At 35.6% G+C, this 72,089-nt stretch overlaps 3 protein-coding genes and 2 pseudogenes across 4 annotated transcripts; 4 read left to right on the top strand and 1 right to left on the bottom strand.

Annotated features, from left to right (window-relative positions):
• Positions 1-15,337: 15,337 nt before the first annotated feature.
• On the top strand, positions 15,338-19,075 carry LOC118037231 (large ribosomal subunit protein uL3y-like; annotated as a pseudogene).
• A 582-nt stretch (positions 19,076-19,657) lies between these two features.
• On the bottom strand, positions 19,658-29,173 carry LOC118037228 (cytochrome P450 81Q32-like; annotated as a pseudogene).
• Positions 29,174-50,797: 21,624 nt separating this feature from the next.
• LOC140954856 (LEAF RUST 10 DISEASE-RESISTANCE LOCUS RECEPTOR-LIKE PROTEIN KINASE-like 1.2) lies at positions 50,798-56,309 on the top strand. 2 transcript variants are annotated; one of them, XM_073405756.1, is made up of 8 exons: positions 50,798-51,621; positions 51,806-51,844; positions 52,372-52,404; positions 52,902-52,937; positions 53,103-53,132; positions 53,347-53,382; positions 54,081-54,179; positions 55,652-56,309. In XM_073405756.1, exons 1-8 carry the CDS (start codon positions 50,850-50,852, stop codon positions 55,717-55,719), a joined length of 1,113 nt encoding a protein of 370 aa, XP_073261857.1. In that variant the 5' UTR covers positions 50,798-50,849; the 3' UTR covers positions 55,720-56,309. The 2 variants fall into 2 exon arrangements, with proteins under 2 accessions (XP_073261857.1, XP_073261858.1); XM_073405757.1 differs by lacking the exon at positions 52,372-52,404.
• Positions 55,786-56,759, top strand: LOC118037219 (rust resistance kinase Lr10-like). Its single transcript, XM_073405578.1, has 2 exons — positions 55,786-56,329; positions 56,416-56,759. Exons 1-2 carry the CDS (start codon positions 55,786-55,788, stop codon positions 56,757-56,759), a joined length of 888 nt encoding a protein of 295 aa, XP_073261679.1.
• A 6,403-nt stretch (positions 56,760-63,162) lies between these two features.
• On the top strand, positions 63,163-65,757 carry LOC140954805 (uncharacterized). The gene is made up of 3 exons (XM_073405577.1): positions 63,163-64,172; positions 64,264-64,492; positions 65,728-65,757. The coding sequence occupies exons 1-3, from the start codon at positions 63,163-63,165 to the stop codon at positions 65,755-65,757; spliced, it is 1,269 nt and encodes a 422-aa protein (XP_073261678.1).
• Positions 65,758-72,089: the final 6,332 nt, after the last annotated feature.

The raw sequence follows: 72,089 nt of genomic DNA, 5'->3' as shown, positions 1-72,089 counted from the left end.
ATTAAAACACCAAATAATTGCACTATTCTTCGGTAAATGATTAACTTATTCAATAAAACGGGAGAATAAGTTGAATATTTTTAATTATCAATGATTTGAGATTATTTCCTTTATATCACACCAGTTGTTTAATCAACAAAATCCCATTTAGATCTTCACTATCAACATGGATTGCATTACATAATGGGTTACGATAAAAAAAAAATACCTACATTACAAGAAAGCATTTTAGTGGCAAATGGGTTAATCTTGAAACCTCCCAATTGGTTTGCTTAGGTAGCCCATGTTTCAAATCAAATAGTTTTAGAGTTGTCTAGATATGATGTTGTCGACTCAACTAGTTTAAAAGCAAGTTAGATGAGTGGTATAAATATAGTTTGATTTTTAATATAAATCCTGAGGTGACATAATTTTTTTAAAAACTATTTAAAACTATTGAGATTATTATAGAATGTATAGCATGTATATCTCTTAATAGAAAATTAATATAGGATTGTTCTAATGTTGTAATTCCTACGGTTACTGACATGTTATGCCCCACATATATAAATAGGAAAGGTTGGCTAAGGCCAACCTAAGTCATTTTATTATTCTCAACTTGGTATCAGAGCTCTAAATAAACTAAAACACATCTTCTCCTCTCTGCAATGGATTCCTCCCAGCCGACAGCCATCTCTCCCTTTATAGCAGCGCTAGTAGTGCCATCCTCCTCTCCTGCCGCAGCACCACCTTCTTCTTCAGCTTCGGTTCTGTAGTGGCCACTACCTACAAATGTTGGCCATGCTCTTTTTAACCCCAATAATGCTCCTATATTGCCGTCCTTTTCTACAGAAGCCATTGTCACTTCTGCTGTGGAAATTGTGTCCCTTTCCCACACTCATTAGGTCATCTCTTTAAAACTGACAAACACCAATTATCTGTATTGGCAAATACAGATGAAATAATATCTTCAAGGCCAAGGAGTTTTCAGCTTTGTTGATGGTTCAAACTCCTGCCCCTCTCCACATATTCTTACTGTCGATGGTGTCTCTCTTCAGGTATCTCAACACTTTCTTCGTTGGAAACAACAAGACCAACTCATTCTAAGTGCCATGCTCTCTTCGTTATCCATGGAAGTTCTTCATCTTGTTGTTGATTTTCCAACCTCATGCTCTGTCTGGCACACACTTGAGCAAGCTCTAGCTTCCACATCCAATTCTCGTATTATACAACTTCACGGCTCTCTTCAAGACCTTTAACAAGGTGATGAATCGGTAACTCAATTTCCACAAAAGGCTAAGGCTTTATTTGATGAGCTAGTAGCTGTCGGCAGGTCTATTTCGCTAGCACATTTCAACTTATATGTGTTTTGTGGCCTTCACGGAGAATTTAAGGACTTAGTGACAAGTCTTGTTATAAGGGCAGATCCTCTTCCATATGCAGATTTTCTTAGTAATTTGCTAACACATGAATTTATTCATAAATCCTCCCATTTGTCCATGGGGTCTACTGCAATTCATGCACCCTTGTTGCCCACGCCGAACATCCCTCCTTCAGCACTTATCTCTCACTGTCAGCCTGCTGCTTAGTTTGGTTGAAATAAGGGTCGTTTTAATGGCAGCTAGCATCCTTAACAGTTCAATCACAAGGGGCTTCACAATTCTTGTTCCAGGCCTGAATTTCGCAGCTTCCACAACACTCCCAACAACGACAACAGACAAAGAAACTGACAGGGAAATTGGCAATGCAGTAGGGGATCCAAATCCCGCTACCATTGATGTCAAGCTTTCGAACATACTGCTCCTCAGTGCTCCCAACTTCAGCAACACGGTTATGGTTAGTAGTGTAGTGCCAATCTAGCCCTACACAATCATGTAAGTACTGTTGAATGGTTTTCGGACACCGGTGCAAATCAACACGTCACACTTGACCTTGCAACCTTGACTGCTTCAGAACCATACAATGGTAATGATAATTTGCATGTTGGTGATGGTAAAGGGCATCCCAAATCTCATATCAGTCATACCAAACTATATACCCCACATCGTTCATTCACTTTATCTAATGTCCTGCATGTTCCTACAATCATGAAACCTCTGCTTTCTGTTTAGAAATTTTGTCTCGATAATAATGTTTATTTTGAATTTCATTCTTTTCTGTTTTATGTCAAGGATCTCAACACCATTGAAGTACCCCTCTCAAGACAGGGTAAAGATGGTCTCTATACTTTGTCCAGGTTAAGGTCTTTTGTCCCATCAATTCCTCAAGCCTATTGGTCTCCCTACATTTCTGCTTCTACTGATTTGTGGCGCGTGGAAAAGACGCGTCGCCATTGTTTCCATGACCAGAAGCCTTCCATCACTGCTCCTGTGGCTGCACTTTTCCTGATTCTGTTTTAGAGGTTGTTTTTTGTAACTTTTTAAATTGTTTATTGTAATTTTTGTTTAGTTTTTGAATATTTTATAATTTGTAGTGTGGATGTAAAAAAAAGAAGAAAAGAAAAACGTAGTGAAAGTGAATGTGTTGTTTGTATTTTTTTTATGAATGTTTTTTTATGATAAAATCGTAAAGAATAAAGAAGAATTTAATATTTTGATTTGTTTACGATTAAGAATTATGAACTTACACATAAGTTGTATTTCTAATATCCGATGAAAAGACAAAAATTTAAACTTCTTTAACACATCAAAGCCACGAAACAACTTACCTCAGGTAGGGTGCATTAGGGTTGCTAATATCTTCCCTAACCACAACCAGTCCCTTACCCGTGAATCTTTGACAAGGTTAGTACATGCGAGTTTCCTAGTAGCCCTCAATTAAATACTAGGTGGCGACTCCAACAAACTGGAACCACATTGAGGACAGTGTCTCATTTTGGTTAGGGGGAAAGGGTAGTTATTGATATATATATATATATATATATATAAAAAACTGTGTTTTCTATTTCATAAACCATTTGCAAAACTGTTGTTACTAGGATGACAGAGTAAAAGGGATTCTTTTGTTAAAGTGACTCTTGAGATGCATCTTAGTAAACATTCTTAACAAGGTCTATCAGAATACTTCTTGAAATATTCAGGTTTACAAACTCTCATTTTGTTATCACTTGATTCTGCTCATATGCTCATCTAACAAGTATTCTTAAATCTTCATTTTCACACACACACTTTAACATATGATTGTGGGTTGCACATTGGATTATTACATTATTTATGTTTTTTTGTTAAAGGTAACAACTAAGGGAAAGTGATAGTATATAATTTGCAAAAAAAAAAATGATGATAATATTGATGATAATAAAAAGGTAGATAAGTTTGGTTTTGTAGCCTCCCTAACCTAAGCAATTAAGCCCGAATGGGTGTTTTAACACCTAATACCCTAAAGTCAACTGACTTGGGAGCTATTGGCTCAAAGCTTGTTACATGGGTTATGGAGAAAAGCTTAAGCAAATCAAACATTGCACTATCTACATATCAGTATCTGCAGCTCGAGTTACTAAGCTTGTAAGGGTGTCTCAACACCTAATACCCTAAGACCAACTGGTCTGGGAGTCATTAGCCAAAAACTCGTTACATGGGTTAAAGATGCATTGTGTTGTATGTGTATATAAATAAATAAATAAATAAAAAATAATAATCTCAACCCAAGAAAGTTAACCTTAACATTAGAACATAATATTGTTTTCTTCCAACAAAAACCCCATCATCTATGTTTTCATACATTGAGCACATAGATTAATGGAAGGTTTATTAATATCTTGTTTAAGATATATGAAACAGAAATATAAATTTAATGAGAGTTTGTTTATCTAGATAGATTAATGGAAGTTGAATGATGAATGCCTTGCTTTGTGGAACTTGCAAATTGTTTTTCTATTTTAACGCTTTGATTACTAGGGACTAGTAATAAGCTAGTTTGGGGGTGTGATTAGTACTTAAAAGTGCATTTTTATCAAGGTTTTATATCATCATTTTGCACTTGAAGTATCAATAACTTCTTAATTAAATCATGTTTTGTAATAACATACCTAATAATATAAGATACGTTTAATTTATGGTAAATGTTCATCTTAAATGCAGGCCAATCACATAAATGAAAGGATTGATTGATGAGTTCAAGTATTGAAATTGAAAGGACAACGAGAGGGTCAAATTTAGAAAAGAGATGTTGGTGCAGTCCAAACTAGAACATTGTTCAGCAATTGGGTCATATCTCGAGTTCTAGATGTCCAAATGATCTCAAATTTTTACACAGATTCAGTAAGACATAGGCCTACAACTTTGATGTGGAGGCCAAGATCTAAGAAAGCCGTTTTCAAGTCCAAATTATAGCAACAATGGAGAAGTATGAATTTGTCCTGCAACCCAGACATTGTTCAGTGTTCAACCCATATCTCGAGTTCTAGAAGTTCAAATGACCTCAATTTTTTTTCTATAAAGCTAAGACAATTTCCTACAACCTTTATGAATATAGGTGGATCCAGTTCTGATGCTAGCAATGACGTTTTATTCAGACAAGAAGATAAGGATTTTCACCAAGTCAATAGTTTGTCACCCACTCAACAATTAGTCATCAAATCAATAGTTCCAAATTTTGGCATATAAAAAGAGGTATTTGCCATGCATTTAGGGGCTTGGTTGTTCAGATCAAGAACTTGTTCTTGCTCTCTCTCTTTATGTTTTTTTTTTGTAATTCTTAAGTTTTGCTATCATTAATATCTTGTTTATGCTTTTCATTTCCTTTCCTTTACTTAGTTAACTTGTATCTTATTTATGTTCTTGTTTTGTTTTTTTTATGTTTCTCTTCTTCATTATGTTTAGCTAAGTTTATTATGTCAAGGTGAAAAGGTTACACTAATAGTGTAAGAATAAGTATAGTGTAAACTCAACATAAACTTTAATGTTTAATATTAACATGTCTTATCTTTTTATCTTACTAATTCTTAATAAGTAAATTAAACATGCTCCAAGAGGGTATATACCTTGGTCATGGGTCTGACAAGTTGAGTGTACATAGGCTTGGAATTTTGGCTGTCAATGTTGCCATTAGATTTTGTAGAGTTGAAGCCATTTGACTGGGCAAACGCAGTGGAACCTGAGCCACCTTTTCCGTTTTCAAAAACAGCATTTCCATTCGAGACATCACCGACATATGCTGAATCCCATGAATAACAAGGCATGGCTTCTAACCCGTAGGACACAGGATGCTGTAGATATCCCGAGGAAGAAAAATATGGCTGTTGAGCAACACTTTGCCCATCAACACCAACTACCGTTCCTGAAGCATATGGATAGCTAGGCCAATAATAAACCGTTGAACCATTATCCGATTGCATACCCTAAAGAGGCAACCAGAGTATAAGAAGGAATACTTCATCACAAGGTAATAACAGTGAAGAAATTTGTGGTAAAATATATGTAGCAGCAGCAGCAGAAATGGATATTGAAGAACAGCGGAAAACGCTCAAAGTTCTTACAAACATATTTAAAATTTCAAAATGAATGGATGCAAAACCATTACAAGGCAAGTCCCTTTGTGCTTCCATGTAAAAGTTCCAAGGAACTTACTGTTTGGGAACCATCTGCTTGGTAATAAACTTGATCATCCAATTGCGTGGAGGACCCACTGTAGCCTGCAAAATAGAGTTATCCTTCTGAAATTAAGTATGCTGATAACATATTAATGCTCAATTATGAATTCAAATTGGAAATCACACTGCAAGGTGGGTAAACTAAATGAAATTTTACTAGACAGCTTCATTGTTAACAAAGAAACTAAATGATTATAAGAATTTTCCATAGTACTATTTTCAGGCAATGCACCAGCATGGGGATGCTTCCATGATGTTTATCACACAAGGCAAAAGAAGCCTGGAGCTATCTCAGTTTCTTGCCCAGCTATATTACCCTGGCCACAGCAGTGATCTTGTTGAGTGTACTTTTTGACATTAAATCCGCATAGACCAGGTATCAATCAGGTGACCCAGTAGCTACCTGATACCACCTTAACAATAGAATCTCATCGACCACTAATGTGATCTGGCCACTAAGACTTTTGATTAAGCAAAAGTAGCTTGTTCACCGACACTAGATGCTCAAAAATCCTCACCTGTTCATACTCATTGAGCACACCTGATCCCATTAAATTAGTACTTTATAAGTACTACTACACTAAATCATAGTCTAAGCTAGGCAAAAATCTGTTGCTGTCCCAGCTACCCAACCCAGAAAGGAAATCGAGGACTGATCAGGCGACTGAGTTGCTACCTCCTACCACTCTAACAATAGAATCTCATCCACCACTAAATGTGATCTGGCCACTAAAACTTTTGATTAAGCAAAAGTAGCATGTTCACCGTCACCTCCTGACCTGTTCATACTCAGTGACCAAACCTAGGCTCAAAAATCCAGAAATGTTCATACTCATTGACCAAACCTATGCTCAAAAATCCTGAAATGTTCATACTCATTGACCAAACCTAAGTCGGATGTTTGTTGGGGCTAGCGGCTGCTGAAGGTATGATTGTTTTTGCGGCGTGTCCATTAATTTTTAAATTTTTTATATTGTTTTTACTTTTTAAGTCATATTTAAAATTTTAAAAATTAATATTATTTTAATATATATATATATAAACAAAAAATAATTTGAAAAACAACTACTATTACAATGTCAAATACTATCTATCTAACAAGACTTCCTCTTTTTTAAACCATAATGATTGGCTTGACAGTTGACTTGAAGCTTGAACAATTCCAATAAAAAAAATATAAGTAAAAATCATGGTAACTTGGTTATAAATTCGAGTTGACATTATAATCTAATCAAACAATACCTAACTCGATCAAAACTTGACCTACCTTTGACTTTTTTGAGTTAAGACAATAAAAAGATTGGGCATACATTGAATAATGTTTTACTAGGCTTGGTGTTCGTGTTTCGTTGCAAGGTAAAACTATTTTTTATATAAAAAAAATAATGTTTAGGAGAAAGTAAGCATATTTTTTAAAACAGAAAATTTTATGGTTCAAGTTATAAATCTAACTGTGTAGAATAAGTCAGCTTTATTTTAATTTGATAAAAAATTAAGAAATGACAGTAGGTGAATCAAATTTTAAAAAATAATCAGAATAACCTAGTGAAAAAAAATATTTTTTTAAAAAGACAACAAATGATGCATCTCAATTCATAACCCATTAAATACGAAAGAACAAAATGGGATAAAAAAGACATAAAAAACCTAGCATGATAAACCTGTAATTCTAGTAATCAAGGTCGACCAACTTATGATATTCCGCCAAACTTGGACCCTCGATCATGAGATTAGAATAATCCAATAGAAAAAATAAAAAGAATTATAAAGCATATTTAAAAAAAAAAAAAACATTAACTTGTGTTAACTTTTCAAACTCGTGATCTAGGTCATTAGACTTAAAGTAACTTATTTTGACAACCATGAAGCCCAATTTCTAAAAAACTAATTTTAATTATATAAAAAAATTAATAAAAATAGCAATTAAAAGAATGATGATCAAAATTAAAATACAAAATAAATTTTATATTGGATTGAATGGTGAAATTGAAAAAAAAAAAATCATTTTAGTAAAAGGACCAAAAAATTAAAAGAATGATGATCAAAATCAACAAAAAAAGTTAAAATATTTTTTTATTGAAGGGTAAAATTCAAAGAAAAAATCACTTTAACAAAAAATAAAAAAGAGTGAGGACCAAATTGATAAAAACAAATATATCATAAATTTAGATTGAATGATGAAATTAAAAATAAATTGTTATTTTTTACAAAAGAGTCGAGAAAAAAATTAGAAATCAAAACAACATCGACCAAATTGAAAAATATAATACCATAAAATTAGATTGAAGGAAAAGATTGAAAACCAATAAAACTTTTACAAAAGAGCTCAGGAAAAAAAATAAAATCAAAAGAATAAGGATCAACTTGAAAAAAACTATATATCTCAAATTGGAGTTGATGAAAAAAATTGAAAACAAATAAATTTTTTATAAAAGGGTCAAGAATAAGAATTAAAAATTAAAAGTGTTGTAACCCATTTTTGGTTCCCTGCACAAAAAATAAGAGAAATACAAAATAAAAATAAAAATCAATCAATAAAAAAATATAGCAGGAAAAGAGGATGTTAGAGCGCCCAGAAAATAACAAAAAAAAAAATTAGAAGAGGATGTCAAAGCGCCTAGAAAATGGCAAAATAATTAGTTGAGAAGGTTAAAAAAATAAAAAGATTGAAATTTAACAGTATATCATTGACCGATGAGAGCTTTGTTGATAAAAATAATTTGATTTGAGGAAGAAAAGTACAAAATTAGATGTTTATGGACTTAATTAAATTTTATTGAATGTTTGATTGAATTTATGGAGGGTTGATTGCAAGAACAATTAATTTTTAAATCAATTTAGACTTTAATTGGAAGAAATTAAAGTTCTAGGGTCAAAGTAGAATTTTTGAGAGTTGATTTGGTCAAATTTGGGGCTTAATTGCATAGATATTGATGTTTGATGGCCAATCAGGGACTTGATTGAAGAAATCCAAAACCAATGACCGAATTGGAAAAGATGCATAAATAAAGGGATTGAAATTGATTAAATTATGGGTCAAATTGAAGAAATTAAAAGTTTATTGATCAATTAAAGGTCAAATTGCATAAATCCGAAAATAAGGACCATAGGGAAAAATGCGTCGAAATCTGAGGTTTAAATTGAAGTTCTTCATAGGTAAAATTGAACAAAATTAAAAGTTTGAAGTCAATCATGGGTGTAGATAGGAATAAATCACAAATTGAAGGACTAAATCGTAAGATATTATTCATTTTCTTCTCCGGTGAGGCTGATTGAGTGGCCACCTTCCCAAGGCATTTGACGCCTCATTTCTTCACAAAATTAGATGAAACATGCACGCAAACGATCATGTGATACTTGATTACACGCTAGTGTAAGCCGTTCGGGCTGATCGAGGCTGTAGAGGAGGTGACATCGCTCTAAAGTGGCCAACCCGACCAGCCATTTTCCTGCACAAAACTAACAGTTCATCATTCCTACTTTGAGCCGATGGTTGGGATGCTTTCGGGTCAAATCAAGGGCTGAGATTTTGCACCAGAAGAGACAAAATGTCCCTCTTCCACCGCCTATAAATATATTTTATCTTCATGTTCCAAGGAGGGAGGATCGGGGGTCCAAAGTTAAGAAAAAAAATCATCTTTTTTCTGGGTTCCTAGCAGCTGCTCCTTTCTCTATTTCTCTCTCCACCTTGGCCTCCTGCCACAACCACCAGAGCCACCATCCTCCCAGTCGTCGATAACAGCACCTACAACGTGAGAAATGGAAGAAGAAGCAAAAATAGAGACAGACAGAGGGATGAGATCAACAAAAGAAGAAGAAGAAGAAGAAACCGAAAGAGAGAGACACGGGAGTGAAAAAGCAGAAAGGAGGAGAAAGACAAAAAGAAAGGAAGAGGAAGGAGAAGAGCCATCGTTGTTCCGCTACCACCATAAAATAAATGACGAAGAATAGGATAAACACAGGAGAGGGGTAAAGGCAGCAGGAAGAAGAAGAAGCGACCCCTTGCAGCAGCCATCATCTAGCACTGTAGCAACACCACTGAGTTCCTAGCCACTGCCACCCTAGTTACAAGCTGCCACTAGCCCAACTCTTAGAGCACCTCCACTCCAGGTAACTTTCCCCCTCCCCTACCAGTTTATTTGTTCACCTTCATTTGCATGCAGAAAATGAGTAATTCACGTTCTGCAGCAAATGAAGTTTAATTAGGAAATTACTGTGTTGTGCACAGTAACTAGCTAATTATATTTAGTTGGTTACTGTGTATAACACAGTAACCAACCCTTTTTCTCTATCAGGCTGGAACATTAGCCTAGCCCACGTGGCTGGGGTGAGTCCAACACTGTAGCTGATAGGTGATTAGTACTTAAAAGTGCATTTTTATCAAGGTTTTATATCATCATTTTGCACTTGAAGTATCAATAACTTCTTAATTAAATCATGTTTTGTAATAACATACCTAATAATATAAGATACGTTTAATTTATGATAAATGTTCATCTTAAATGCAGGCCAATCACATAAATAAAAGGATTGATTGATGAGTTCAAGTATTGAAATTGAAAGGACAACGAGAGGGTCAAATTTAGAAAAGAGATGTTGGTGCAGTCCAAACTAGAACATTGTTCAACAATTGGGTCATATCTCGAGTTCTAGATGTCCAAATGATCTCAAATTTTTACACAGATTCAGTAAGACATAGGCCTACAACTTTGATGTGGAGGCCAAGATCTAAGAAAGCCGTTTTCAAGTCCAAATTATAGCAACAATGGAGAAGTATGAATTTGTAATAATATATGTAATAATATAAGATACCTTTCATTTATGGTAAATTTTTATCTTAAATGCAAGCCTATCACATAAATCAAGGGATTGATTGATCAGTTTAACTACTGGAATTGAGAAGACAAAAAAAGGGCTAAAATTAGAAAAGAGATGTTGGTTCAGTCTAAATCGGAACACCATTCGGTTATTGGATCATAACTGGAGCTACAGAACTTGAATTTATGTATACTCTATATGGATGGAAAGCTAAGACATATGCCTAAAACTTTCTTAGGAGTACAAGATTTAAAAAGGTCGTTTTCAAGTTCAAATTATAGCAACAACGAAGAAGTCTAAATTTATCCTGCAGCTTAGATATTGTTCAGTGTTCAGCCTATATCTCGAGTTCTAGAAGTCTAAATGCACCGATTTTTTTTTTGTTGGAAAGCTGAGACAATTTCCTAGAACTTTCATGACAAAAATCTGTTCAAATTCTGATGTTAACAATGATGTTTTATTCAGACAAGAAGATAAGGATTGTTACGAAGTCAAAATGTGGCCACCCACTAAACTATTAGTTATCAAATCAATAGTTTCAAATTTTGGCCTATAAAAGGAGGCATTTGCCATGCATTTAGGTATCTTGTTTGTTCAGATCAAGATCTTTCTCTTGCTCACTTTATTTGTATTTTGTAATGTTCAAGTTTTATTTCATGTTATATTTTCTTTAATCTCTTGTTTATGCTTTTCATTTCCTTTACTATACTTATATAATTATGATCTTATCTTGTTTATATATGTTTCTCTTCTTCATTATGTTTAGCTAAGTTCATTATGTCAAGGTGAAAAGGTTTCACTAATGGAGTTAGGATAAGTATAATATAAACTCAATATGGACTTCAATGTTTATATCTTAAACAACTTGCTATTAACATGTCTTATCATTTTTATCTTATTAATTCTTAATACCTTACTTGTTAAATGGTTAATCTAGATTTGTGTTGTATAACACTTCGTACAACAAATGCTTGGCGCTTTTATAGCCCACCATATGGTATAACTTACACCTGTGCTATGAAATGAACTTGATTTGTTGTTAACATAAGTTAGCATCATGAATTCCTAACAATATTTAAAAGTTTGTTGTTACTTAAATAAGATAATTAATATGATTATGTTAATGATTTGTAATGAGTTGTTAATGACAAATCATCTGATTGGAACCTCCTCTATGTGTGGTTTCTAGTTGAGTAATAAAAAGAGTTTATACTATACTTGTTTGAAATACCATTAGTGGATCCTCTAACCTTGACATTTGTTTTTATCATTGTTTAATCCTCACATTAATCTTACATCTCAAAGTCCTCTTATTATTATTATTATTATTAATATTATTATTATTATTATCATCATCATCATCATTGTTGTTGTTATAGTTAGCCTCCTTGTGGTTCAACCTCGGTCTTGCCGGATTATTTATTTCTTCGACATTTTTACACTTGGGAAAAGACATCAATCTTTGGGTCGTGTCACCTATCACAACTGTCATTAGCCAAAGCTAATCTTGTAATTTATCTCCCAGCAATCCTATCATGGATGCCATTAGCCAAAGTTAATCTTGTAAATACGCTAGACTTTATTTACACTGAACATGACATTTGTTGTAATTGCATTTACTAGAATAATTTTAAATTGTATAAGTGCAAATAGGAGAAAGATCACACACCTGTTTCATCTGTCTCACAACCTCCCCTAATAGAAGATCTAATCCTAGTTGCTCCTCCTGAATCACAAGGAAGTTTTTGGTTATGATTCCTTCAAGCCAATATTATAGAGAATTCATATTCATCCATTACTCATATGTTGCTTTCTATGCATGTTCATTTCCTCATAATAACATACATACATATATCATGTATATTTTTAGAGTTAGCATCTTAATGTGCAAGTGTTCATATGACTCAATTTTTTTAAAATTTTTATATATAGTATTCACGTGAAAATCTACTGTTACTGTCTAATTTTGAACTATTATTGTCTAGACATTGAACCGTTACTGCCTAACCATTACTATTTAGATATTAAACTGTTATTGTCCAACCGTTACTGTTTAGATATTAAATTGTTACTGTCTAGATATTAAACTGTTACTGTCCAATAGAATCAATCACGACTTAGTCTCAGTTGGTAACCTATAACTGGAGTTCTACATCTCCAAATTATGCAAGATCAATTTTCTTGGTTAGCTAACATCCATATCTATAATTTTTATGAGGAACCCAATCCTAATTCCCTTATCCTCCTACTTAAAATCTCACTGAAAGTCAGGAGACGAATCTATCCTGATTCATCACCCCTTTTCCTTCACATAATACTTTCATAAATTATATACCACACATGAATTAACTTAATTTTAACAACAAATATTTTTTTCCCAATTCATGTCTAAAAACCCTAACCTATAATTCAATATAAAGGCATCGATTCATTATCGAATTTGAAATGAATTTTTAAGATCATGTTTAGAACACCTTACTCGGTATGAATTGAGATTTTGATCTTCAACAAGTTAGATTTTCAACCTCCTCTTTTCTTTTTTCCTTGTTCAATTTTCTTGTTAATCTCTTACACACAAGTGTTTATCTTATCTATAAACCCTTAATCTTGGATGGGTTCTTGAAATTTTAGTGTTTCTCTCTTGATTTTGCAAGAATGGATGCAAAAATCCCTATTTTCTTTTCTTATGGTTCCCGCATATTTTTTTGGTGAGGAGTGGGTATTTATACTCTATAATTTCCTTTATTTGCATTTAGGCCCTCATTTTCCTTTAAGTGTATTATTCTCTTCAATTACATCCAACCCTTAACAGTACCTGGTTTATTAATGTCTCGAATTATTTCGTCTGAAAATTTATATTAAAAAATTTCTAAATTCCTGTTTTTATTTAACCATATGCATGAATTTCTTCACTTTTATTTATTTATTTATTTTATCTTGGGGTTTACAATAACATTTTTAGTAGTTTTAGTAGAAGAGTTAGGAAACTTATTATTAAAAGTATGTTGCAAGGTTGAACTCAAAGATGGTTCTTATGTAGGTATAGTTGATTCATTGACATCTTTCATTTTTTTTTTAATTGCGAATATAAACCTCTAAACCTTCTCCTTCTATCCTTTTTGGTTTCCCCAATATCTTCTTGAACCATTTCTTTCTTTTATTATGCTTTCTCATCACTCACTAGATTTTCATCTCCTTCCTCTCTCTCACCCTTGTTTCCTCCCTCCAATTATGGTTAAGGATTAAACCAAGATTAAACATAATAAAGGATACCAAGAATATATCCTCATTTTCATTAACCTGGTCTTGAGATGTGAGTTGACAAAAATATGACTTATTTTCACGAAACATTACATCCATGCTAACAAACAATTTCTTACTTAGAGGATGATAACATTTATACTAGCGATGATCATTTTCGGTTTGATTCGACTTTTATAAAAAAGTAACCAAATTGGTTTTTTAATAAAAAATTGAAACCAAACTCAATTCAAACCGACTGGTTTTGGTTCGGTTATTTTATATTAAAAACCAAAAACTATATTGTTTTTTTGGGTTATTTTTGTAATTTCTAATAGGTTTGGTTTCGGTTTGGTTTAGTTTTTTTTTCTTTTCAATTTGACTCGGTTTGATTTTTTTAGTTTCAGGCTTATAAAATCACACTTCAATTGTTCTTTGTCTAATAAACTAAATTCACCAACTAATCTTGATTCACCAAGATAGACATGTAAGTCCCCGTTTATGAGTTTATCTAAATGGAGTAACATATCATAGGCCTCTTATGAGTAACAAAATAATGAAACATTATATTTCTCGTGCTTTTCTTTTGTCAAACATGAGAATATATTTGCCTCAAGGAAGGGAAATTTTATCTTCACATAACCCAAACTCTAAGACGATCATATTCAATGTTTAACCTAGTTAGGAAATCATAAACACAATACTTGTCAATAAGTTTTTGAAACTTTACTACATCACCTATATAATTGGTCTAGAAATCTTGGTTGAATTCTAGCTCTTGCCACAAACTACTTAGTTAGTAAAGTATTGGGCAACAAATATACCATAATGCTTGGTTTCATGAACCTTTTAGATAAATTAAGAAAATAAAATAAGTTCAAAAGGGATATAAGAAAACTCTAAATCATGTTTGTGTGTGAAAAAATTTCAATTTTCTAAAACACAAATAGGAAATAAAAAACTAAAATAAACATATTCTCTAATTAGAAAAAAAAAACTTACATATAACTATCATTATTTGAAAAATAAAAACTAAATAAAAACAAAAATAAAATGGAAAAATAAAACAAGTCCAAATGATCACCAAAAAACCAAAAACCTCTAGCCAGGGAAAAAACACTAAGGTGATATTTGGATGTTGAAAATTTTTAGTTTTTTAGCAAAAAAAATTAAGGAAATAGAAAACTGAAGAAAACATATTTACTGATTAAAAATATTTTTTTAACAAAACAGATAATTTTTTTTTTCATTTTAAAAAAAATTAAAAAGTACAAAAAAGGTATTTTTTTTAAAAATTCATTGATCAGCCTCATTTTAATTTTTTCATTCGTTTAGATGCGTTTCTAAAAAAAAATTCTTGTTTTATTTAATTTTTTTAGGATTCAGTAATGTCGCATATTGTTTTTTAATCGTTGTTATTTCTTTTAAAAATATATAATATTTTTTATCAGCTACCTGTTAAGCCCGTGATCCATCATGAACCGAGCTCGGATAATCTAATAGATCTAGGCCCACGAGATCGGATCCAGCCTAGGATGAGCATTTGGTGGCCACAATAAACTTTTGAAAAGCAGAAAACCCTAACACTAGGAGCAACCATCCATCTAACGGACAATATCAACCCCAAAGCACTAATCCAACCGTTAAATCTTAATAAAAAAACACTATAAAAACCTAGGCAAACACTTCAGATTTTTGTCCATCGCCTCGCAGCTAGCCACTGCCTCTCTCAAAACTTCTCTGCTCCTCTCTTATCATTTTGCCGAGGTAGTATCGTTCTATTTCTTTCTCGTTTATCCGAAAACTTTCATTTTTGTCTTTTTAGCCTTGTGTTGCCGATCTAGTAGGCTTTTTTGATCTTTTTTTCTGATTGTTTTTGCTGTAAAACTGAAGAACTAGTTTTGTCAAGCTATATGTTATTTGCTATACGTTTATTTGATTGGTTCGTGACTGTGATTGTGTACATGCGATGGTATTTACTACTTTACATGGTGATGATTTGAAAAGAATTTTTCCCTTTATGAAAAGTGGTGATTAATCAGGGCTGGAGTCTCAGAAATGGCTCTTTTTTTGCCGAAACCCTAGATGGGTTTTTGGAAAGAAATACCGATGAGCTTGAGAATTGGCATGATAATATGTCTGCCATAGGCCTTCGGTTTTTTCGGGGAAAAATCTTTTCTTTTCATTTGCTGGTGTTTTGTGGTTAATACCCTTGTAAGTTTACAATTCAAAGGGTTGTTTTATGGAACCAATAGTGGTCCTTTCTTTTTCTTTATTTCAAATTAGTTTATCTTAATTGTAAAAAAAAAGTTTGAAATCATTTTTATTCAGTTTAAGCTTATTTCTGATTAGTATTTTAGTTGTTATTATAATGATTTCAACTAGATCTATTTAATGATATTAACAGCGATTTAATTTTTTCGGGGTCTTTGAAATACTAGATAAAATTATTATATTTTGATTGTTATGGTCCTTATTGGTTGGATTTTATATTTAAACATTTATTGAAGGAGAATCTGATTTAGTACTATTGATGTTTTCTTTGGATATATTATTTTTTGTTGATATTTTAGTTCTTGAGGTAAAACAATATTGAAGCTCACGAGTCTTGCAGAGGTTATATCAAAGGTTGAAGCATGTCTCACCGCAAATTTGAACACCCTAGACATGGCTCTTTGGGATTTCTCCCAAGAAAAAGAGCCTCCCGCCATCAAGGAAAAGGTTTCTTATGCTCTTTAACCTGAAGTTATAAACATTACAGTTAAAGATAACACATTGGAAGCATTCTATTTCTACATGATTAATGTGTACCTTCAGGCTATGATTTAATTTTTAGATGGGTTTTGTGAGAAGGTTGTCTTTTCTCCAATATGTACCTTCAAGTATTATTGCTTTATTGCCTATTGTGCAGTCCCATGTTTGGTTTTTGCAACAAAGAACAACTCTGGTAAAGGATTTATATCGGTCATTTTAATATAGAACGATATAGAATGGGTCAAGTGAGACAACAATGATTGGTCATCTGGACTTCCTACTATCATCTCCTTAATAACCATTAAATTTTATTGTCCTGTCTTGTAAATCGGGAGTTAGATGAACTGCCTTGCAGTATTATATTGTCATAATCCCTGACACAGATAAGCTTGATATGATTTCTAATTTATTTTTGTTAGACATAGTGGTATTTGCATTTATCAAGGTTGGCTTCATATAACTTATTTGTATCAACTTGCATTCTCTGTGTATTGAATTTTGTTCTCTTTGATGATGTTACATCAAAGGCCTTTCCCAAGGATGATCCAAAAAAACCTTGCAGATTGACTGCGTTCCTAGGTTACAAAGCTGGGATGACTCATATTGTCCGAGAAGTTGAAAAGCCAGGCTCAAGTGAGTTTCTTTACTTTTTCTCGATTATCCTTCTGGATGATAGCTCTTTTTTATCTCTAGCTTTGGTGAAGGAACTTGTTTGATACGCTGTTGCCTATAAATTTATCAAGATCATCATGTTTGATTGGGTTAGAATATAGGGATGTGTTGTCCTTGTAGCATGTGTTTTGGACCAAACACTATAATATTAACAATGAGAGGCCAAAACTTTTAGCCTTGTTGTTGCCAGGGCCACCCCAGACCACTTGGAATTGTCTCTGATAGCATGTTTATATTGAATTTGATGATTTTACACCTCTTTTGCCAATAAAACATGTCTGGGTTGCTTGGAATTGGGGATTGATTGGGAGTATTTATTTGAAAGTGTGCACAATTGTAATTTGCAGCCCTGCATTGCTGCCTTCTGTTGTGCAATTTGTTGTTTGTATGTCCTTTTTGTGTACCCCTTTTTGATGTTCTGTTTCTGCACATTTTTAAAGCAGCCGGAAGGAAGATTAAAATATTCATTGTAACACTATGATTCACTTCTAGCTTATGTGCTCATTAATTCGTTTTTCATTTGTCTTCCAGAGCTCCACAAGAAAGAAACATGTGAAGCTGTTACAATCATAGAAACACCACAAATGGTTGTTGTTGGGGTTGTTGGCTATATCAGTACTCCTGGTGGTCTCCGGTCTCTGAGCACCGTATGGGCCCAGCATTTGAGTGAGGAGGTTAGAAGGAGATTCTACAAAAACTGGTGCAAGTCAAAGAAGAAGGCTTTCACAAAGTACTGTAAGAAGTACGAGTCTGAGGATGGGAAAAAGGACATTGAGGCTCAATTGGAGAAACTGAAAAAATATTGCACTGTGATTCGTGTGTTGGCGCATACTCAGGTATTCTACACTTGCATCCTTATTTAATGAGTGTTTGATTAATAGTAATCTTACTCTGAAATTACTGAGCTATAATATCTGGAATCCAAATACCAGACATCAATAGCAAACTTTTAATTGCTGACGGCTTAATTTTTGTGTCCATGCTCTTGAATATTTTTGTTTATCTAGGCAGTTTCTTGATGTTCAGATTCCCCCTTGTTTGTTATTACTGTGGTACGGTTTAGACTCTAGATGAATGTGATTTCAAGGATATCTAAAGGTGGTGTTGTTGGCATGGTTTATGTAGATTCGGAAAATGAAGGGACTGAAACAGAAGAAGGCCCATTTGATGGAGATCCAGGTCAACAGCTGGGATGTTGCCAAGAAGGTTGACTTTGCTTACAGTTTCTTTGAGAAGCATATTCCTGTTGATGCTATTTTCCAGAAAGATGAAATGATTGACATTATTGGTGTAACCAAGAAGAAGGTGTGGTCACTCGTTGGGGTGTGGCTCGACTCCCTCGCAAGACTCATCGTGGTCTTCGCAAGGTAGCTTGTATTGGTGCATGGCATCCAGCTAGGGTCTCATTTACTGTTGCAAGGGCTGGGCAGAATGGTTACCATCACCGCACAGAGCTAAACAAGAAAATTTACAAGCTTGGGAAGTTTGGTCAAGAGTCATTCTGCAGTTACTGAATATGACAGGTAAATGTATATTTTTTGTAGTTTGTCCCTACTGTGATTTTAGTCCCTTAGCATTCACCAAGATTGATTGATGTTGAGCATCTGCCTCTTACAATATTATGATATTTGGTCATGAACAACAGGACTGAAAAGGGCATTACACCAATTGGAGGATTCCCCCATTATGGTGTTGTGAAGGAGGATTATTTGTTGATAAAAGGATGCTGCGTGGGCCCCAAGAAACGCGTGGTAACACTGAGGCAGTCTCTGTTGAAGCAGACATCTAGAGTTGCTATGGAGGAAATTAAACTCAAGTTCGTTGATACATCCTCCAAATTTGGCCACGGACGATTCCAGACCACTGAGGAAAAGGCCAAGTTTTACGGGCGGCTCAAGACTTGATTTGCAATGGAGAGAATCAGCTTAGCTAGATTTCTATTACTGTTCAATAGTCTTCAACTGTTGGTTTGATTCTGGATTCACTTGTCATCCTTGTCTTATTCAATTTGGAAATTCTTATAATATATTTGCTCTAATATATCTTAAACCTTCCTTTTTACACCTTGAGCCAAAAAAGACCTTTGTTGGAGGTTATTGTTGAATACAATTATAACGTTTGGTATCGTAATTTCACAAAATAATAAGAAAATCAAACCCGAAGGGGTAATTTATTATTATTATATTTTTGAAAATAAACACATACATATAATAGTGGCATAAAGAGGTATTTTAGCGAGAGTTATAAGAAAATTACCCAGGCTGTTGATATTTTACCGAGAATTACAAAAAAATTACCACCCATGCCACAATCACTAACAGATTTATTCCATAAAAAATAAATATTAATTATCTACTTATACTTTGTCATGGACATAAAAAATAAAATATACAGATTTTTTAAACATATTTTTTACATTAAAAAAATTATAATAGTAGATAAAAAAGCTGATATATATATATATATATATATATATATTTGATAATCCACGTTTATTATCATTAACCTTCATTTTTACCCCTTCTTGAGGGGAAAAAAAAAACTTTTGCTGCAGTTTATAGTTTAGTATCATTTTAACAATTGGTATCATCATGTCCAAAAATAATAAGAAAATCAAAGCCTAAGGGGTAATTTATTATTATTATATTTTGAAAATAAACACATACATATAATAGTGGCAATCAAATAAACTCTTGACAATTTTATATTTTTTGATCACTTAAGAGAGAAGCATGTCTAGAATCGGGGGAGCTCTACACATGAGCTCTAAGGGCTCAACTTTTGACATAGTTATTGCTGTCTTCTCTGCCATGTCAATCTTGTTTTCACCAACCCTTTCCCACTCAAAACACTGTATCAACGATCCCAAAGTTAAGATCATTGCTCTTTTTGCAAGGCCATCTCCAGGACAAGCTCTCCTTCCCATCCCGAAGGGGATGAAGTTGCATGCATCAACTCTGCCTGCAGATTCAAATCTCTCAGGCTTGAAACTTGTGGGCTCATCCCACAGTGTAGGGTCTCTATGGAGAGACCATGCGTTTACAAATAATATGGTCCCAGCTGGGACATGGTATCCTCCAATGGTACAGTCGGAGGATGGCATGTGCGGTGGTATAAGCGGTGTCACCGGACATAAACGCAGATTCTCGGAGATGATGCTCTGAAGGTAATGTAGTTTTGCAAAATCTGACTCTTCTATCAAGCGGTCTCCAACTTGAGCGTCCAGTTCTGCTTTAGCTTTCCTTAGCACGTCTGGATGGTTGAGTAGATTGGCTAATGCCCATTCCATAGATGTAGCAACAGTCTCTGCTCCCCCAAGGAACAACACCTGCACAAAATATATAGTGAATTAACTCAAGCCAGCTCCGACCTGAAAGCTAAGATGAGAATGTTGTGGTAAACTCAATCAACTACTTGTAGCCATTAATTACCACCTGCAGTCACCAACTATCAACCACCCAATCACCCCTTCAAATTTGCTTTCACAGGAGTGTGTATTAAAGAGTGTTTTGCTTGTATTTTATAAGCTTGTTGTTTTTGAAATAAAACATCCCCTCTAAAGTGTTCCAAAGCCACCACCAATGGTTTCTCCCACAATAATTAGTATCAAGCCCCGTTCGTCAGAAAACATAAGAGTTTTGGGATATTACCCGAATCAAAAACACATTTGATCACTCCATAGTGTAGAGTTCATCCATACAAAATCACTGCAAAACATCTTCATCGGAGCCTATCCAACACGCGTCGCCTGAAACTCAGGTACAATAGCCCACGCGCCTAGAGGAAGAAGACGACTGAGCCACACGCGTGCCATATTTAAGCTGCGCCGAGTCTCCAACCGAGCCAACCTCCAGCCGCCAGCCGAGCTGAAGAATATTCCTTAGAATATTCCCGGTTCAACCCCAACGAACTGCCCGACGTCCAGAATCGGTTTTCTGACCGGGTCAGCCCATTTCTACCCCATTTTCAACCAAGTATGACTAGTTCCCAACTGTTTTGAGCATTCCGGATCGATTTACAGTGTCCATTTTGCCAAATTCAACTCCCAGAAGGTGATATAGTCATTCAAAGAGCAAAATGACTATAGAAAAGGCACAAACACTCACCCCAAAGCTAACCAAAGACAACTATGATAATTGGTGTATCAGATTGAAGGAATTTCTTGGTTCACAAGAGTGTATAGAGATTGTGGAATATGGTTATGATGAACCAGAGTCCAAAGAAGCAGAAAATTCATTACAAGAGGCACAAAAACAAGTCCTGAGAGCCAATAGAAAGAAAGACAAAAGAAATATGGGAGGCTCTCCAATAAAATCATAAAGGTGCTGATAGAATCAAGAAGATTCGTCTTCAATCTTTGCGAGGTGAATTTGAATTAGTGCAAATGAAGTCATCAAAATTCATTTCTGATTATCACACAAGAATTATAGTGATAGTCAATCAGATGAGAAGAAATGGAGAAATCCTCTCAGATGCTTGAATTACTGAGAAAATTTTGAGATCCCTAGATCCAAAATTTGATTTTGTTATTGTTGCTATTGAAGAATCCAAAAAAGTGGACAAGTTGACAGTGGATGAGCTTATGAGTTCTTTGCAAGCTTACGAGCAAAAGATTGTGAAAAGAAATGGAGATAAGGCAATTGAGCATGCCTTACAATCAAAGTTGTCTCTCAAGGAGGGCAGGGAGACTTCAACAAGTGGATATACCACTCAAGGAAGGAGTCAACAAAGATGAGGAGGATTTCAACAATTTCAAGGAAGAGGGTCTTGGAATAAGGGATTCAGAGGAAGAGGAGGTAAAAACACTACCAGAGAAGGCCGGGGACAACCTGCATTTACTCCTAGAGGAAGAGAAGGCGGTTACAATAACCGTGATAAGAGAAATATCTAGTGTTATAGTTGCAATCAATTTAGGCACTATAGCACTGAATGTAGAAGGAAAGCTCCATCAGAGGTACATGAACAAGCCAACTATACAGAGGAGGATGTCATCATCAGAGGACCAATTGCATTATTAGTCCAACAAGGACTAGGTGAGAATCATGAGAATATTTGGTATCTAGATTCTGGAGCCAGCAATCACATGTGTGGCCAACGGGATCTATTTGGTGATCTAGATGAGACCATACAAGGTCTAGTCACATTTGGAGATACCTCAAAAGTTCCAGTAAAAGGTAAAGGCAACATCCCAATCAAGTTGAAGAATGGCGATCATAGCGACATCGTAAATGTTTACTATGTTCCAGCCATAAAGCACAACATGCTGAATATAGGTCAACTTATGGAGAAAGGATATACTCTTTACACGAAGAATTGTCATCTAATAGTCAAAGATTACAATGGGAGATTAATTACCTATGTGAAGATGTCTAAGAATAGGATGTTTCCTTTAAACATTCAATATAATGCTGCAAAGTGTTTGAGTGTCATCACCAACAATGAAGAGTGGCTCTAGCACCTAAGGCTTGGACATATGAATTTCACAAGTCTGAAGATGCTAGCAAGAAAGAAGATGGTCAAAGGTATGCCCCACATTGATCATCCAGATGAAGTCTGTGAGAGTTGTGTCCTCAACAAACATCACAGATTCAGTTTTGCCAAAGAAGTCAACTGGAAAGCAAATAAGCCACTGGAGTTAGTGCACACAGATGTGTGTGGTCCCATAAAGCCTATGTCAACTGGACAAAATAGGTACTTCCTTACTTTCATTGATGATTTTAGCAGAAAAACATGGGTATACTTTCTGAAAAGGAAGTCAGAAGTATTCAATTGTTTTAAAGATTTTAAAGTAATTGTTGAGAAGCAAAGTGGCTATAAGATCAGAACTGTAAGATCTAATCAAGGTGGAGAATATACAACAAATGAGTTTGAAGCCTTTTGTACACAACAAGACATCAGACATCAGACAACATCGGCTTATACACCACAACTGAATGGTGTAGCTAAGAGAAAGAATCGAACGATTCTTGATATGGCAAAAAGTCTACTTAAAGCAAAAAAGCTGCCCAAACAATACTTGGTTGAAGATGTATCATGTGCAGTGTATCTACTGAATCGCTGCCCAACCAGAAGTTCGCAAGTTGTCACTCCAGAAGAAAAATGAAGTGGTCACAAACCAAGTGTTACTCTTCTTCGAGTCTTTGGTTATGTGATAACATCTCTAGATGCAAAGAAAGGACCAAACTCATGATAAATCATCTTTGTGATATGGTGATAGAAGGATGGGATAAAGCTATATAATCCTTCTATCACCAAAGAATATCCGATAATGAGTAGAGCATTTATCTTTTTTAAATCTTTGGCAGTGGAATGGTGATTAAGAAGAAGCAATGCATCAGTATTGATTTGATCCTTGAAGATAAAGTGGAAGTACCAACAGTACTTGTAGAAGGTTCGATGTTACCAGTAGATGAGCCACAAAGTCCGGCACACAGATTCCCTGTATTCAACATGAGAAACACACCAGAATCATCATCAACACCACCATCAACATCCTCATCAGAAGGACCAATAAGGATGAGAAATCTAGAAGAGTTGTACGATGCTACTCAAGTAATGGAAGATACAACTCTATTTTGTTTCTTTGCAAAAAGTGACCCACTTAGCTTTAATGAAGCTATCACATAAGAGAAATAGATAAAAACAATGGATGAAGAAATACATGCCATTGAGAAGAATGATACCTGAAAGCTGACTAATCTACCAGAAAATAAGAAGGCAATAGGTGTCAAATGAGTCTATAAGACGAAGAAGAATGCAAAAGGAGAAGTAAAAAGATACAAAGCAAGATTAGTGGCAAAAGGCTACAAACAGAGAGAAGGCATTGACATGGAGAAGTATTTGCTCCAGTAGTCCAGCTAGAAACAATCAGACTGATGATCTCACTAGCTGCACAACATAGATGGAAGATCTATCAACTCGATGTGAAGTCAACATTTCTGAATGGCTTCCTAGAAGAAGAGATCTATGTTGAACAACCACTTGGATACATTGAAGCTGAAAATGAAGGCAAAGTATACAAGTTGAAGAAAGCCCTCTACGGTTTGAAGCAAGCTCCGCGTGCTTGGAATACCAGAATTGACAGGTATTTTCAAGACAATGGATTTGAAAAATGTCCATATGAACATGCAATATATGTGAAGAAAGAAGCAGATGGCAGCATATTATTTGTGTGCCTATGTGTTGATGACTTGATATTCATCGGCAACAATCCTACCATGTTTGAAGACTTCAAGAAAAGCATGGTACATGAGTGTTGCTACCCAATTTTTGACCCATGTTTTGATATATTTTCAAAAAATCCAAAAAATTGAGAAAAACAAAGAAAATCCAAAAAATATGTTTTTTTTAATATATTTTCGTCATTTTAGCATTTTCAACGTCGTCTAAAAAAGAATTTAAATTGTTAAAAGATTTTCAAACGCGTTCGACTTTTCACGCGTTATTTTTAAATCATTGATTTTCCGCATTTGAGTCGATGTTGATATTGCTCGTTTTCAAAAAATACAAAAAAATAAGAAAAATCAAAATTTTAAAAAAGAAAGAAGTTGAGGGACCAAGTTGAAAAACCTAGCAAAAGTTTTCCTATAAATACCATGCTAAACTGATTTTTGAGGGAGGGGGCAATTTTGAAATATCAAAAAATACAAAAAAAAACAACCTAAACCTAAACCCATCTCTACCAAGCCTGCCGCCCCCCTCCCTTTGAATTTTTTTTTCCCGAGCCTTCTTCTCCTGAAGCCAAAACACAGCCGCCCCCACCTTTTTGCATTTTTGAACACCGGCCAAACAGCCCCCCTCAAACCCCCCGGTTTGATTTTTTTCTTCCTTTCTCCCTCACCAGCGGCGACACTCCCAGCCCCCTCATTTCTTTCAACAGCCGGCCTATCTTCTTCCTCCTTCATTTTCCATCAACACCGGTTTTCTTCTCAGCCGACAACACTGACCAGCAGCCGCCAGCTCCACCATAGCTTCAACAGCCCGAGCTCAGCCTCACACCGGATCAGGCCTCCCTTCCCTCAGCCACCGGGCCACAGTCGACCCATCGCCCTCCACAACAGCGACGGCCACCACAGCAGCTGGCCACTACCCCTTTCTCCCTCTTCGGGTCAACGAACAGACCCGACCACAGAAACCCAGCGACCACCGGCAGCTCCTCCTCCACGACCGATCTGCCACCGGAGAAGAAGAAGAAACCCATAACAGACCGATCTGTAGAAGAAACAGATCTGAAACCGAGAAGAAGAGCAGGAGAAGCAGATCTGGCAAAAAGAAGAACAAAAAGAACGAAGCAGATTTCAAAAGCAAAGGAAACAAAAATTAAAATCAATTGCTTGTTGTGTGTTGAGGTTTGCTTTGCAGGTCACCGCCGGCGACGAAAGGATGAGTGAAAGAAGTCGACCCCCCTGTTGCTGTGTTTTTCACGGCAGCGCGTGAACCCACGCGCCGCCAGTTGCGGTGGCGCGTGGGAAGACGCGCCGCCAGCTGTCCCTGCGGCTTCGCAACATTGTTCCGGCGAATCAGAGGTTTCCAGCATTGTTCCGGATTGTTTATGGGTCATTTTGTAATTTCCAAATTGTTTAATGTAATATTTATTTAGTTTTGAGTTTTTTATGATTTTGTATTTTGTAAATAGGGATGTAAAAGAAAAGAGAAGAAAAGAAAAGAAAAGGAAAGAAAAGAAACAAAAATAAAATAGTGAAAGTGTATGTGTGTGTGTTTGTATTTTGTTTTATTTATTTGTATATATTTTTTTATGATAAAATTGCAAATATTTTAAAGAAGAATTTAATATTTTGATCGGATCTCGGTTAAGAATTATTAACTTATACGTAAGTGATATTTCTAATTTCCGATGAAAAGACAATTATTAAAACTTCTTTAACACATCAAATTCGCGAAGCAGCTTACCTAAGGTTGGGTGTGTTAGGGGTGCTAATACCTTCCCTAACCACAACCAGTCCCGTACCCGTGAATCTCTGACAAGACCAGTACATCCGGTTTCCTAGTAGCCTTCAATAAATTACTAGGTGGCGACTCCAACGAACCAAATTCAAGCAAACAACAACAACGAGACTTAAATCGCCAGCTCGATGCCGCGCGCCTGATTTTTTTTGGGGTGCGACAATGAGTTTGAGATGACAAACATTGGTCTAATGGCACATTTTCTTGGCTTAGAAGTAACGCAGAAAGAAGAAGGGATTTTTGTATCCCAAAGCGGTTCGCCAAAGATATTCTTGAAAGGTTCAAGATGGAAAGCTAATCCGGTATCAACTTCAGTTGAGAATAGAGTAGAATTGAGGAAGAGTAAAGTTGGAAATGTTGATCCAACTTACTTCAAAAGCTTAGTAGGAAGCTTAAGGTACTTGACATGTACTAGACCGAATATACTCTACAAAGTTGGACTTATCAGCAGATATATGGAGACACCAGACCAGTCTCACTTGAATGCAGCAAAGAGAATTCTTTGCTACATCAAAGGAATAATAAATGAAGGTATGTTTTATACCTCAAGTAAAAACTTTAATCTTGTTGGCTACTCGGATAGTGATTGGGGTAGAGATCTGGATGAAAGGAAAAGCACAACTGAATTTGTCTTTTTCATGGGAGATACATCTTTCACATGGTCATCGAAGAAGCAATCGATAGTAACGTTATCAAGCTGTGAATCTAAGTATGTTGCTGCCAACTCAGCTGTATACCATTTAATATGGTTAAGGAATATGCTGAAGTTTTTGGGATTTTCTCAAGAAAGTCCTACAAATATTGATAATCGATCAGCGATTGCATTAGCCAAGAATCCAGTGTATCATGAAAGAAGTAAACACATCGATACACGTCATCATTTTATCTGAGAGCATGTGAAGAACAAAGAAGTTGAACCGATATCCTGCAAACAAATGATCAAGTTGTAGATATCTTTACAAAGCCATTGAAGGGAGAAATATTCATCAGATTGAAGTTCATGCTTGGCATGACATCCCTCGATTGAGTTTAAAGGGGGAATTTTTTGTGGTAAACTCAATTAGCCACGTGCAGCCACCAATTACCACATGCAACCACCAACTATCAACCACCCAACCACCCCTTGAAATTTGAATTTTCTTACTTTCAGTTTGTGTATAAATAGGCAGCTAAGTTTATGTTATTAAGTGTGAAAAACAAAAGAAAGAAACACTAGAGAGAAAGAGAGGGTGTGTATTAAGAGTGTTTTGCTTGTATTTTATAAGCTTGTTGTTTTGAAATAAAACCGTGTATTTTATCCCCTCTAGGTGTTCCAAAGCCATCACCAATGATTTCTTCCACCAACAGAGAAGGGTTTACCTGCACAAAATACTCATATTTCTTTGAAGTATTTAGTGAGACGTGCAAGTATGCTAGTAGTTGTTGCACCAAATTCATCATATAGAAAACATAGATTCATCTACATTATACAAAGGCTTAAATCAAGAGAAAGATGCCCACCTGCGATGAACAAGTTTGTTATCTGAAAATGGCTTAGAATCTCCATGGCAATATTTATTTTTTCTCTTTTTCTCCCATTATTTGGCATGGCAATATTTTTTTTCTCCTTTTTTCTCCCATTATCTCCATGCCAATATATTTTTTCTCCCATTATTTGGCATGCCAATAATTTTTTTTCTTTTTTTCTCCCATTATTTTTCCTTATCTTTCTCTTTCCTTAATTTGGCTAATTTAAAAACTGAAATGAAAACACACAAGGAAAACTATCTAGCACGTGTTTGCACACGTGTTAAAAAAGACATCATCTAATGGCGATGCATGTCATGCTACTATCGATTGTGATCTTTATTTTGTTAATTTTATCTTGTCAAAAGAAATTTATTAGTTTAATACGTTGGGTTAGGTCGGGTTGAGAAAAAAACTTGATGAATTGTTTAATACGTTTACACAAAATTTGATGAAGCGGTGGAGAGAAAAACAGGTGGCTTTAGGCATCATTTGTGGTTTTGTTTCCCTTTTTAGTGAATGAAACTCTAAGAAATTGAAAGGGGAGATGATACCAAAAGATCAAACCGTAAGAAAAATTGAGTGAATCAAAACAAAAACATCATTTTCCCTTAACAAGTTAAATGATTGAATCAACATAAAAAGGGTTAGGTTTGACTAACCAGAACATGGCCTTTGATTATGTCATCAGTGTAGTATTCAGGCTGTTCTTCTTGCAAAGCGAGAAACCGGTTTATCATAGTGTTTCTGTCCCTGTCATCTCGATGCTCATCAACCAGTCCCTGTAAGAACACATCCATCTTCTTACTTAGTCTATCCAACTTCTTCAAGAAGCCTGTAATATCAACCCACTGCAACATTGGAATCAGATCCCCCACATTTATCATGGAAATATATGCAAAAAACTCTTCCAAGATCTCCCTAAAAATCCTGGCCTCTTCAATTTCCTTAACATCAACGCCATAATACGTCTTTCCTGCAACCATTCTCAATATAATATTACTCGTCAGGTCCAAGAGCATGGATCTCAACTCTACCTTAGCATAGTTACCATGCTTGGAAACACTGTGAAGTCTACGCAGTAAGACCATGACTTCCTCTCTTCGGATGCTAAATAACGAAGTGAGGCGAGCAGGGGAGAAGATTTCAAGAGCGCTTATGCGGCGAAGTTTGCGCCAATGGTCACCGTATTCGACTGAGGCCATGGTGGTGTTGCTGTAGTTTAATTACTTGCTGACCAAAAAGTGAGGACGGTTGGCCAACACAATATCGTTCTTGGTGAAACATTCTTCCACGGCCGATGGTGAAGATATGACAACGGCAAGGCGGGATCCGAGTTTTAGAGAGAATATGGGACCGTGTTTTTCTGAGAGGGAGTGGAGTGTTCGTTGGAGAGGTTGTTTGAGGAGATGGAGATGGCCTATAATTGGAAGAGCAAAAGGGCTTGGTGGGAGATTACTGATCTTGCCTTGCTTTCTTTTCTGGAGCAAGAACTTGGTTGAAAGAGCAAGAAACACAAAGCATGGAAGAAGAAGAGAGTAGCAAAGGCGTTGCAAGGTTCTGTAGTCTTCTTCCATGCTTACCTTGCTTGATTGTTGATCAAGCGGCGATTCTTCCAATGCTTGTCTGTAAGCTTTGGAAACTCATGTCAACAGGGCAGCTGAAGATCCGAGTTCTTGGGTTCCTCATGTCAACTCATATATCAATATATAAACTCTAATATTCTTTCTATTATTTTTAATAGCATTTTTAAATCCTTTTACGTTGTTTTCAACAACTTTACTCAGTAGGTTAACATGTTGACTTTGCACATTTCATATGGTTTTTTTACTTAGAAATTTCAGTATCTGTACCTAGAGGCGGAGGCAAGGGGAGCAAGCAAGAGCCCAGACTCCCCCCAAGACATTTTAAAACTTTTCATTAGATAATTAAGTTTGAGCTGGAGGTGTTAACTCTTCGGATCATGCTTGCAATCTTGCCAAATAGGTTAGCCTTTTAGTTTTTATCTTTATATTTGTTGCGTTCCATGTATGGTTCCTTTTATTGACCAAGATACACATACTCACAAATTATTTTCCAAGTCATTTATAATAATTTTACTTTATTTTTATATTAAAATAAAATAAAAATGACATGGCAAGATTTGATTGATAGAATTTTTTATTTTAAAAAGGTGGCTTTGTTAACACACTACCAGAAATTCGCTAAATACCAACGGACTCACCGACAAAATTTTTTCTGTCGGTACTTTTCGGTCGAAATCACCGACGGACTATTTTCGTCGGTAATTCGGTCGGTAATTACCGACAGCTCCGTTCCGTTTGCTGCACATGCGAAACGGATGGTAAGATTAATTTAAATGAAATATATCGTTCAATTAATTTGTTGTTAATAAATTTTTTTCATTATAGGCTACGTCTCTTGGACGTGAGCCGAGCTCTATGGAGCTGTTTGTGGAGACGCACGTGCGGAGTCATGACCGCCAAAAGGGGACGCAACAGTTCGTTGACAACCGTGCTCAACAGTTTGTGGTATGTTTGTTTAACCATTTTATTTTGTAAGTTATTATTATGTTTATTGAATTGAATATGATGATTTTTTTTTCAGGAGACCTATAATAATCGGTTGAGGGAGAGATACGGGGACGATCCTTCGACCCATCCGGAATTCGGTCCAGATTTATGGATGGAGGCTGGATCGTCAGGTGGACCCGATAAAAATCGGGTTTTTGGGCTCTCCAACACTACCGCCGCCAACTTGTGGTCGACCGGTATTGCTTCAACCGTTGGGAGCTCCCAATCTGTATCGAGCTCCCAATCTAAGGAGTTCGTGGCCTTGCAGCAAAGGTGCGACCACCTATCAGAGGCGTACACACAACTTAAAGAAGAGCAAAGATTGGCGAACGAACAACACAGAGCAGAGTCTGAACAACAAAGAGCGGCCTATGAAGAGCGGCCTATGAAGAGCTTCGTCAAATGGTCATGAACATGACACAAGGTGGAACATGTGCGCCTAATCCTTTTTGGCCGCCTAACCCCTAGCCTCCTCCTCCTCCTCCTCCTCCACCTTTATATTAATTTTTAATAAACATTATTTACATTTAAAATTTCATTTAATGTTTTTTTGAAACACATTCATTTTGTAATGAATATTATTTAACTTTGAGTTTTTGTTGCTTAATATAAATTTTATTTGCATAATTGGTTTGTATTACCATTAATTTATATATTTTTTTCTAAATAATTAAAAAAAAAAAAAAAAAAAATTACACAGGGATTTACCGATGGAATAACTCCGTCGGCATTGGACAGTGTCTGCCACCATCACCGACGAATATTAAGACGGACAGATTCGATCGGTATTCCATCCCATCACCGACATATTTACCAACGGAAATAATCCGTCGGTATAAACTTACCGACGAATTTACAGACGGAAATATTCGGTCGGTATGAAATATCACCGACACTTTTACCGACGGATTTAGTCCGTCGGTATTTACATAACACCAACGGAATATTTTCCGTCGGTATATTCCAAGCGGGAAACTTTTTTTTTTTGGTGCGCACGGTCCGTCGGTAAATGTTTTTTTGTATTTCCGACTGATATAGCGACGGAATGTGGAATCACCGACAAAAGGTATTCCGACGGGAGTATTCCGTCGGTAATATAGTCGGTAAATAATTTACCGACGAACTTTCTATCACACACCGACGAAATATTTCCGTCGGTAAAACTGTGAAATCTTGTAGTGACAGTAATTAAACGTAACTTTACTTTTAATTTTTTATTTACTCTTGATCGATGTGAAAAGAAAAAAATATAACGTCATTACCTTGTGTAGCCCTAATATAAAAATTGCAGTCGATAAAAACACAAATCATGAATAAAATTTTTCTACAAAAAAATTGAAGTAGAACCACCAATTAATTTATCTTTCATCAAATAAAACAAGGTAACTTAAATTTAAAATTTATTTTTATTTTATTTTGAGATGTTTGTTAATAATTTGATGAGGTTTTTTTTTTTTTTTTTTTTTTTTTTTAATTCTACTATTTTTGCTTATTTTTTTCTCAAATATGCTTGTTCTACCAATTATATGTTTTTGAATTCAGACTGTACCAATTATTGTTATTTCCTTCATGATGGAAAAATATAAATCTTTGCAAAAAAACTTATTAAAACACCAAATTCCAAGTTTTCTATCGTCCAATAAATAATTTTTTTAATTAAATTGCAATATTATTCAGTCAATGTTTAACTTATTCAATAAAACGGGAGAATAAATTGAATATTTTTAGTTGTCCATGATTTGATGAGATTAGTTCCTTTATATCACACCAGTTGTTTAATCAACAATATCCCATTTACATCTTCACTATCAACATGGATTGCGTTACACAATGGGTTACATTAAAAAAAATGTGTAGGTTACAAGAAAGCTTTTTAGTGGCTAATGGGTTAATCCTGAAACCGTCCATGCTTAAATTGCTTGATTGTTGATCAAGTGGCGATTCTTTCTCACTGGTTTGGTGAGGATCAATGCTTGTATGTAGGCTTTGGAAACTCATGTCAACTCATATATATATATATATATATATATATAAACTCTAATATTCTTTTTATTATTTTTTAATAGCATTTTTAAATTCTTTTACGTTGTTTTCAATGTTAATGATCAGGAGGTTATCATGTTGACTTTGCACATTTCATATGGTTTTTTTACACACAAATTTCAATAATTGTACCAAGTATTGTTATTTCCTTCACTATAAACATCTTTGCTAATAACTTATTAAAACACCAAATAATTATTTTTAATCAAATTGCAATATTCTTCGGTCAATGATTAACTTTTTCAATAAAACGGGAGAATAAATTGAATATTTTTAGTTGTCCATGATTTGGTGAGATTAGCTCCTTTATATCACACCAGTTGTTTAATCAACAAAATCCCATTTAGATCTTCACTATCAACATGGATTGCGTTACACAATGGGTTACATTAATCAAATTGCAATATTTTTCGGTCAATGTTTAGCTTATTCAATAAAACAGGAGAATAAATTGGTTACACAATGGGTTACGATAAAAAAAAAAATGCCTACGTTACAAGAAAGCTTTTTAGTGAGAAATGGGTTAATCATGAAATCTCCTAATTGATTTGCTTAGGTAACTTGTGTTTCAAATCAAATAGTTTCAGAGTTGTTTAGATATAATGCTGTCAACTCAGCTAATTTAAAAGCAAGTTGGATGAGTGGTATAAATATAGTTTAATTTTTAATATAAATCTTGAGGTGATATAATTTTTTAAAAAACTATTTAAAACTATTGAGACTATTATAGAATGTATAGCATGTATATCTCTGAATAGAAAATTAATGTAGGATTATTCTAATGTTGTAATCCCTATAGTTATTGTCGTGTTCTGCCCCACATATACAAATAGAAAAGGTTGGCTAAGGCTAACCTAAGTCATTTTGTTATTCTCAACTTGGTATCAAAGCTCTAAATAAACTAAAACACCTCTTCTCCTCTCTACAATGAATTCCTCCCAGCCGACAGCCATCTCTCCCTCTGCAGCAGCACCGGTGGTGCCATCCTCCTCTCTTGCCGCAAGACCACCTTCTTCTTCAGCTTCGGTTCTGCAGAGGCCACAACCTACAGATGTTGGCCATGCTCTTTTCAACCCCAATAATGCTCCTCGGCTGCCGTCCTCTTCTGTAGAAGCCACTGCCGCTTCTACAGTGGCAATTGTGTCCCTCTCCCACACTCATTAGGTCATCTCTTTGAAACTGACAAACACTAATTATTTGTATTGGCGAATGCAGATGAAACCGTATCTTCTAAGCCAAGCAGTTTTCGGCTTTTTTGATGGTTCAAACTCCTGCCCTTCTCCACATATTCTTGTTGCCGATGGTGTCTCTATTTAGGTATCTTAACACTTTCTTTGTTGGAAACAACAAGACCAACTCATTCTAAGCGCCCTGCTCTCTTCGCTATCCATGGAAGTTCTTCATCTTGTTGTTGATTGTCCAACCTCATGCTCTATCTGGCACACACTTGAGCAAGCTCTAGCTTCCACATCCAATTCCCGTATTATGCAACTTCATGTCTTTCTTCAAAACCTTTGACAAGGTAATGAATCAGTAACTCAATTTCTGAAAAAAGCTAAGGCTTTTTTTGATGATCTAGCAGCTGTTGTGTGTTTCGTGGCCTTCACGGAGAATTTAAGGACTTAGTGACAAGTCTTGTTACAAGGGCAGATCCTCTTCCATATGTAGGTTTTCTTAGTCATTTGCTAGCACATGAATTTATTCTTAAATCCTCCCATTTGTCCATGGGGTCTACTGTAGTTCATGCACCCTTGTTGCCCACGCCGAACATCCCTCCTTCAGCACTTATATCTCACCGTTAGCCGTCAGCCTGCTGCTTAGTTTGGTTGAAATAGGGGCCGTTTTAATGGCAACTAATGTCCTCAATAGTTCAATCACAAAGGGCCTCAATTTCGCAGCTTCCACAAAACTCCCAGCAATGACAACAGACAAAGCAACTGGCAGGGAAATTGGCAGCGCAGTAGGGGATCCAATTCCCACTGCCAGTTATGTCAAGCTTTCGGACATACTGCTTCTCAGTGCTTCTAACTTCAGCAATGCGGTTATGATTAGCAGCATAGTGCCAATCTGGCACTGCATAATCCTCCAGGTCCTGCTGAATGGTTTTCGGACACCGGTGCAAATCAACACGTCACACCTGACCTTGCAACCTTGACTGCTTCAGAACCATACAATGGTAATGATAATTTGAATGTTGGTGATGGTAAGGGACATCCCATATCTCATATCGGTCATACCAAATTGTATATCCCACATCGTTCGTTCACTTTATCTAATGTCCTTCATGTTCTTGCAATCACGAAACCTCTGCTTTCTGTTAAGAAATTTTGTCTCGATAATAATGTTTATTTTGAATTTCACCCTTTTCTGTTTTATGTCAAGGATCTCAACACCAATGAAGTACTCCTCTCAGGACAGAGTAAATATGGTCTCTATACTTTGTCCAGGTTCAGGTCTTCCATCCCGTCAGTTCCTCAAACCTATTGGTCTTCCTGTATTTCTTTTTCTGCTGATTTGTGGCATCGTCGCCTAGGTCATCCTACCTCTTGAATTTTTCAATTTTTAGTCTTGAAAAATAAGATTATTTGTAACAACAAACATCTTAATTTTCAATGTCAAAGTTGTCTTTTAGGAAAATCATCGCGTTTGTCTTTAAGACCTACTGGTCACAAAACTTATGCTTCGCTTAAATTAATTTTTAGTGATGTATAGGGCCCTGCTCCTCTTTTTTCTTCGGATGGTTATTTTTATTTTGTTATCTTTGTTGATGCGCACATAAAATATATATGGTTTTATCCACTTGTTTCCAAATCTGATGTTTATTATATTTTTCATCAATTTCGAACTCTTGTCGACCATCAATTTTCATTAAAAATAAAATTTGTTCAAATTGATTGGGGCGGTGAATATCGCAAACTCTCCACTTTCTTTCAGACCATTGGTATTCATCAATGTCCTCACACTCACGAACAAAATGGAACAGTAGAAAGACGTCATAGGCATATTGTGAAAACCGGTCTTACTCTTCTAGGACAATGTAAAGCTCCATTCCCCTTTTGGAATTATGGTTTTGACACTTCGGTTTATCTCATCAATTGCATGCCTACTCTTGTTCTTGCAAATCGATCTCCTTTTGATTGTTTGTTTCAACGGTCTCCTGATTATTATTTTTTGCGTACTTTTGGATGTCTCTATTTTTCTTTTTTATGTCCCTATAATAATCATAAATTGGATTTTCAGTCTTCTCCACGTGTGTTTTTTTGCTACATGTCACACCCCACAAAATATTATAAGGCGCGCGGCATCGGCTGGCGATTTTCGTAGTGTTCTAATGATTTGGTTCTTTGGAGTCGCCACCTAGTAGTTGGTCACTAGGAATCCTAACTGGTCTTTCAGAGATTCTAAGGCAAGGGACTGGTTGCGTAAAGGGAAGGTACTAGCACCCCTAGTACGCCCTACCTAAGGTAGGCTGCTTGGTGTTTGGTTTGCTCTATAGTCTATGGTGTTGGTGTCTTCTAAACCCGTCAATTTATTTTGGATAGAAACCTAAGGAGATTACATGTGCTTTGAAAGCTCATTTTTCCTTTAGTATTTCAGGAGTTGGCGACTCGTAAATCGCAAGGAAAAGGAAAAAAGAACGAAGAAAATTCAAAAAAACAATTTTATACTTTCACGACTCGTAAACCGTGGAGTAAAAAAAAATAAAAAAAAAGATTTTAAATTTTGAAATGTCCTCGATTACAATCAAAGCTTCTTTCAAACATGTGTGCAGATTTATTACTCCCAACAATATTTTGGATGTTCATCCTTTTAAAGATTTCTTCATCCAAACATTAGCGGTAAATAATAAATACAATTTCTCCTCCCAAAATAAGATTTTTATAGTTTTTGGAATATTGGCCAAAACCCTTTGGAGTTTTACAAACATGTTGTAAAATCCACAAATGCAAGAAAATAATTTGTGTTTAAGAAATCTATGCGAAAACACACCTTCAAAGCTTCCAATATTTTTTTTATATATATATAAAAAGAAAATTCAAAACATGTTAGAGTATTGGCCGTATGCAACACGCAAGAAAACATTTTTTTTTTGATGTTTTAAACACTGACCCCATAGTATAAAAAAAATCAAAGTATATAAAAAACAAAAATATATATATATATATATATATATATGAAAAGCAAACAACAATATATTTTTTAGACTTTTCGGAATTTTTTTTTTTTTTTTAAAAATATATATATAGTATAAAAAAAAATCAAAGTATATAAAAAACAAAAAAAAAAAAAAATATATATATATATATATATATATCCATGCATAATATAATAATATAATATAATATTAATATCTTAAATGGGCTGGGCCGGCCCAACTAACTAGGCCGGACTCCAGCCCCAAAAACGTTGGGCCGGACTCTGCCCAACAATATCTTGTCTTGATCTGGGCCGGACCGGCCCAGACCCATATCACTGGGCCAGACCCTGTCTGGCCCAAAAGAAGAACAGAAATGAACGGGGGGAATTATTTCCCCCCCATGCCTCCTGCATGCAGAAACGATTCTGCATGCAGGAGGCCAACCTATGCCAGCCTCGAAAGAAAATGCACGGGGGGTAGGGATAGCGTACCTGGCGCAGCGGAGACGGCGGCTTGGTGGCGGGGGCTGCGGTGGCGGGGGTGGCAGCGGCTTAGCTCACGGTGGTTTTCCAAGTGGACCGAGACCACACCTTCGGTTCGCTTGCTTCTGCTTCAACTTCTGGAGTCCCCTCTCGGTTTCAACTATCCCAAGCTTCTCAACCTTGGGTTTTCGGTCGCTGTTTCTTAAGTTCTGTGGTTTCTCTCTCTTTCGGTCTCTCTCTCTCTCACTGTCTCGGTTTTTTTCTTTCTTTTTCGGGTCCCTCTTTTCGTTCGTTCTCCTCCTCCTCCTCACTCTGTTTCTTCTCTATTTATAGGGATATCGGGGCATGACCGCGTGGGGAGCGAGGCGTGCTGGTCGGTCGGTCGGCAGGCGCCGCTGCCAAGGTGCTTCTCTCGGTTTCGGTGGCGCGGCGGGTGATTTATGCGTCCCTGCCAGCAACGCGCCAACGTTCACATCAGTCCCCCAATTATTTTTGTTCCTTTCAATTGCGTCCCTGCCAATTTCGGTCTCGTCCGCCTAGTTGGCCGCGTTTTCCACTTTAGTCCTTGGCCTCTGATTTATGCAATTTAGCCCTCAATTGATCAATAAACTTCCAATTTCTTCAATTAGGCCCCTCAATCAATTCCAAACAGCCCCCCTATCTTTGCGCCTTTTCCAAATTGGTCCCTGGTTTTGGATTTTCACAATTAAGCCCCTAATTGGCCATTAAACTTCAATATTTATGCAATTAAGCCCCTGATTTGGCCTAATAAATTCCTAAAAAATATATTTTGGCCTCAGAACTTAAATTTCTTCTAATAAAAGCCCGAATTGACTTAAAAATCAATTTTTCTTCCAATCAAAACTCCTATAAAAATAATTAAAGATCCAATTAAGTCCATAAACATCCAAATTTGGGCTTTTCTCCTCAAAATTCAAAATTTCCTTCTAAACATGGCCCTCATCCTTCAAGAATATACTGCCAAAAAAAACCAATCTTTGTATTTTTATATTCCTTGACCAATTTTCTGACCATTTTCCGAGCGCTCCTGCCTCCTGTTATTTTTCTAACCTTCTTTGGCTATTTATTTTATTTTTTTACGGGGACCCAAAAATGGGTTACAACACTACAGTTTCTCTCAACTTGGTTATCGATGTTTTGACATTGAATCTCATCGCATGTATATCTCCCGTCATGTTTGTTTTCATCAACATGTTTTTCCATTTGATAATTCTGAACAGATTGCACACGTCTCGGCTCAAAACCACACACCATCTCCTGCTATCATCCTTCCAAATCTAACCCACTCCCCATTGTTCACCGATCATGACACAACCCATCCCGCCTTTGCCTTTGCCCTGCATTCACTTCCTACCAAAACACCATAGCCTCTACCTTTCCCTTGCCGATCACCACATGCATCTTTATCTCACCATTTTGTTGCAGGTACAGGTTGTAGATCAGTTTTCCTTGCACTCCAGCACGATGTCTGTACTAGTACTGGGAAACCCTCTGGTTCCTCCTCTGCTTCCCCCTATTCTGCCAGTCACACGGCTTTTGTAGACTCTACCTCTATTGCCAGCCTTCCCTAACTGCTTGTGGCAGCTTCTTCCCTAACTTCTTCACCTGGTCTGAATCTAGTGGTTGATCTCTCTGCTTATCCACTACAGCAGGACACCTCCGTGACACCTACCTCTCCTGCGTCAGCACCGTTTCTCAGTCGCCACCTTATGGTCCTTAGACCGCGGCAGCCCAAAACTACAAATATGGTGGCCTCTGCTTCAGTTGATACAGCTGCCACCCAGGTATTGCTTTCTCCTTCTTCTGAACCTATTGCCTTTTCTGATGCAGATAAATATGTTGCTTGGTGTTGGTACCCAATTTTTGACCTATCTTTTTGATAAAATTTTCAAAAAAATCCAAAAATAGCGAAAAACAATGAAAATCCAAAAAATACGTTTTTAATATATTTGCATCATTTTTATCATTTTCAGCATCGTCTCAACGGAATTTAAATTTTCAAGGATCTTTGGAACTTGTTCGACTTTTAACGCTTAATTTTTAAAATCACCGATTTTCCTTGATCGAGTCAATGTTGATAAGAAAAATCAAATTTACAAAAAAAAAAGGAAGAAGTTGAGGAACCAAGTTTGGAGACCTAACAATATATTTATCTATAAATAGGAGTTTCCAACACCTACACAAGGGGGGGATTTTGAAATATTGGGAAAAACACACAAAAAAACCCTAACCGTAAACCCATATCTTTCAAAGCAAGCCACGGCCCCCCCTCTAGTGTCTTGGCCTCACACGAACCAACCTCTCCTTTCTCCACAGACCAGTCTCAGCTTTTTCTCCAAAACCACAACAGCTGCACACTCTCCCCTCCCTTTAAAACCAAACCAAAGCCTCTCACTCACCCCCTCATCAAACACAAACCTTCAGCTCATCACCAGGAGCCCCACATTCCCCCCTGCCCAATGCCATTTCCTTTCCTTCTCTCCCTTGACAAAAAATACTCACCAGAACCAGCCAGTGTCGTCGGCCCCCTCCTTCAAGATTCTTGGTTCCTTTCCCTCTCAACAACCATTCCTATAAATTTAACGTGACAGACCCAACAATACCCTTTCTTCCCTGGACGACCGAACCCAACAACAACCCCGCTCTTTGCTTCATCTCCTTCAACCTGCCAGCAGCACACCACAGAGCCGTCCCCACCGTCTACTTAGACCTATGGTCTCCCTCATATGGCCAACACCACAAACCTTCCCGTCTTCTACCTCCCACAGCAAAATCGACCCCGCAACAACTTCTTCCCCACGCACGGCTGCACTTGCAGCTCCGGCCTCCAGCACTCCTTCCTCAGCCACCAGATCTGCCGCTTGAAGAAGAAAGAAAGAACAACAAGACCAAAATAGAGCAACAGATCTACACAAAAGAAAATTTAAAATCAACTGGTTGTTGGGATTTTACTGTTTGTGTAGGTCACCGCCGACGAAGAAGAAGGGAGGAAGTCATTTCGGATCTCCCCTGATGTCTGATTTTTTACAGCAGCACATGAACCCATGCGCTGTCAGTGATGGTGGCGCGTGGAGAAGACGCGACGACCCTGTTTCCGTGACCCAAAAGCCTTCCAACACTGTTCATGTGGCTGCACTGTTCCTGATTCTGTTTTAGGGGTTGTTTCTTGTAACTTTTTAAATTGTTTAATGTAATTTTTGTTTAGTTTTTGAATTTTTTATAATTTGTAATGTGGATGTAAAAAAAAGAAAAAAAGAAAAACATAGTGAAAACGAATGTGTTGTTTGTATTTTTTTTTTTATGAATGTTTTTTATGATAAAATTGTAAAGAATAAAGAAGAATTTAATATTTTGATTTGTTCACGGTCAAGAATTATGAACTTACATGTAAGAATTATGAACTTCTTTAACACATCAAAGCCACGAAGCAGCTTACCTCAGGTAGGGTGCATTGGGGGTGCTAATACCTTCTCTAACCATAACCAGTCCCTTACCCGTGAATCTCTAACAAGATCAGTACATTTGAGTTTCCTAGTAGCCCTCAATTAAATAATAGGTGGCAACTCCAACGAACCAATCAAACAAAGGAAAAAAATCACCAAATGACATAGCGTGGTGACGTGCGACACTTGGCATGATGCTATGTGTGATGAGATCAAGGCATTGCATTCCAATCACACTTGTTCCCTAGGCATTGATGAATGTTGTTGGTCGTCGATGAGTATATCGGATCATACATCGTGTTGATGGCAGCATTGAATGTTATAAAACCAGTCTAGTTGCTAGAGGCTTTACCCTGTAGTTACCCATTTTTGGGTTCCCAAACAAAAAATAAAAAAAATATATAAAAATACATATAAATAATATATATATATATATATATATATATTCGGAAGGAATAAAAAAAAGAAAGGAGAACTCCTATAAAATGGCTAGGAATTGGTTGAGGAGGTTCAGAAATACAAGAATTGAAATTTGACATTATATTTTTGACTAATGAGAGCCCTGTTGACAAAGAAAATTCAAGTTGAGGAAGAAAAGTTCAAAATCAAATGTTTATGGACTCAATTAAATTTTATCTAAGGTTTAATTGAATTTATAGAGGGTTGGATTGTAAGAAAAATTGATTTTTAAGTCAATTTATGCTTTTATTGGAATAAATTAAAGTTCTGGGGTCCAATTATAATTTTTAAAAGTTGATTTGTTCAAATCAGGGACTTAATTGCATAAGTATTGAAGTTTGATGGCCAATTAGGGATTTAATTGAAACAATTCGAAACTAAGGACCAAATCAGAAAAGGTGCTAAACTCAAGGGGTCTAATTACAATTTTCTGGGGGGCTTGATTACAAAATTACATAAACATTCAAGGATCAAATAGGAAATATTATTTAAAACAGCAAAACAGTGCCCTTTCGCTCAACACTGTTCATTGTCTTCTTCAGAAGACGTTACATTGCAACTGGTAAATATTACAGATACTTCCATAAAAATATGATTTAAAGATTGGACTCTGGTGTTAGTGAATATTCAACAACGGATACTTCTAACTCCAGCGTTGGTAAATATTACGTAGCTGTAAAAAAAAATTTAATTAGTATTTTTATTCCTGACTCTAGTGTTAGTGAATAAACAAATAAAATAAATTTATTTTTACGCATACATAATTTTTTTATGTAGCTAAATAAAAGTAAAATACAATAAAATAAAATAAAATAAAATAAATTTACATCAGTATTTTTATTCCTGACTCTGGCATCAATGAATAAACCAATATTTTTTTTTTTGCATGCACATTTTTTTTTATGTAACTAAATAAAATCCAATGAAATAAATTCGAATTTTTATTTTTATTCTGACTTTGACTTCAATGAATAAAAACAATAAATTCATATTTATATTTTTTTTATTTATACATACAAATGTTTGTTTTTTTATTTTATTTCTTTATTCCCAAGCCAATGACCTGGCTGGGCAAAACGAAAAGCACTCCGAAGGTAATTAAATTACTTTCACACAACTCTTGTAACAATTCAATTTCAAATGAAAATGCAAATTGGGATGAGGGGCGTACCTGCTTCTGGAAACGGCGAAGATGGTTGTAGCGTGGTGGTGCCTCTCGTTTGCTTCAGACCTTTCCTTCTGCTTTCCTTTGCTTCTATGCCCACCGTCTGCTTTTGTTTTCCAATAGCTTTTGAGATGATGAAGGAACTAAGAAAATGATGAAGACGCTGGCTGGATTTAGATTTGACTGATTTCTGGGTTGTTCTTTTTCTGCAGGAACGAAGGCAATCGTTGTTCCTCTACTTTTCTCTCCTTCTCTTCTCTGTGTATATTTTTTTGCTCTCTTTCTAGGTTTGTTTCTTGTCAGCTCTCCCCTGTTTCATTCTTCCCCCCTTTACTCTGTTTCAGTTCGTCCTTTTATAAAGCTCTAGATGCTTGTCCCCAAACCAGTCTTGCCTTTGCACCTGAATGAGATCGTGGGCAAGAGACGTGGTCCATGATTCGGACCGAAAGCACTGCACCTTTTCTAGCTCCCCTGTTGAATCGGGATGAAGAAGACGAGCACGACTGTTCCACTCAGCAACGGTGTTGTTTCAGCAAAAATGGACATTTTCATTTTGGCCCCTGAACTTTTAGAAATTTAACAATTGGGTCCTTGATTTCATTAATCAAACAACTCCAAGTTCAATTAAGTAACTTTTGAAATTTAACAATTGGGTCCCTTATTTCATTAATCAAACAATTTTAAGTTCAATTAAGTCCCTAAACTTTCAATTTATATTGTCTTCGCCTAAATTTAAATTTATTCCTCATTTTTATCATTTCACACATTTGTTTTTTAGTAAAATAGAAGGAGTCAAAAATTAAGTTATGACAATACTAAAGGGCTTTAAATCCCACATTAAAAATATATTATGTTCCTTTTAAGTTGAAGTATTTAAATCAAAAAGTTTATTTTTTCATATTAAAAAAATATAACTTTTTTTCTTGTAAACATAGAGTATATATACGAAAAAGCTGCAAATCCCTCATTGAGAAAATATTTATTTTTTTGGAACATAAAGTATATTTACTAAAGGGTTTAAAACCCCACATTGAAAAAACATAAATTTTTTCTTGTGAACATAAAGTATATATATGAAAGGGCTTTAAATCCCACATTGAAAAAATAACTTTTTCCTTGGAAACATAGAGTATATATATTAAAAGTCTTCAAATCCCACATTGAAAAGATACTATAATATTATCCTTTTAAGTTGAAGTATTTAAACCAAAAAATTTTTATATCCGACATTGAAATAACATAACTTTTTTTCTTGTAAACATAAAGTATATATACTAAAGGGTTTAAAATCCCACATTGAAAAAACATAATTTTTTTCTTGTGAACATAAAGTATATATACGAAAGGACTTAAAATCCCACATTGAAAAAACAACATTTTTCTTGGAAATATAGAGTATATATACTAAAGGGTTTCAAATCCAACATTGAAAAAATAAAACATTTTACTAATACTTATATAGTGAACTTTCAAAAGTGTTAATAACCAACTAAAAAAATATGAAAAAAAGGATATAAGAGAAAAACCACATTTGAAAAAAAAAAAGACATCGGGTCTTGTTCGGGTTCGCTTGGGTCATGGATCGACCCCTTGGGTCGACCGGGTTTTTTCAGGTTGTTGCACTGGTCACTCTTTTAACAAACCCAAATCGATCCAGCCACCGGGTCGACCTACCAGTCCTGGTTTAATAATTGTGCTTGCACCACGCCTGACCCAAGACTTTTGGTCCTTTGTCTGGACCAAATCTCTTGGGTCTTACATCAGGATCCAAGGCTAATGGGTCCTGCTTCAAGGCCCAATGCTCTTGGGTCCAGCATCAGGATCCAAGGCCAATGAATCTTGCGTTAGGACCTAATTCTCCCAGGTCTGGTGTCGGGACTTAGGGCTAATGGGTTCTGCATCAAAACCCAAGGTTCTTGGATCTAAGGTTTCTAAATATAATTATTTATATTATAAATATTATTATTTTTATTATAATTAAAAATATTAATATAAAAAATATTACTATTTGTATTATAAATATTATTCTTTGTATTGCAATTAAAAGTATTAATATTAAAAATAGTATTATATGTGATATAAATATTATTATTTTTTAATCAATAATAATCCATTTTAGATTTCCACTAAGTTATCTTCCACGGGTGGATAAAAAATAAATTACATAAAAAAAATATTAGTTATCTACTTACTTTTTCATGGATATAAAAAATAAATATACAGATTTTTTTCAATATATTTTTACAATTAAAAACATTATAATAGTAGATAAAAAGCTGATATGTATTTAATTAGAAAATTTGATAATCCACATTTATTATTATTGTTGTTACCTAATTTTTTACCCACCTTTTTGATAAAATTTTTGAAAAATCCAAAAATAACGAAAAAACAACGAAAATCCAATATATATATATATATATATATATATTTAATATATTTGAATCTTTTTTTTAGCATTTTCAACATCGTATGAAAAATAATTTAAATTTTCAAAGGTCTTTCGAATGCGTTCGACTTTTCACGCGTTATTTTTAAAATCATTGATTTTCCTCGTTTGAGTTGTTGCACGTCCCTCGCGCGGCGTCTGATGGCGATTTTTTTGTTTGTTTTACTTGATTGGTTATTTGGAGCAGCCACCTAGTATTATGGTCACTAGGAAACCTAACTGGTCTTTCAGAGATTTTAAGGTAAGGGACCGGTTGCGTAAAGGGAAGGTATTAACACCCCTAGTACGCCCTACCTAAGGTAAGCTGCTTGGTGTTTAGTTGGCCTTATAATTGCTATGGTATTGGTGTTTTCTAATCCCATCAGTTTTTCTAGGATACATTTTGCTATGATGAACAATTCAAACTGAAAGTCTAAAAAGAAAGAAACCTTGGTCAATGTGGATCACACCCTTAGATGTGTCTATAAAGTGCTAAGGAGAACCAATGCAGATCTCTTGAAATCTTTGTTTGATTTAGACTAAACTTATTAAGATAGAAATCCAAGGAGATTCCATGTGCTTTAAAAGCTCAATTTTCTCTTAGTATTTCAAGAGTTTGTGTCTCGTAAATTGCGAGGAGGGACAAAAATTTAGAAATTTAGGGCGCTTTAAAAGCCTATTTTTGTCGTAGTAAAAAAAAATTGAAATGCCCTCAATTATAATCAAGGGTTCTTTCAAGGACGTGTGATGACTTATTATACTTAGAAAATTATTTTGGATATTTACCACTTAGGGTTTCTTTATCTAAATATTAACAGTGAATAATAACAAGTTATTCCCATTAAATATTTTGGATATTCATCCCTTTGGGATTTCTATATCCAAACATTAACAATGAATAATAGATGAATTCCTCCCAAAATAAGATTTTTTATTTTTTTGGAATATTGGCCAATAACCTTTGGAGTTTTACAAACATGTTGTAAAATCTAGAAATGCAAGAAAATAATTTTTGTTGTGTTTAAGAAATCCATACGAAAACACATTTTCAAAAACTTCCAATATTTTTTGTATAAAAAAAAGCGTTCAAAACATGTTAGGGTATTGTCGTATGCAACACACAAGAAAACATTATATATATATATATATATATATATATATATATATATATATATCACATTGCGTTAAAAACCAGGTATTCTAAATACGAGATTTCTATTTTTACAATACAAAAAAAAAAAAAAAAAACACACACACACACACACAAACAAAATAAATACACATGCCTTGCCCAGTTACTGGCGATGCTTTTTTTTTAGTCCTCTGTTGTTTGCGTTTGTTTGTCGTTCTCTTGTGTTGCTTGCCTCTTTCTCCTTTCTTCTCCCTATTTTCTTCTCTTCTCTTTCCATTCTTCTCTATTCTGCTTTCCTTTTCTTGAAAGTTGGCACTGAGATGGATGAAGACGACAGGTGCTGAAGCTTCTGCACTCAGCCAATGGTTGCTGCTTCTGGGGATAGCAAAAGCGATGGCCACGCCAGTTTTGGTCTATGTTCGTTTTCTCCTTCTACTGATGCTTTCTCTCGAGATGAAGAAGATGATGGCGATGAAGGCATGTTGTTCTGGTGGAGTTGTTGCCCTTGCCTCTATGTTTTCCTTGCTTTTGACAATGTCGTTCTTATGGCTTTATCTGCCCTGCCTCTCTCACATTTCTTCTTGTCTTTATTTTCTCGTTTTTCTCTGTTCTCTCCTTTCTTTTTCTGCCTGGCTTCCCTTCTTTTTTTACCTTTTCACAGTAACGAACAAAAATTCCTTCTGTTTTCTGTGTTTTTACTCCCTGCCTCTCTTGCATTTTTCTTTTCTGTCTTAGGCTGATTTTTTCTTCTCTTTTCTCTCCATTTTCCTGCTCTTTTCTCTCCATTTTTCTCCTCCTTTTATAGGTCATTAGAGGGGCTTATATATAGTCTAACATATCTCTATTTAGGAAAGATTTAATGCATTAATTCTAGGATGCAAATCCCTACTGATTTGCAGTAAAAAAACGCAAAAAGGAAACTATAATTTTTTGATTTTGATTTTGTGCTCACGTCTGATTTCTTTCTAGTTTTAAAGGATGGTGTGGCTCTTTTCTTTCCTTCCATAGAGCCAGCTGCTCCCATTGAAATGAGGTAATAAAAACATGGTCTGCAACTCTCCATTCAAGCAAGAGAAACATGGAAACCAAACAAGAAATTTCAGATAAAAAGGAAAGAAAGAAAACAGCTAGCTGTGCAGGTAAACGTGTTTTGTTCAATGTCTTCCTTTGGCAGAATTCCTTTCTATTTTTTATCTTCAATTGTCCTTCTTAATTTAGCACCTTTTCCATTTGGTCCTTGGTCCAAAAAGGATTCAAATTGGCTGGCAATTGCTCTTCAATCTTTAAGCATCTTGTAATTGTGTCCCTACAAACTCGGGCAAAAAAAAAATCATTCTCGCGGCAAGAATCTCTGCTTCCACACTAGATATTCAAATAGGAATATCTTGAGCTTCTAATATCAAAATCAAGCGATTCAAAAGCCCAAATTTATCTACGCGTCTAGGACTACAACTTTGATGAAGGATCTCTGGGTCTAATTCAGAAATTGACAATGCCGAGCGTCCCAATATGACTGAGAGTATGAAATAAGAACAAAAATCACAAAATTTATGATGGAAATAGAGTATTTTAGTGTAAACTCGGGTCAGTATCCTTCTCGCGGCAGAATTCTCTACCTTCTTGTTAGATATTGAAACTGGAATATCTTGAGCTTCTGATATCAAAATCTAACGATTCAAAAGTCCAAAATTATCTACATGTCTAGGACTACAACTTTGATGAAGGAGTCGAAGTGAGATAAAATTGGTTTAGAGAACAGAATTTGGCAGTAATCTAGTTGGTCAAAAAGGTTCTTGATCTGAAATGTTGAGCATCCAATTCTAACTGAGAATATGCCCTAAGAACAATGATCCTTATGACCTAATAAAGGTGTAGGTTAATATTTCAACATGTCATGAGTGACAGAATATAGCTAGTATGGTTAGATATCGTACAAAACCAAGTCAGAATCAGAGCCTAAGTTGGAACAAAAAATTGCGACAGCAGCATAACCATTTTTTTTAGTGCAAATTCTGATGGATTTATTCAACCTTAAAGACCAGATAAAGAGAGAACGAATTTAGCACTATGAAGACTCCTAATCAATTTAAGAAAACCTGATAATTTTGGTAGCAAAGGGGAAGCATAAAAAGAGCAGAAAACAACTCAAACAAGGTTTTGAAAAAAATATATTTTTTTCTCTGCTTTTGTCAATCTTCTAGCAAACATGAGCTAAACTTCTACACTCAGTTCAAAAGAGATGTTCACCATCTCCAGCACGTGAGGTCCAAAATTGAGTAACAATATGAGTCAACGTTGATATTGCTTGCTTTTAAAAAAATACAAGAAAAAACAAAATTTACAAAAAAAAAAAACAAAGAAAGTTGAGGGACTAATTTTGAGGCCCAAACAACATTTTACTCGGCCATCTTCCCCCTCCCTTTTGAAAAAAACCAGAAGACCAAGGCAACCACCCCTGATCTCCTTCATCCCTCTCTTGGCAGCGCCTCTATTTTGGTTGAAAATCAAAGAGCCCTTCCTCGCACAAGCCTCCATTTTCCCTCTCAACACCATCCTCATGACCGTCAGCCGCAGCAGCGTCGTCCTCACCGGAGATCTAGTGGCTGACAGATCTTCCTTCTTCAACTTGCCTTCAACAGTGCCCACAAACTAGCCTCTAACAACACCCACAACCATAGCCCTTCACCAGAATCTCTCTCACTCGGCCAGCCACGACCTCCATCTCCACCAATCGCAGCCCAACATTTACTCCTCCTTACCGCAAGCTACCTGAAGCAGAGGAGAAGACGGCGAAGCCCAAAGAACTGATTTGAGAAAGAAGAAAGTGAAGCAGATTAGAATGGAAGGCATAAGAAAACAGATCTAAAAAAGTATAATTTCTGTAAGCAAACAATCATAATTTATCTTTGACATTTCAAGCAACTTGTTGTCAATCATCTTTTCATGGCCCTACAATTATTTTTATTAGTCTATTATTTGTTGTTGTTTTTCTTCAAGCTTGTGGAATGGGGTGTTCTTTTGACTTGTTGTTTAAGCTACTTTGCTTCTTCTTTTTTTGCATAGACTTGGGAAGTCATTTGTTCAAACAATTGATTTTTCGACAAGTCTCTTAATCTCATCATCTTTTATCTTTGAAAATGTAAAACCCAACCATAATTTATCTTTGACATTTCAAGCAACTTGTAGTCAATTATCTTTTCATGGGTCCTACAATTATTTTTATTAGTCTATTATTTGTTGTTGTTTTTCTTCAAGCTTGTGGAACGGGGTGTCCACTAACTTGTTGTTTAAGCTACTTTGCTTCTTCTTTTTTTCATAGACTTGGAAAGTCATTCCGACAAGTCTCTTAATCTCATCATCCACTAGCACTTGTTTTTCTTCTTCGTAGATTCCCAATCATCCACTTCATCAATCTCTATCCCGCCAAAATGAATTTGGGGCAAGAAAACAATATCATTCAATAAATTAGAAAGTGTAAATTGTAAAACCCAACCGATAAGACAAGATATATCTTCATAGTAGTTTTTGTTTTTTTTTTCTAATCATATTTACTATCGCAATAATACATCATTGCAACATTTATTTTTAGATTTATTTAAATCCCAGATAATAATATATGAAAGAGAAAACCATTTACTACTTATGATCGTCATCAACTCAAGGATTATAATCTCTTCTCGTTTGTTTTTTGATTAGGCCCTAATAACATTAAGATATATTCCAGTTTTGATCATTTCTTAGGGAATAGGTTAAAAAAATACCCTAAAATTTGGATCAATATGAAATTAGAAATTTAGATAAAACATGGATGTGTTTGAATGAAGAAATTTAGGGCAGAGATGGCGTATACAGACAGAGGATGCCAAGAACCAGTAAGTTACTATTTTTTTATTTTTCACCAGTAAGTTATCCTAGTGCTTGATAGAACTAGCCCAACAAACAAATTAAAAGAATGAAGTTTCACCAATCTGTCATCAGAGTCTGTAAATATTATCACAGATGATTTAAGTTTGTTTGCCAAATTTTTCAAGAACATGTTTGTCTTTCATGGCTTATTGTCATAGCTGTGAACTCTGAAGAAAAGTGATCTTAGAAACCAAAGTCCTGCAATGTAATTCCATGTTGTTCTCTTTTTTAGCTAATCTTTCTGGGTAGGTTCTCTGGTTTGAGGCTGGTGCTGAAGAAAGGGGAAGCCGACACTGCTACTTTTTAGTTTCCTTTGCTTCTTGGATATTCCTGGGCTGGGTTCCTTTGGCTCAGTCTCCTTCTTGTGTAAGGGAAAAAATATAAAAAAAATTACAAAATAATGAAGATAAAAACACAAAGAAATGTTTATAAATTAAATAGGTCAAATTTAAAGTGTTAAATATGCCAAGTATAAAGAGGGAAAAATCTAACAAAAATATGTCTAAAAAACCCAAAAATATATATATTTGTCATCACTACAATACCCTATTTTTGGATTAAAATAAAAATTGTCATAAATTTTGTGTGAGGCAAATAATTATTTTTCTAGTTTTACTTTTGAGTCCTCTTTCTTTAAGTTTTGTTTTTTTTATGATAATTTGAACCTAATTCAATTTAATTTGGTGTGAAATTAAAAGGAAAAAAAGGTTAAAATAAAATAACAAGCAAAATTAAACTGACCCATGTCTTTGCTAATATTGAAGTACTATGCTCTTCATTGTGTTTAATTTATAATTTTATATAAGTCAAAGTCTGTTCATATATTAATTAACTGAACGGTCCAAGACGACCACTACCTTGATTTTGTAATTGCTGCAAAGTCGTAAAAGTTGCCTTCACTTTCATTGGTGGGTACCCCTTCTGAGCATTTTTATAAAATTCAAAGTTGGCGTCCCCTTTTCTTTGGTGGGAACTCCTCTTGTATTTTCCTAATGCTTCAGTAGTAACCATGCCATAATTAATTCGTAGACTTGACCCATGATCGGTCACTTTCGTATTGAATGAGGATGGACCCTGTTTATATAAATATCATGTTTAATTAAATCATATGGTTAATTACTGTTTTTTATAAATAAAATTACTGAGATTAACATGTTATTTAATGATTTTTTAAAAAATTTAAATAAAATTAAAATTTTAAATTAAATATTATAAACAAAATGATCACCAAATTAAAAAATTAAAAAGTCATTGTTGGTATTTTTGTAATTGCTTTCACTTTCGTTGGTGCGAACTCCTCAATGTAATTTCCTAATACTTGAGAAGTAACCATGCAATTATTAATTCGTCGACTTGATCCATGATAGATCCCCTTTTGTATTGAATCAGGATGGACCCAGTTTATAAAAGAGTATTGTTCTCAAGACCACATAATATATATATATATATATATATATATATATATATATATATATATATGTGCAGGCAGAGTAACAAAACAAAACCATTTTTTATTACCCTGCAAGTTTTCTCTCGATGCTGGGTGGAATATCAAAGCACCTTTTCGGTGCATACCCAGCCCTTCTTCTTCTAGTCATCCTAGCCGGTCACCAGAGTTGCAGTGCTAGAAAGAACAGTGTTTACTGCGCTCCATCTTCTTGTGGCAACATCCATAATATTAGCTTCCCTTTTCGACTAAGCACCGATCCCAATAGCTGCGGCAACAAAAAATATGAACTTACTTGTGAAAACAACCGCCCAGCTTTATACTGGAAGGGGGTAAAATATTACGTTCAGGCAATCGATTACAGCAACTTCACGATTCGAGTTGTGGATGCTGATATTCAGAAGGATGATTGCTTCTCTATCCCTCGTCATTCTTTAATCTTAGATTTCTCTGACAACTTTTATCTTCCATATTATCTTTCAGAGAATACATCAACTTTTGTTCTTATGAGTTGCCCAAATCCAATACAGAGTCCTCTGCACTATACTGTGAATGCTTCTTCATGCAAAAATGGTAGTACTCTTTTTAATTCCCACAATATGGAGGGTTATTCCAGCTATGTCTTAATTGATTCTTCCTTGGGGGCCATACCGGACTCGTGCAGTGTAAATTTGATGTATTACACTTTTCAGCCGAAAAATAGGACCAATATGTCCTATATAGAGGTCCGCGATAGTATTCTATATGGGTTTGATCTTTCATGGTCTGGGGCCTGTTGTGATTTTCTGAAAGAGAACCCCTGCAAACTTGATACAGCCAACATAAGCATGTATTTGATGTATTGCGGACGTATTATCCGCGGTAGTACTCTCTCTCTCTCTCTCTCTCACCCACACAGTTCGCTGATAAAAAGAGGAAAATAATGCGTTACCGTTTGTCTTAAGCTCTTATTAGCTCTTTCATTCATATCAGTTGCATAATTATTCTCTTAAAAGGATTTTAATTAATTTCATTAATTTAACTCTTTCTTTTTATATATATATAGATGTAGGATTAAGCGGTTCTCCAATCCAAATTGCAATAGGTAAGTACCTCTCTTTCAGATCACAGTTATATTTTTTATATCAATATGCGAATATAAACATGATTGTCATATTTATTTTATTTTATTTTATAATTTATTTGTTTTGTTTGAAATAATAATAATAATAATAATTAATTTTTATTATTATTACCAATACACGGAACATTAACATATATTATCCAATGGGCAATGACCAAGTACTTGGCTTGATTTTTAAACACCACCTCCACATCCACAGTTATATATAAAATTTATCTCTATCTTTCTCTCTCATATTTTAAAATCTTCTATCTTTTTTTTACAGCCTTATTAATTTTTTTAAAAACAAATATTTTCTCTATCATAATTTTAATTTTACACCCTATATATTATATAAAACTGACTTTCACCTTGTAATGATAATTTAAAATATTATATACAATTCCTCAACCTTTTTAAATCAAAATGCATAATTATTTTATATTCCCCAATAAAAAGTAATATCGATGTTACTTGGTCTCTTTATTATTTGTTTGTTTTCCTTGCAGGTTTTCTGACTAATCGTATACTGAGATACCTTTGTAAGAACTTTTCTATTTATCTAAATTCTTGAACATAAAACCTAAATAAGGTTCAAGACATTAAAAAAAACGGAGTGGAGAGAAAGATCTTTAGAAACTTTGCTATTACGTAAACTCTCTAACTTTTCTACCTAAAATCTTGAAAAATTGCATGAAAGATTGTGAAAGGTCGAGTATGAAGTCAGGATATCCACTATAGATGCCTATTTCTAGCTAAGTTTAAAGTAAATTTAAGAAGTTTTGCCATTAAAAATATATGAATTTGTTGAAATGATTAGCTCTCAGAATGATAATTATCCACTCTGTTAATAATGAATTCAATTCGATAATTTTTTAGTACATTTCTTCTTAATTTTGCTTTAAACTCTTCAAGTTTATTTCTAGCTATCAGGTTATTTGAATACCAAAACACACTTGTCTGCTTTTTCCTTCAGTTAAATTTATGAATTATAAGATTCTGAATATTGACGCAATGTTATCTTTTCCTTGAAATGTAGATGTCGATGTATGGCCGATAAACACGTATTTAGATGGTGAGGAGTCTTTATTGATTATGGTTCAATTTTGCAAAAAGAATATACGAATTAGATTTGATACATTTATCTCAAAGGCATTTTCTTTATTTTTTTTGTATACCAAAATCTTAGACACTGACAAGTGACAATACCTTTTCTTCTTTCTTTTTTTGATGAATATAGCTTACGACTGGATATATTATCGAAGCTCGGGTGAGTTAATTTATTTTATCTTATTATAACTCTTTCTAAGAAGAGTAGTACTAATAAATTTATTTGTGAATTGTGATATATGAAAACGAAACATATATATATATATATCCTAAAGGATTTAAATAATGCCCTTTTCGTTCATGCTAGCCTTTCATTTATATTTTTTTATATATATATTTCACATATTTACTTTGCTCTTTTTCCGTTATTATAGGGCAACTGCGATTGAGATTCAACTTTTATAAAAATGGTGAGGATTAATTAGCTCATGCATGTCTTATTTAGGCTAAATTACAATCTTTCTCTTACAAAAATGGATGTGAAAGTTTTCTTTTATTCGGTTCAAAGAGTTAATCTAAATATTTGGTGTTAGTTTAGATAATTATACTTAATTATATATTAGTTTAATTAGAAGTATCATAAAATTATTACAAAAACCATACAAAAGTTTAAAATTATTACAATTCAAAATTCCTTAATAATTTTTCTTGAAGGGATGGTTTTAAAAAAAATTTAATGCATATATATTGGGTATAAATAGAATTTTTTTTTTTAATATTTTATTTTCCTTATAAGAGGTTATTATAATTTAATTAAGAATCTTACAATTGCTAAAATATGATGTATAAACTATTTACATTTTCATATGATTATACATGCATTGTTTAGCGCATGAGAGCATCGAGATAGAAGTTTTTTTTTGAATTTAACAAAGATTATTAGTAAGTTTATCCATATAATCTTATTTTAGTCCTTATGTATTCTTGGTTATAATTATTACAATTTTAGTTTCTCTCTTCAAATTAGGATTTTGTTGAAACTTTCTTGGATTTTATGTGTCCAAGGCAACTATTCAAAGTGACTGTCAAAAGCATTGCCTTTATGTAATATTGCTTGTGTTTCTTAGTTTTTATTTGTTTTCATTCCCTTCATGTATTTATTTGGCAGGACCTAATTCTTCTTATATACCGAAGACCATCTCTTCAGATGCACTAAGCATTTTCATAATTTTGCTCATTACTCTTCTTGTGCTACTTGTGTTTATCGGTAAGTGCTCTCTTTTGCTTTCTTGGAATAACTGTGAACCATTAAATGTATGTATATATTAAGATGCAAAATCATTAAGATGAAAAATCTTTAAAGATAATATCAATTTTAGAGATACATATTTAATAGTTTCATCCATGCATTACCTTTTGCTCATTTTCATCATTTAAATTGTTAAAAATAAGTCTTTCAAATTTAAATTCCTCAATTCAATTCTAATTACTTATTTTCTTGCAACCGATGTCAATTTTTCAATTAAATATGGAGAAGTGTCAAAAATTTAGAAATGCCAAGTTACCAAAAATAAAAGAAAGATAATACAAATTATAAAAAAATAACAAATGGGAAACATTAGGGAAAAAAATCAAACTTAAAATCTCTAAAACTCTTAGAGACAAATTAAATACTAGATTAAAATGGAAAAAAATAAATTGTAACCCTTCATTGAAATTTTAAAAATGGACAATGAATGTATATTAAGATTCAAAACCATTAAATGCGATATTATCTCTAAGTATTGGCACTTCAATGGTTTCATCCATTATCTTTTGCATATCTAAAAAATTATCAATTAAAAATAGAAAAAATAAATTGCAAAGCATCTAGTAAAAAAAAAGAAATGGAGTATTTTAAAAAAATTTAAATATTAAAAAATAAAAAATTTAAATAGAAAAGAATGACTTAACATATTTTATTTTTCTCTTTTTCTCTGTTATGAAAAAATAATATTTACAATACTCTATGGTGTTTTTTTTTTCTAATGGTTTGTCAATTTCATTTTTCAATCTAATTTTTTTTATTTAAATTTATCTCAATTTTCAAAATTTGAAAATTTTTTCTAATATTTCTCAATTGTTGATTTTATAAAAATGTTTAATTATTCTTTTTTTAAAAAAATTATTGGTGTAAAATTCTATATTCTTGGCATGCGTTGACATTTAATGGAAGCATTGATCAAATCACACAAGAGGGATCATATTAAAAAATATCTAGAGTAAAGGGACTGAACGAATAAAAAAATAATATTAAAAATATCAAGAATGGAGGTGTGAAATATACAATTATTTCATTGTTTATTAGAGCTCTGAGTTTAAAATTAGAGGATTATGATGGAATTAAAAAAATGAATTAAATTTTGAGGACTCATTTTAATTAATGTTCTAAGAAATAAAGAGAGATATTTTATAAGTTAATGAATAAAATTACAAAATTTGAAAACAACATATATTGGCAAGAAAAACTTGACATATATATGTTTTTATGTTTTGATTTTTCCCTTAAATCAATGAAATCTCAATTAAATTTTATTTGGTGATAAGAATTTCAAATTTTAAAAAACAATTGATGCTTTTGTGGATACATGTTTGAATTAAGAATCATAATTTCATTTAGAAAAAATATTTACATGGCAATCTAATAACAAATAATATGTTTCCATAATTGATTAATGTTCTTATAATGTCTATATGCAGGGATATATCATACACTATTATTCATTTGTGGGCTTCCATGTCTCATAACCTTATTGGTCTATAAATAGCGAAGAAGGCATTTATCATTGTATTGTAAGATTGAAGAATTCTTGCAAAGTCATGATCATAATCTCATGCTTATAAGGTACTCTTACTCAGAGATTAAGAAGATAACTCACGGATTCAATGACAAGTTAGGTGAAGGAGGTTATGGCTCGGTGTACAAAGGAAAGCTTCGTAGTGGCCGTTTTGCAGCTGTAAAAATTTTACGCAAAGAAAAAGGTAATGGGCAAGAATTTATCAATGAAGTTGCAACCATTGGAAGAATTCACCATTGCAATGTGGTGCAGCTTATAGGCTTTACTGTTAAGGGCTCAAAGCGTGCCCTTATATATGAGTTCATGCCTAATGGATCTCTTGAAAGGTATATTTTTTCTAGGCAAGGTACCATACCGCTGAGCAACCAGAAAATATATGAAATTTCTCTTGGGGTGGCTCGTGGCATTGAATATCTACATCAAGGTTGTGACATGCAGATTTTGCATTTTGACATCAAGCCTCACAACATTCTTCTCGATGAAAATTTCACTCCAAAAGTCTCAGATTTCGGACTTGCAAAATTGTATCCAACTAATAATAGCATTGTGTCCCTTACTATGGCCAGTCATCTTGACAAAAGTATCGGAGGCGTGCTGATGTCTATAGTTTTGGGATGTTGTTGATGGAAATGGTTGGTAGAAGAAAAAATCTGAATGCATTGGCAGATCATTCAAGTCAGATGTACTTCCCTTCATGGATTTATGACCAAGTTAATGAAGGAAAGGATATACTTGAAGATCAAGTGACAGAGCAGGAAAAGAACACAATAAAAAAGATGACTATAGTGGCATTATGGTGCATACAATTGAAGCCTATTGATCGTCCATCGATGCATAGAGTTGTACAGATGCTTGAAGCAGATATTGAATCTCTACAAATGCCTCCTAAGCCTTTTCTTGTTCCACAACAGACATCAAATGATGATAGGATCAATATGGCTAATCCAACAAGTTTAAGAGATCCGTCGAATGTTTGTAGTGTTGATTCTTCATATCAATTTGGTCGTTGATAGAAATACTCTTATATGTTTGTTTATTTAAGTAATATGTTAATTTTGTATGCCTTAAATATCTGAATTTTGATGATAGTCGTGTTTCTTGTTGCATGCGTGCAGCGTTGCGGTGATCGCCCCCCCCATCATCGAGTGTGGTAAGTCTATCTATTGTGAAAAATATGGTGAGACAAGGAATTCTTTGTCTCCTAGCGGTGAGAAATGGAGTGGGAGTCGCCACCTATTATTTTGGTCACTAGGAACCCTAACTGGTCTCAGAGATTGGGTACGGAGATTGGTTGCGTAAAGGGAAGGTATTAGCTCCCCAAATACGCCCTGCCTAAGGTAAGCTTCATTGTTTTATTGTCTAAAAAATTCTAAGGTCCTATCATGTTGGTCCGTCTAGGGTTCAAGAGAAGCCTTCCTCAATAAGGAAGTTCTTATCTTTTGGAGTAAAAATCTAACTGGTCTAATATCTATAAAGGACTACCTTTTTAATATCAGGAATACGTTTTACGTATAAATTTGTAATCCCAGACATTAAAACAAAACAAAATATTTTTTTGAAATATTGGCCAAGTTCTCATGACTTTAATAAACTGGTTATTAAAGCCAAAATGCATGCTAAAATAAATATATTTTTTTGAAGTTTTCTTTGTTGTATAAAAAATAAATATGAGTTTTTTTTTTAGCTTTGAGAGACTTGGCCGTATGCCTAAAGACAAAAGTTCTTTTTTTGAAAACAGGGTATTTTTAATACCGGATTTGTATTTTTATGATATAAAAATATAGACCAATCTTAGTCTAAATGACGTAGAAAAATCCATGGAAAAATCACAATTTTAATAATAATAATAATAATAATAATAATAATAATAAAAAAAAAAAAAACACACAAGAACAAAAAAAAAGAAAAATAATAATAAATAAAATAAAATGGACTGGGCTGGTCCTATATTGGTTCAGCCACAAGGCTAGACTCAGCCCAGCCGCGTGGGCTGGGCTGATGTTCCAGCCTTTAGTTAACAGGGTTGGACTCAACCCAGCCGTGTGGGCTGGGCTGATGTTCCAGTCCGCATAAAACAGGGCTGGACTCAGCCCAGCCTCGTGGGCTGGGCTGATGTTCCAGCCTGCCGTAGAAGGAAAAAAAACCATGACTGGTTATTGTGCATAAGCACAGTAACAAGTTAATTAATTAGTCGGTTACTGTGCGCATGCACATTAACCGGCTAATTATTTTCTTCTTGCATGCAGAACGTGCACAATGCACGTTCTGTAGTCAAGAAGATGATTAATGACCGGCGTGAGGAGGGGAAGGGAATTTACCTGAGGCGATGATCTTGAATGGCTGAGCTGACGGTGGTGCTGGTGACTGTTCTTGGTGGCACTGCGGTGGCGATGACGGTGAAACCTAGTGACAGCAGCGACGCTTCTTCTCCACTGTGCAGAGACACCAATCAGTGTTTTCTTCCCCGCCGGTTTATCCCTTCTATTCCTTTTCTTCCTTCTCCCCGTCTCTCTCTCTCAGTTTCCCAGTCAATATCCCCTGTTTTTGTGTTTCTCAATTTCGGTCGTTTCTCTCTCAACACTATCGATTTCTCTCTCTCTCTCTCGGTTTCCCTCCTGTTTTCTGTTGTTTTTCCTATTTTTCCTCTCCCTTTTTTTTCCCCTGGTTTGGGTGGTATTTATAGGGGCAGGGGGAGCGAGGTTGACCTTGCCCCATCCCATTGCCGCCTGTGCATGGTGTGCACGTTGCCTACTCTTCCCCGGCGCCGACAGCGGTGGCCAATGGAGGCGTCGCTTGCGAGGAACGACTGCTCTAGCTTCTCATCATGAGATGGGTGGCATCTGACTTCGGCTCTAAAGCACGTGGGAGGAAGAGACAAGGGGAAGAAAACAAAACTTCTTTTCCCCTGCTGCACGTCCAGGGGAAGAAGAAGAAGAAACAGTGCCGTCTCAAAATGGCACCGTTTCGTCTCTTTTTTTTTATGCATGAAACGACGTCGTTTTGCTTAAAACACGCTATTTTATTTAAATGAAAACTGGCACCAAAGCGCAAGATTTCACATCAATCCTTTAATTTGTGTGCGTTTTGCATTTTGGTCCTTGGTCTATCAAAACATATTTTTTGCAATCAACCCTCCATAAATTCAATTAAATCCTTAAATAAAATTTATTTGAGTCTATCAACATTTGATTTTGTATTTTTCTTCCTCAAATAAAATTTTCTTAATTAATAGGGCTCTCACCGGTCAATGATATACTGTTAAATTTTAATATTTGTATTTTGAACCTCCTAAACCAATTTTGACCATTTTTTGAGCACTTTGGCATCCTCTTTTCATTGATATCTTTTTGTATTATTTATTTATTTATTATTTTTTATTATCTTTATATATATATATATATTGTTATTTTCTCTTTTCTTGTGTGGGGACCCAAAAATAAGTTACAACATTTGTTAAAGCTTGCAATTAACTGGCTTGCAAAGCATCCAATATACACTAGTCATGTATCATTCTCACATTAAAATATGAATTTCTAAAATTACTTAATGTTTGTTCCATTATGACATTGTTTCCTTTTATTTTATTTTATTTTATTAAAAATAACTTGTTGACTCTTATAGTTATTCAAAACTTTAACCGGTCTTTAGAGATCTATGATAAGGGACATGTTAAGTCTAAGAAAAGATAATATCATCCCTGAAACATCCAACCTGAAATAGATTGCATTGTCAGTCTTGTCTTCATTGCTAATAGTTTGTTATGCTATACTATTATGATTTATTTACAAGGTGATGGTGAGTTCATCACAATATATTAAACTCTTTATTGAGAGTTCAAACCTAACCATTTTAAAGTCCAGTTGGTTAATTTTGTCACTCTCAATTACTTAGTGAATTACCAACCTCTAAGTTGATCAATCCAAATCACAACTCAAATTATATCTATGAATATACTAGTGAGCCTATATTAAGCTTAGTGAACCCAACTCAGATCAACACTTCCAACTCTAATGTAATGTCAATAAATATTAAACCTATAAAAACATCTTAAAAAAAAATAGAAACGTGTTATATACTTCTCTTAACATTCAAAGTAATGGTTTGTTGTGAGTATATTTATTTTAAACATAAAAAAAGAAAGAACAAAATTTTTTTTTTTATTTGAGAAAAAAAAAAAGACAAAAGTTTGTTCTGTTAAATTTTGGGTATGTCGGTCTAATGAGCCTTTAGATTTTAACAAAAACTTATTATGACTAATAAACTTGTCATTAAGTTCAAATATGCATGCATATATATATATATTTTTTAAAAAAAAAATAACATAAGAACATTTTTATTCAGATGCGAATGCAAATTTTTTTAAAAATATATATATATTTTTATACTAAAACAAGTATTTTTATAGAATGCTAAAATATAAAAAATATTGTTTTGCCTTTTTTTTTTTAACAAACAAACTAGGAAGACAAATGTTTTTTTTTTTTTTTTTAACAATGATAGAATATACAAAAATGATTATTTTTGGAAGACTAAGTAAAGAACAAAAAACTTTTTTTTTATTTGAGAAAAAAAAAGACCAAAGTTTGTTTTGTTAAAATTTGGGTATGTCTAATGAGCCTTTTGATTTTAACAAAAAACTTAACATGACTAATAAACTTGTCATTAAGTTTAAATATAAATGCACAAATATTTTTTTAAAAAAAAATAACATACGAATATTTTTATTAAAATACAAAATTTTTTTTTAAAAAAATTTATATTTTTATACTAAAACAAGTATTTTTATAGAATGCTAAAATATGAAAAATATTGTTTTGCCTTTTTTTATTTTGAACTTATAAACTAGGAAGACAAATGCTTTTTTTTTTTTTTTTTACAATGATAGAATATACAAAAATGATTATTTTTGGAAGATAAAAAACTTAACATAAAACTTGATCCCTCCTCTTGAACATGAGTGTGCTTGACCCCAACCCATCAAACCCTTGAATGCAGCCCAAAACAAACCGGACCAAATAATAAAAACCATGGCCAAAAACTCATCAATATTTATCAAGGAAAGTCTATGCCCAGCCTATTGTACATTGAAACCTAAAAACACTAACCCACAGCCACGTTACCTGGCCCATAACCCATCACGCACGGCCCAAATTAGAAGCCGAACGATCCAAAAAGAAGACACACATTAGCCCATTGTCATACAAAACCCCTAAAGCTCATCTCTTTTACTGACCCTAATCACCACCAGAAATTCGCTAAATACCAACGGAAATACCGACGGACTTTTTTCTGTCGGTATTTTTCGGCCGAAATCACCGACGGACAATATTCGTCGGTAATTCTGTCCGTAATTACCGACCGAATTACCGACAGAAAATTCAGAATTAATGAAAAAAGGGCGGGTAGGTGGCGCAGGGGTTTTGGCGGGTGATTTTTCCGAAGGAATCACCGACGGATTTGAAATGCCAGATCCGTACCGGTGACGTGACCGGTGCACCGTCAAAAATACCGACAGAATCACCGAGGGATTTGAATAGCAGGTCCGTGTGGTGACGTGTCGATTGCACGTAAGAAGTACCGACGGTTTCGCCGACGGATTCACCGACGGAATAAAACCGTTGGTAAGTCCGTCGGCAAAAGTGAATATATCAAAGCCGTCACTCTCCTCCCTCATTTCTCCTTCTTCTTCCTAATCCTAACCCTCCCCATCTGCAAAATAACCAACCCCCCTGGCCCCAAAACAAAAATCTTCCTCATCTTAGCACAACAAGTTGTATTTCTTGAAGTTTTGTGGTCACAGCATCCGTGTTCTGATTTACCGACGGATTTTATCATTTTTTGTAAGTAATTTTATCTTTCAAAATTTTAACATTTAAATGTCAATTTTATTGTTTTTTTAGTATATGTATTTTTTTTTAGTAGATGTACATGTTTTATTGTTATTTCTCAAACAAACTTGTAGTATATGAATGTATAATTTTATACTTGTTATGGTTTGTTTTTAGATTTTTGTAAGATTGTATTTGTTTGAAAATTGTTAAAACTTAATTTGTAGAATTATCGAATTACATGTTATGTTTTGAAATAATTAAGAGCTTGCTTAATGGGTTCCTTTTTATAGAGGTTCGATAGAAGTCATGGATGATCGTTTCATGGATGTATCTAGATTCACCCAAGGATTGCGGAGGATGGATTATTGTAACGGGGTTCAGGGTTTTATTAATTTCGCAACATCTATTCCCAGAAATTTTACTGGAGGCGGTATTAGGTGTCCATGCAGGAAGTGTCAAAATAAAAAGTATCTGCATCCAGATGTTGTAATGATGCATCTTCTACACAAAGGGTTTGTGGAGGATTACGAGTGTTGGTATGCACATGGAGAGGTATTTGTTAGTAATAGGAGAATGGGAGAAACGGTGGTTGGGTCAACTTCTAGTGCTAGCAACGTGCATGAAGCGGCAAATGACAACACTAATCCTTACAGAAATATGGTTATGGATGCAATGAGAATGAATCAAGGTAATGTCAGTCAATGTCCAATCATAGAAGAAGAACCTAATGCAGAGGCAGCTTGGTTTTTTGATTTGTTGAAAGATTCTAACGAACCATTATGGGATGGCTGCACAAACCATAGTAAATTGTCGGTCGTGGCACAGGTGTTCACTATCAAGTCAGATCACAGGTTGAGCGAGGCCGAGTATGACAAAATTATTGATTGGGCAACAAGCATTTTACCTGAAGGGAACAGGCTGAAAGAGAACTTCTATGTTGTGAAGTCCATGATGAAACCCCTCGGTTTAGGATACTAGAAAATTGACATGTGACCTAACTTCTGCATGTTATACTACCTTGAAAATGTTGAGATGACCGAGTGCATGACATGTGGGCATTCCCGTTACAAACCCAGAACTGGCAGGGGAAAGACTTTAGTGGCGTATAAAAAACTTAGATATTTCCCGATCACACCTAGACTGCAGAGGTTATTTATGTCACCAAGGACTGCTGAGCACATGACATGGCACCAAACACACGATGTCGTTGATGGTGTGATGGTGCATCCTTCTGACGGCAAAGCGTGGAAACGCTTTAACAGTGTTCATCCTGACTTTTCTGCTGAATCAAGGAATGTTCGACTTGGGTTGTGCACAGACGGGTTCAACCCATTTGGGTCATTTGCTGCTCCCTATTCTTGTTGGCCGGTCATTATCACAGTTTATAACTTGCCACCGGGAATGTGTATGAGGTCGGAGTTCATGTTTCTATCTACTGTCATACCCGGTCCAAGCAGCCCGGGGCGGAATATAGATGTTTGTCTTCGACCGTTGATAGATGAGCTGGCGCAGTTGTGGTCCTCCGGATCTCTGACTTATGATATATCGAGGAAACAAAATTTCCTTATGAGGGCGGCTTTTGATGTGGACTATCAGTGATTTTCCAGCTTATGGAATGCTTTCTGGTTGGAGCACGCATGGGAAACTCGCATGTCCATACTGCATGGAAAACAACAAGGCATTCACGCTAGCAAACGGAGGTAAAGCTTCTTTTTTTTACTGTCACCGTCGCTTCTTGCCACTTAATCACAGGTTCAGAAAGAACAGAAAAGATTTCTTTGTTGGTAGAGTTGAAAAAGATGTTGCATCCCCACGTCTTTCTGGTGAAGAATTGCATCATGTTGTATCAGAGTACGGTGACATTGTGTTTGGCCTTCAATCAGGTAAGCAAAAGTTTCCTGGTTTTGGTTTGACCCATAATTGGGTAAAGCGAAGTATCTTTTGGGAGCTTCCGTATTGGAAGACTAATCTTCTCCGCCATAACCTTGACGTCATGCACATCGAAAAGAACGTGTTTGAGAATATTTTCAACACCGTCATGGATGTGAAGGGGAAGACAAAGGACAACATGAAGGCTAGATTAGATATAGCTTTATACTGTAACCGTAAAAATATGGAGTTGGTTTATGACGAGTCACGGGTTGCAAAACCAAGGGCAAGCTTCGTGTTAGAGAAAAATGCACAACTGCTAGTCTACAAATGGCTTAAGAGTCTGCGTTTCCCGGATGGACATGCATCGAACATATCAAGGCTTGTTAACATAGAGGACTGCAGATTGTATGGAATGAAGAGCCATGACTGCCACATGTTTATGCAAACACTCATCCCATTAGCTTTTCGTGATTTGTTGCAAAAGGGAATATGGGATGCACTAACGGAGATCAGTCATTTCTTCAGAGATATATGCTCCAGCAAGATGAATGTTGAGCACATTGAGATGCTTCAAACGAATATCATCGAGACACTATGCAAACTTGAGATGATATTCCCTCCTTCATTTTTTGACTCAATGGAGCATCTCCCTATACATCTACCGTTCGAGGCAAAAGCTGGAGGACCGGTCCAGTATAGATGGATGTACCCATTCGAACGGTGAGATATTACAGTTGCAATGGAATTCATATCTTAAAGTATTTTCTATGTTTTTCTTATTTGAAAATACTTGAATTGTACTTCAATGCAGGTACTTGTTTAATCTAAAAAAAAAGGTTAAGAACAAGGCGCATGTTGAGGCTTCGATATCTAAGGCCTATATTGTTGAAGAGATATCAACATTTATCTCGTACTATTTCGAACCTCATCTGAGAACAAGAATCAATCGCGTTCCACGGTATGACGATGGCGGTGAAGTGCCTTCCAGTGGGAACTTGTCAATATTCTCCAATACTGGACGACCCACACCTAAAAATGTCGTAAGAGGAAGATATTTGTCGGAAATAGAATTCAAACAAGCACACAACTATGTTCTATTTAACTGTGATGAGCTGATACCATTTATTCAGTAAGTCTATATATGTGTAATACTAATTAAACTTTGTCAGTAATATACTGTTAATTATATATTGTAATATCATACACTCATTATCACTTGCAGGCAACATCGACAATATTTGCTCTCTAATAACTCGCAGCTGACCGAATCCCAGATCTTTCAATTACAAGATGAACAATTTGCCACATGGTTCAAAACACATATAAGCATTATCACAAACTCATTCTAACGTATGCATGTCATTACGAGATTCTCGTTCATTTACCGTGTATTGATGTACATTTCATTTACAAGGTTTATCAAATGGGAAGGAGTGCGCCCAAGTCATTGTCTTCACTAAGCCTCGGCCCTGAAAGAAAAGTTAGGTGCTACAACGGGTATTTTGTCAATGGATATGTTTTCCATACTGAAGAATACGGGCAAGGAAGAAAGACATACAACTACGGTGTTTGTGTTAAGGGATCCACAAGTAGCCAGTTAGAAGTTGACTACTATGGTAGATTAGAAGAGGTCATCGAACTGCAATATCATAGCGAGCAGAATAAAGTGTTTTTATTCAAATGCTATTGGTATGACACGACGGACAGAGGAATCAGAGTTGATCTGCACCATGGTCTGGTCGAAATCAACTCAAAAGCTAGACTCCGCAACATAAACGATGTCTTTGTTTTCGCAAAGCAATGTCAACAAGTTTATTACACATACACCCTTTCATTTAGAAAGGATCGTTCAAGAGTTGATTGGTTTTCCGTTTTAAAAACGAAACCACGGGGTCGTGTCGAGGTTGTTCAGGATGAGAACGAAGACACAAGACACATGCACTCAAAAGGGGGCATGATCAAGCTGGGGGGCAATCAAAAACACATGGTAGGGCTGGCTCCATGATTCCTGTTCTAAGGAAAATGACGGGCAAAATTGGTAACTTTACTTGTTGGGGTGAAGGACAAAGATGTATGATGACATCAAACCCTTCCCAGAGGTCAAGATCACAATATGTAACCCGAGTAAGCAAAAGTGGAAAAGCCATCGAAGTTTACTACCAACACTACAACTTTTAAGAGAAAACAAAGACACCATGAAGAAATGGGGGCCTATATTTCTCAGGTAAGTATACATGCATATCAATCATAATGCATTTTCTTGCAACATTCACAGATCAGTGTTTCAACATCATCCCTTAGGTAGTGCGTTTTCTAACCCTACCTCCGTTTGAGTGCGCCTTTGAGCCCTCACCTCCATTTTGAGTGCGCCTTTGAGCCCTCATCCCTTGGGTAGTGCGTTTTCTAACCCTACCTCCTTTTGAGTGCGCCTTTGAGCCCTCACCTCCATTTTGAGTGTGCCTTTGAGCCCTCATCCCTTCGGTAGTTCGTTTTCTAACCCTACCTCCTTTTGAGTGCGCCTTCGAGCCCTCACCTCCTTTTGAGTGCGCCTTTGAGCCCTCACCTCCATTTTGAGTGCGCCTTTGAGCCCTCATCCCTTTGGTAGTGCGTTTTCTAACCCTACCTCCTTTTGAGTGCGCCTTTGAGCCCTCACCTCCATTTTGAGTGCGCCTTTGAGCCCTCATCCCTTTGGTAGTGCGTTTTCTAACCCTACCTCCTTTTGAGTGCGCCTTTGAGCCCTCACCTCCATTTTGAGTGCGCCTTTGAGCCCTCATCCCTTTGGTAGTGCGTTTTCTAACCCTACCTCCTTTTGAGTGCGCCTTTGAGCCCTCACCTCCATTTTGAGTGCGCCTTTGAGCCCTCATCCCTTTGGTAGTGCGTTTTCTAACCCTACCTCCTTTTGAGTGCGCCTTTGAGCCCTCACCTCCATTTTGAGTGCGCCTTTGAGCCCTCACCTCCATTATTGAGTGTGCCTTTGAGCCCTCATCCCTTAGGTAGTGCGTTTTCTAACCCTACCTCCTTTTAAGTGTGCCTTTGAGCCCTCAACTCATTCAAAGTGTGCCTTTGAGCCACCACCAGTCAGGTAGAGCGTTTTGTAACCCTATCTCTTTTTGAGTGCGCCTTTGAGCCCTCACCAACATTTTTCTGGGTAGGTCACCCATTACAATGCGACCAATTCTCCATGTTTTATATCTGGGTAGGTCACCCATTACAATGAGACCACACTTCACATTCTTTCCTTTTTTTCGGGTTAAAGGGGATTGGCGAAAGGAATCTCAGTTTAGCCCAACCATACACAGGACTTTGGGTCCGGTTGAAGTTTTATGTCAATCAAATTTTGAGACGACCAGTTTCGGAAGACCAATGTTTTTTTTCTTTACAACACTTACTATGCTCAAATCTTTGCTCCGTAAGCATTGTAAAGAGGGGGGCAACTGTTGTAACCCATTTTTGGGTCCCCATAAAAAAATAATAAATACAAAAAAAAATAAAAAATAAAAATAAAAATAAAAAATAAAAAAATAAAAAAAAATCAAAGAAAGCTCAAAACAGTGCCGTTTTGAACGGCACTGTTCCCCTTCCTTCCCCACCGAGCATACAGCAGGAAAAAAGGGAAAAGAATGCATATTTAATGACGCCGGTTCCTCAAGCCCACCGACCGCCGGTCCCTCTAGCCCACCGACCGAAGACATTGGCCGACCACCTACCGCACCGCCGAAACTGAGGGAGGCACGCCTGGACAGCCGTGCCCGACCAGCCGCAGTATGACCCATTCCTTGGCTCCACAATGAAGAAAACATGCTCACGGGCTCTATAAATAGAGGAGGAACAGCAGAAGAAAGGGGGGGGAGAGAAGAGGAAGGAGGACGGAGAGAGAGGGAACAGAAGAGGTAATAGAAGGGAGAATAGAGTGGGAAGAGAGGAGAGAAGGCAGAGAAGAAGAAGGGAAGAAGCAGAGAAGAAAACGGGAAAAAACAGAGGAGAGAGAGAGAAGGAAAACCGCCGGCCACCGCGAACCGCCAGCGCCGCCGCCGCCACCCCTGCTGCATCAGCTGCTGCCAGCATCAACACAGCTCCAGGTAACGTCCTACCTTTCCCGTCGTTTTTTGCGCTTCAGTTCATGCAGAACGTTTACGTTCTGCAGAATTAATTAGCTAGTTACTGTGCTATGCACAGTAACTGGCTAATTAATTCACATTACTGTGCATTTGCTAATTAATTCTTTGGTCACTGTGTATACAGTACCCTCGGTTACTATGTGCACAGTGACCAGCCCATGCATTTGGGCCAGGTTCGGCCCAGCCCATGTATTTGGGCCTGACCCGGCCCATTTCAAAGAAAAAAAATCAAAAATATTTGTTTCAGCATTTTATAATTTTTCCGCGTAGTTTTTATGTCATTTTGATTAATATTGGGTGGTATTTTATGTTGTTAAAAATACAAAAATCTGATATTAAAATACCCGGTTTTCGTCAAAAAAACTTCCAAAAATACAAAAAAATTGAAAAAAAAGAAAAAAATGTTTTTGTGCATACGGCCAAGTGTCTCAAAGCTAAAAATTCATATTGTATTTTTTTCATACACAAAAAAAAAATGTTTTAGCATGCATTTTGGCTTTAATAACCAGTTTATTAAAGTCAAGAGAATATTGGCCAATATTTCAAAAACAACAAAAATTTTTGTTTGCATCTTAGTATCCGGGGTATGACTTTACACGTAATGCATATTCCGGATATTTAATTCTTTTTGTTTTTTTTGGACAATAGACCCCGGGGTATGACATTACATGTAATGCATATCCTGGACAATAGGAAACCACAACACGATCTTAGATTTTATCAGACAAAAGAATGCAGCTTACCTTAGGTAGGGCGTAATTGGGGTGCTAATACCTTCCCTTTACTCAACCAGTCTCCGTACCCCATCTCTAAGACCAGTTAGGGTTCCTAGTAACCAGAATACTAGGTGGCGACTCCCAGTCCATTTTTAGCTTAGAGACAAAGAACTCCTTGTCTCACCATATTTTCCATGCCAAATAGACAACATACCACACCCTCATGAAGGGTTGGGGTGGACGATCGCCGCGCCGCCGCACACGTGCGACAGAATGGCGACTCCACTGGGGACTTTGTGGACTAAGCTTTGTTTTTGTCTGATGATTGTGTTTTATTGTTGTGGTTTGCTTGTTTATTTTTAAATATGCATTTTCTATATATTTGTTCATATTTAGTTGCGCGCTTTAATTTCTGTACATATCTATCTCATACATCACATAGTTAATTTTTTTAAAGCACACACAAGCTTCAAGTTAAGTGGGGGACTAGCAGCTTACCTTACGACTTTTAGTCAAGGTTTAAGTTTGTGTAAACCCCAACTCTTCGCTGAGTGCTTAGACTGGTAACAGTTGGTACACGTGCCATCTTATTGCCTACAAGCCCCCATATTGCCTCCACGAGGGTGATCACTGGGACAGCAAGAGACCCTTTTTTAGAGACTGAATAGCCAACCTACCCATGTTCACATAATAAAACCTGTCCTTAGGTTGTATGTACTATCATTATTTGTATATGGGCAAACCCTTCTTGACACATTTTGAACTCATGATCGTCACTCCAAAAATTTTCATTGTAGAGTTTGGGCAAGAATCAAGATTCTTGTTTCATCATGCAACAAGCACAATCATATGTCACCCTTTTTAAGGGCGAATTCATCATATAGATTACATGTTCATACATTTGGCATGCATGCACCTGAAAAAAGGTAGGTCCCCTATGAATCTACAACACCCAAATTTGAGTGAAAAAAAAAAACATTGGAGAAGAAGCGTGCTCGCTGCAACATCCATTTTCAAGAAGAGTTGGAGTCTCTGAACAAAAGCTTGACTCACCTCTAGCTTACTCGAGCATATATGGAGAAATGCCTCTGGTGAAGGTCCTTCCAATTGACCTATCATTTTTGTTCAAGCCCCAATAAAGACTCAACCTGAAGACATTGAGGGCCCACATGATCAAGAGCCTCAACACAATTTGAAGGGAAATTGCATCACCATTGCAGAATGGAGCCTGTTCTTTCTCTGCCAAAATAACTACCTCAGTTTGATCATGTCTCCAAAAAACTTGATTTTTTGTTTCAACCTATTCTAGTTTTTGTTGGTAATTTGGCTAAAAAATTCCACAAGACTTTCCTTGTCCACTGAGCCTTTCTTGTTAATAAAATCATGTGTTTTGTTGTGTTCATCACATGCCTTCATTTTTGTTGTTTCATGCAAATAACACATTGAGCATAACCTTTAAGCATGAAACCATCACGCCCAAAATCTTGTGGTGCATTTCCCTTTTCTTCCAAAACTATGCATGATCGCATGTGAGGATTTTTGGGAATTCAAAGTTTAGTACAAAAACAGAAATCATGTTGACGTTTGTCCGAAACAAACGAGTTCTGGAAATTCAGGTGATTCTTTAGAGAGGTAACCATACACCTAGAAAAACCAAAAAAAAAAAAAAACATGAAGTGACTCCAAAAGCTGGGTTTTATTTGCATGAATAATGAGAAATCACATTGCATACTCGCATGAAAGCAAGGCTTACCGATCCTAAATGCATGCATTTGAGATGAAGAAAGGCTATCTTTGATAATCCTTTCACAAAGTTGAAATATATCATTTGCAGTCCCCTTTTGAGCCTAATACATTTTCTTGAAAAAATGACCCTGGCTAGGATCACACCCCTACACTGGGGGGCAAGTGCAAAAAAATCCATAATGATTGAAAGTGCCCAAATAACTCTTGGGGGCATGAAAAAGTCTTCAACAATGAAAGTGCCCAAACAATACTGGGGGGCATAAAAGAAAATTCTCAATCATCAAAGGTGCCCATACAAAGCTAGGGGGCATGAAGAAAAATCCAAAGGATCCAAAAAGTTTGAGCAAAAATTACAAGGCCAATGCAATGATGCTCAAAATCAAATGAAGAAAACAAAAACAAAGAGAAAGAGCCCAAGCCCAACACTGGGGGGGCACCGTGGACCATTTTACAAATCAATTCTAAGGTCCAAAAATGTATGAACAAAAGAGTTTGGGATATAAGCACTTGTGATTCTTAGTCTTAAAGTCCCTTAAACACCTTTTGAGCCTTACAAATATCCTTTTCTTCATAGCCAATAGCCAAAGCCTACATTACATGCCTAATCAAGCCCTTTCTGATCAAAGGCAAGCAATCTGGATAGGTAGGCAGTGCTTTCTCGTACGGGTCAAATCATTATTCATGCAAATAAAATAAATGCTTTGAATCAATTCGGTTCTCAATAACCCTCAAATTGAAATTTCAACCTTTTGTGACCAACCAGATGTCACTTCATCTTTAAACCAAAAGCAAAAAGCTTTCATCACGTCAAGAAACCTGTCCATAGGAATCACTTGAATTTTTTAGAACAAGTTTATTTTGAACCAATATCAAAATCATTTTTGTGATTGGCATAACTTTGAAGTTCCAAAAATTTTGCATGAAAACATTTCATTGTACAAAAAAACCCAAACTTACTTTCACATATCCTCACCCCAAACTAAACCCAAGTTGAACACTTGGGGGGCATGATCAAGCTGGGGGGCAATCAAAAACACATGGTAGGGCTGGCTCCATGATTCCTGTTCTAAGGAAAATGACGGGCAAAATTGGTAACTTGACTTGTTGGGGTGAAGGACAAAGATGTATGATGACATCAAACCCTTCCCAGAGGTCAAGATCACAATATGTAACCCGAGTAAGCAAAAGTGGAAAAGCCATCGAAGTTTACTACCAACACTACAACTTTTGAGAGAAAACAAAGACACCATGAAGAAATGGGGGCCTATATTTCTCAGGTAAGTATACATGCATATCAATCATAATGCATTTTCTTGCAACATTCACAGATCAGTGTTTCAACATCATCCCTTAGGTAGTGCGTTTTCTAACCCTACCTCCGTTTGAGTGCGCCTTTGAGCCCTCACCTCCATTTTGAGTGCGCCTTTGAGCCCTCATCCCTTGGGTAGTGCGTTTTCTAACCCTACCTCCTTTTGAGTGCGCCTTTGAGCCCTCACCTCCATTTTGAGTGTGCCTTTGAGCCCTCATCCCTTTGGTAGTGCGTTTTCTAACCCTACCTCCTTTTGAGTGCGCCTTCGAGCCCTCACCTCCTTTTGAGTGCGCCTTTGAGCCCTCACCTCCATTTTGAGTGCGCCTTTGAGCCCTCATCCCTTTGGTAGTGCGTTTTCTAACCCTACCTCCTTTTGAGTGCGCCTTTGAGCCCTCACCTCCATTTTGAGTGCGCCTTTGAGCCCTCATCCCTTTGGTAGTGCGTTTTCTAACCCTACCTCCTTTTGAGTGCGCCTTTGAGCCCTCACCTCCATTTTGAGTGCGCCTTTTGAGCCCTCATCCCTTTGGTAGTGCGTTTTCTAACCCTACCTCCTTTTGAGTGCGCCTTTGAGCCCTCACCTCCATTTTGAGTGCGCCTTTGAGCCCTCATCCCTTTGGTAGTGCGTTTTCTAACCCTACCTCCTTTTGAGTGCGCCTTTGAGCCCTCACCTCCATTTTGAGTGCGCCTTTGAGCCCTCACCTCCATTATTGAGTGTGCCTTTGAGCCCTCATCCCTTAGGTAGTGCGTT

Source organism: Populus alba, chromosome 17 (genome assembly GCF_005239225.2).
Source record: "Populus alba chromosome 17, ASM523922v2, whole genome shotgun sequence".
NCBI classification, from domain to species: Eukaryota; Viridiplantae; Streptophyta; class Magnoliopsida; order Malpighiales; family Salicaceae; genus Populus; species Populus alba.
The sequence above is the reverse complement of the archived record's forward strand: the minus strand, read 5'-3'. Positions and strand labels throughout refer to the sequence as shown.

Coding starts and splice junctions, on each gene's coding strand:
- LOC140954856 (XM_073405756.1), top strand. CDS start 50,850: ATGCTGGGTGGAATATCAAAGCACCTTTTCGGTGCATACCCAGCCCTT. Junction 52,938..53,102: donor GATAAACACGTATTTAGATG/GTGAGGAGTCTT, acceptor TGATGAATATAG/CTTACGACTGGATATATTAT. Junction 54,180..55,651: donor TGTGCTACTTGTGTTTATCG/GTAAGTGCTCTC, acceptor GTCTATATGCAG/GGATATATCATACACTATTA.
- LOC118037219 (XM_073405578.1), top strand. CDS start 55,786: ATGCTTATAAGGTACTCTTACTCAGAGATTAAGAAGATAACTCACGGA. Junction 56,330..56,415: donor GGCCAGTCATCTTGACAAAA/GTATCGGAGGCG, acceptor ATGCATTGGCAG/ATCATTCAAGTCAGATGTAC.
- LOC140954805 (XM_073405577.1), top strand. CDS start 63,163: ATGTGGACTATCAGTGATTTTCCAGCTTATGGAATGCTTTCTGGTTGG. Junction 64,173..64,263: donor TGGATGTACCCATTCGAACG/GTGAGATATTAC, acceptor ACTTCAATGCAG/GTACTTGTTTAATCTAAAAA. Junction 64,493..65,727: donor GACCCACACCTAAAAATGTC/GTAAGAGGAAGA, acceptor CAACATTCACAG/ATCAGTGTTTCAACATCATC.